The sequence below is a fragment of the Cottoperca gobio genome, chromosome 17, assembly GCF_900634415.1.
Source record: "Cottoperca gobio chromosome 17, fCotGob3.1, whole genome shotgun sequence".
Classification (NCBI taxonomy): Eukaryota; Metazoa; Chordata; class Actinopteri; order Perciformes; family Bovichtidae; genus Cottoperca; species Cottoperca gobio.
In genome coordinates, this window is record NC_041371.1 from 17,411,186 (window position 1) to 17,482,799 (window position 71,614).

General features: G+C 40.6%; 6 protein-coding genes across 8 annotated transcripts in view; 2 read left to right on the forward strand and 4 right to left on the reverse strand.

The window, feature by feature from the left end:
• Nucleotides 1-23,681: 23,681 nt before the first annotated feature.
• fabp6 (fatty acid binding protein 6, ileal (gastrotropin)) lies at nt 23,682-25,161 on the reverse strand. The gene is made up of 4 exons (XM_029453989.1): nt 25,044-25,161; nt 24,751-24,926; nt 24,518-24,607; nt 23,682-23,787 (listed from the first exon to the last, which is right to left on the reverse strand). Exons 1-4 carry the CDS (start codon nt 25,108-25,110, stop codon nt 23,737-23,739), a joined length of 384 nt encoding a protein of 127 aa, XP_029309849.1. The 5' UTR covers nt 25,111-25,161; the 3' UTR covers nt 23,682-23,736.
• A 15,985-nt stretch (nt 25,162-41,146) lies between these two features.
• elovl8a (ELOVL fatty acid elongase 8a) lies at nt 41,147-48,654 on the reverse strand. Its single transcript, XM_029453380.1, has 8 exons — nt 48,649-48,654; nt 46,695-46,761; nt 46,380-46,567; nt 45,891-45,971; nt 45,659-45,715; nt 45,327-45,441; nt 45,054-45,181; nt 41,147-41,317 (listed from the first exon to the last, which is right to left on the reverse strand). Exons 1-8 carry the CDS (start codon nt 48,652-48,654, stop codon nt 41,147-41,149), a joined length of 813 nt encoding a protein of 270 aa, XP_029309240.1.
• A 1,467-nt stretch (nt 48,655-50,121) lies between these two features.
• On the reverse strand, nt 50,122-54,378 carry selenop2 (selenoprotein P2). Its single transcript, XM_029453381.1, has 4 exons — nt 54,092-54,378; nt 52,336-52,548; nt 51,786-51,894; nt 50,122-51,075 (listed from the first exon to the last, which is right to left on the reverse strand). The coding sequence occupies exons 1-4, from the start codon at nt 54,376-54,378 to the stop codon at nt 50,734-50,736; spliced, it is 951 nt and encodes a 316-aa protein (XP_029309241.1). The 3' UTR covers nt 50,122-50,733.
• Nucleotides 54,379-57,080: 2,702 nt separating this feature from the next.
• On the reverse strand, nt 57,081-61,944 carry LOC115022238 (THAP domain-containing protein 1). The gene is given in 5 exon segments (XM_029453198.1): nt 57,081-59,194; nt 59,978-60,153; nt 60,354-60,402; nt 60,404-60,514; nt 61,288-61,944. Coding segments are annotated over 5 exon segments (870 nt in total). The 5' UTR covers nt 61,438-61,944; the 3' UTR covers nt 57,081-58,810.
• toe1 (target of EGR1, exonuclease) lies at nt 61,310-68,315 on the forward strand. Of its 3 annotated transcripts, none has more exons than XM_029453197.1 (9): nt 61,310-61,444; nt 62,207-62,331; nt 62,782-62,822; nt 62,983-63,079; nt 63,381-63,539; nt 64,680-64,793; nt 65,201-65,349; nt 66,043-66,205; nt 66,401-68,315. In XM_029453197.1, the coding sequence occupies exons 2-9, from the start codon at nt 62,218-62,220 to the stop codon at nt 67,259-67,261; spliced, it is 1,698 nt and encodes a 565-aa protein (XP_029309057.1). In that variant the 5' UTR covers nt 61,310-61,444; nt 62,207-62,217; the 3' UTR covers nt 67,262-68,315. The 3 variants fall into 3 exon arrangements, with proteins under 3 accessions (XP_029309057.1, XP_029309056.1, XP_029309055.1); XM_029453196.1 differs by lacking the exon at nt 61,310-61,444 and adding an exon at nt 61,970-62,104; XM_029453195.1 differs by lacking the exon at nt 61,310-61,444 and having other exon boundaries at nt 62,190-62,331.
• Nucleotides 68,316-69,671: 1,356 nt separating this feature from the next.
• tmem53 (transmembrane protein 53) overlaps nt 69,672-71,614 on the forward strand; it is a 2,125-nt gene continuing 182 nt past the window's right edge. The window contains exons 1-3 of the mRNA XM_029453605.1: nt 69,672-69,946; nt 70,120-70,223; nt 70,337-71,614. The exon at nt 70,337-71,614 is cut by the window's right edge and continues 182 nt beyond it. Of these exons, the coding sequence (XP_029309465.1) occupies nt 69,892-69,946; nt 70,120-70,223; nt 70,337-71,032 (855 nt within the window). The 5' untranslated portion in view covers nt 69,672-69,891 and the 3' untranslated portion in view covers nt 71,033-71,614. The remainder of the gene's footprint in view (nt 69,947-70,119; nt 70,224-70,336) is intronic.

Genomic DNA, 71,614 nt, shown 5'->3' on the forward strand with positions numbered 1-71,614 from the left:
AAACCTCCTAACTTGAAAACTGAAGTTCTCTAAATCTTTCCCACTGTCAGCTCACCTCTGCTCGTGTTTGCCGAGGAGGACATCTCATAGATTTTCTCCTCCTCGATTGAGGCGCTTATGTTGTCGCCATCATTGTCAACGCTTACATCCTCACTCTCTACAGAATTGTATTTTCCGATGCTGATGAGGTCGGGAGACATGATCTTCTTTTCAGGTGCCTCACTATCACCACTGATCTTTCTCTTTTGCAAATCCCTCTGGGATCGTCAAGTGGCATCACACAGAATGCAGTTCTGCTGCTGCTCCTGCTGTACCTACGGGCCTTTCTCTTGACCCTCTTGATCCTGACATCCTCCACTGACACCTCACATGATGCAGTGGTGCTGCTGGTGGTAGTGGTGGTGCTGCTGCTGCTAAAGCTCTTGGGCCATAGCAGCAGGGCCGTTCTCTTGACTCTCTTGACTCTCTTGACTCTCTTGACTCTCCTGATCCTGACATCCTCCACTGACACCTCACATGATGCAGTGGTGCTGCTGGTGGTAGTGGTGGTGCTGCTGCTGCTAAAGCTCTTGGGCCATAGCAGCAGGGCCGTTCTCTTGACTCTCTTGACTCTCTTGACTCTCTTGACTCTCCTGATCCTGACATCCTCCACTGTCACCTCACAGTGTTCAGTGGGGTTGGGGAACTTTTCATCATCACCACTCCTCCTCTTCCTCGCACTGACTGGTCAGCGGAGTGGCGTATGTAGCTTCTACCCTTTTTGGTCGGTGATCCTGAGACATTAGTGTCTCTACTTCTTTTCCTTCGTGTCTTGAGATCCGTCAGTTTGTTCACTACAAATGAGAAAAACCCAGTGAAATGTTTTTCTTGATGTCATGCAAGTGCATTTAGTTACTGTTAATGAAGCACTGGCTTGATATGAATGATGATCCGTTATGTTCATGTGCTCAGATTCACTACACATTAGAATTATAACATTAACTTGTTGTTGTTACAGATTATATCAGTACTGACTGCAAAGAGATGAATTCAGGTGAAGCAAGTAAAATAAATAAACGTATTAAAAGACTTATGGCGAGACACTTTAGGCAAAAAACATTTTGGCTATTTTGCTTAAAACACACAACATGAGTATGAGCATGACTTACCTGAATCTTCTTTGGAGGAGTTAAGTATTATCTCTTGTGCAAAGTCAGAAGCCATGACTTTGTTAAACAATTATTGAACGGGATAAATGCTTGCAGTTATGTCTCAGTATGAAAGTGTACTGATTTACTGTGTCTGTGTGTCTAAAGTACCACAAACTGTTCCATTCACAATGTTCTGAAACATATGACAACATGATAAGAACCATTCCCTAGAACCAAATTGGAATCGGAATCACAACATAAATTAGAATGCAGCTATGTGTCAATTAGGCTTTCACATACAAGGACTTTTTCTAATAGTGCATACATAAACAAAGTAAGATCAATATAATATAAATATGAGCAAATATTACAATTATCCATCCATCCATCATCTACCGTTTATCCGGGATCGGGTCGCGGGGGCAGCAGCTCCAGTAAGGAACCCCAATTTTCCCTTCTCCGGGCCACATCCTCCAGCTCCGACTGGGGGATCCTGAGGCGTTCCCAGGCCAGTGAGGAGATATAATCTCTCCACCGAGTCCTGGGTCTTCCCCGGGGTCTCCTCCCAGCTGGACGTGCCTGGAACACCTCCCTAGGGAGTCAGTCCAGGTGGCATCCTTACTAGATGCCCGAACCTCCTCAACTGGCTCCTTTCAACGTAAAGGAGCAGCGGCTCTACTCCGAGTCTCTCACGGATGGCTGAGCTTCTCACCCTATCTCTAAGGGAGACGCCAGTCACCCGTCTGAGAAAACCCATTTTGGCCGCTTGTACCCGTGATCTCGTTCTTTCGGTCATGACCCAGCCTTCATGGCCATCGGTGAGGGTAGGAACAAAGATCGACCGGTAGATTGAGAGCTTTGCCTTCTGGCTCAGCTCTCTTTTCGTCACAACGGTGCGGTAAAGTGACTGTAATACCGCCCCCACTGCTCCGATTCTCCGGCCAATCTCTTGCTCCATCGTCGCCTCACTCGCGAACAAGACCCCGAGGTACTTGAACTCCTTCACTTGGGGTAAGGGCTCATTCCCTACCCGGAGTAGGCAATCCACCGGTTTCCTGCTGAGAGCCATGGCCTCAGATTTAGAGGTGCTGATCCTCATCCCAACCGCTGCACACTCGGCTGCGAACCGATCCAGTGACTGTTGAAGGTCACAGGCCGATGATGCCATAAGGACCACATCATCTGCAAAGAGCAGCGATGAGATCCTCAGGTCACCGAACTGCAACCCCTCTCCTCCACGACTACGCCTCGATATCCTATCCATGAAAATCACGAACGGGATTGGTGAAAAAGCGTAGCCCTGGCGGAGGCCAACATTCACTGGAAACGAGTCCGACTTACTGCCGAGTATCCGGACACAACTCTCGCTTTGGGCGTACAGGGATTGGATGGCCCTCAAAAGTGACCCCCTCACCCCATACTCCCGCAGCACCTCCCACAGTATCACCCAGGGGACCCGGTCATACGCCTTCTCCAGATCCACAAAACACATGTAGACCGGATGGGCGTACTCCCAGGCCCCCTCCAGGATCCTTGCAAGAGTAAAGAGTTGGTCTGTTGTTCCACGACCAGGACGGAATTCGCATTGTTCCTCTTCAATCAGAGGTTTGACTACCGGCCGAACCCTCCTTTCCAGTACCTTGGAGTAGACTTTACCAGGGAGGCTGAGAAGTGTGATACCCCTGTAGTTGGCACACACTCTCTGGTCCCCCTTTTTAAATAGGGGAACCACCACCCCGGTCTGCCAACCCCTAGGCACTAGGCTTCCTCCAGACGTTCCCAGTTCACCCGCACTACCCGTTTGGGTTTACCAGGTCTGTCCAGAGTCTTCCCCCACCCCTTGATCCAACTCACCACCAGATGGTGATCAGTCGACAGCTCCGCCCCTCTCTTTACCCGAGTGTCCAAAACATGCGGCCTCAGATCAGATGATACGATTACAAAATCGATCATTGACCTTTGGCCTAGGGTGCTCTGGTACCACATGCACTTATGAGCATCCTCATGTTCGAACATGGTGTTTGTTACGGCCATTCCATGACTAGCACAGAAGTCCAACAACAAACGACCATTCGAGTTTAGATCAGGGAGGCCCTTCCTCCCAATCACGCCTCTCCAGGTGTCTCCATCATTTCCCAAGTGTGCGTTGAAGTCTCCCAGAAAGACTACGGAGTCCCCTACTGGAACCCCCTGCAGGGCTCCATTCAGGGTCTCCAAGAAGGCCGAATACTCAGAACTGCGGTTTGGGGCATAGGCACAAACAACAGTCAGAGTTTTCCCCCCCATAACCCGAAGGCGTAGGGAGGCGACCCTCTCGTCCACCGGGTTTAACTTCAACGTAGCGGCGCTCAGCCGGGGGCTAGTGAGTATTCCCACCCCGGCCCGATGCCTCCAGAGAAGAATAGAGTCCAACCCCTATCCAAGAGTACGGTTCCAGAGCCAAGACTGTGAGTGGAGGTAAGCCCCACCAGATCCAACTGGTAGCGATCCACCTCCCGCACTAGTTCCGGCTCCTTCCCCCACAGAGAGGTGACGTTCCACGTCCCCAGAGCCAGCCTCTGCTGCCCGGGTCTGGTCCGTCGAGGTCCCTGACCATCACTGCCACCCGTGTGACAGCGCACTTCCCTCTGGGCCTGGCTCCAGATGGGGGCCCCGGGCTTCTTCCAGGCAGGGTTTCTCCTTTCATTTCCCTTTCTTTCATGAAGTCGTTTTTGAACCATTCTTAGTCTGGCCCCTCGCCTGGGACCAATTTGCCTTGGGAGACCCTACCAGGAGCACTAGGCTCCAGACAACACAGCTCTCAGGGACACACAAACCTCTCCACCACGATAAGGTGATGGTTCCCAGAGAGGTATTACAATTCTAAAATAATAAAATGTGTACAAAGACATATACAAAGAAAAATACAAAAATGTTTTCGACAAATTATTGTGAAAAATATGTACAGTATATGTGATTTAATAATGAAGAGCTGTGCAGTTTTAGAAGTTGTAGTATTGAATTGTCAGAGGAATGTGCAATGGTTCACAGTACGGAGAATGAGGAACAGTTTGTACAGAGATACAGTCCCAAAGATGAGCGTCAATGTGACAAATACATTAATGCAACATGTCGTGTCAATGGGAGGAGATAAAGGTCTGTGTCAGGCCTTGTTAAACTGTTTTTGTGGCGTGAGGTTTTGGTCCTGATGGAGAGGGGAGCGATGCAAATGGTTTGTGTCCAGGGTGGGAGGGGTTGGACACAATCTTTCCTGCCCACAGTCTAAAGTTCAGTCCAGAGGGAATGTATTTATTTTCAATTATTTCAATTCATATCTAGTGGAGATCAGGTGATTCATTTCATGCTATGTGGAGTGTATGATCGTTCACCCTTCGTCTCATTCATTGTTTTCCAGCACATTCAATGGTCCTCCCATGATGAGAGACAGTTTTTATTTGTGAAGTGTATCTCTGTGCTTTGGTGAGCTGTTTGTTGTTGGTCCATCAACTCTGTGTGCAGTTTGAGAAGAAGAAAAAGGTTTTGCTGTTACCTGATATATGTACCTCTTTATCACCAATGCACAGTCCAATTCTGCCCAAATTATGGTTCCCTAATAATTTACAATCAAACAAATAAATAATAATAATCTAAAATCTAAATCCTACACTCTGATCATATGGGTTGTTGTAAATCATTATTCTCATTTTAACATGTTCTGTGTAGTGTATGTTTATCTTTTAACACCATAAGTTATGTTTTCATTTTAATTGAAAGTTTTACATTACATTACAATTCATTAAGCTGACACTTTTGTCCAGAGCGACTTACAAAATAGAACTACATAAATGTATCGCAAATCTATTTCCACAAACATTTATTACTTATTCAGATTTTTGCTTTTCAAAATATGTTTCAGGGTTTCTTTTATTAAACATTGGGGGGATTTTTATGCCCCAAAACAAGCAAGTGGAAACACACCTACAGACACCGGTCTAGCACCCGACCTTTTAACTTTCACTACCTTTAATGCCAATGTTGTACACTTGTACACAACAAATGTCACTATCTAATAGGCAGAATTCCCTCAAAAAGGAAGGAACTTGGGGAAAAAATATTATCCCAACAACAAATATTTTCCCAACAACTACCGCTTCTCTCTTTGTGTACATGTGCTATGTGCATATAGTGCAGAGTGCTTGGCTGTGTGTTTACAGCCATGTGATATGCAAAACCAAACTAATAAACAAACAATATCTAATCAGGCCCAGCTGTGAAATTGGGTTTAAATGTGTCCTTTTCTCTTGTCAACAATGGCTGAATGAATGAAATGTGACAGGCAGGGTTGGAATTTCGATTTTCTGTATGTGTATGTGTGTGTGCAGGGGGGTGACAACACTCATAATGCTCTGCACTCTCACTAATGACTGATAACATGAAAAGTGCAAGGTGTCAGCTCCAATCGCTCACTGCAATTATCAGATTGGTTCACTAAACACACAGGCACAGACGTGTGCTGTGCACGTACAAGGACAAGATAGTATTGACTTATGATCACATCATTATATATGTACGTGTGTAACTATGCCCATGTAAAGAAGTGTGTTTTACATATGCACACACTGCTAGTGATAGGAGAAAGCATGTGTGTGGTATTGCGTGTGTGCATTGTGTATTTCTGTCTCTGATAGATATTGATAATGATGTCATATCTATAGGTCATCTTTAGGCATGACAAACCGAACTGTCACAGCTGTGGCGACCTATGAGCAGAGTGTCTGAATTCCGCACAATAAGAATGTTTTAATGCGGTGATTGTAATCTATTGTAAAAGGATTGCACCTTTAAAGACCAGATCTGGTGACCCAGTTGCAAATATTTGTTGTTTGTGTAGCCTCCTCTCGGGTGTAATTTCTCACCTCCCCCTGTCCTCCTCCACTGCACTCTGTAACCTTGGCTCTTCTATGCTGCTGATTATCCCGGCTGTTTCAATAATTGTATCACCAACAAAACAGTACTTGTTCAGGACCTGTGCAGTTATTTAATATTAATTAAATTCAATGTTATATATGTATTGCCATAAGTGTAACAAATTCAATATTGCCAAAGCGTCAAGTATAATGCAATTAAAAAGAAGAAAGGTACAATTCATAAAATCAAGAAAATAGCAAAACAAAGGAAGGTCAAATGACCAAATAATTTAAGTTTTTAAATAATTCTAATAACAAAATGATATATAGGAACTTATATATAACCAGATTATAATAGCAAAACTTAATCATTAAATTATTAACAAATCAAATAATGTATATACACAATACTTATACAGTATCTGCACAGTATCTGCAATACTAATACAGTATCCGCAATACTAATACAGTATCTGCAATACTAATACAGTATCCACAATATTGATACAGTATCCACAATATGAATACAGTATCCACAATACTAATACAGTATCCACAATATGAATACAGTATCCACAATACTAATACAGTATCCACAATACTAATACAGTATCCACAATATGAATACAGTATCCACAATATTAATACAGTATCCACAATATGAATACAGTATCCACAATACTAATACAGTATCCACAATATTAATATGGTATCCACAATATTAATACAGTATCCACAATATGAAAACAGTATCCACAATATTAATACAGTATCCACAATACTAATACAGTATCCACAATATTAATGCAGTATCCACAATATTAATACGGTATCCACAATATTAATACAGTATCCACAATATTAATGCAGTATCCACAATACTAATACAGTATCTGCAAAATTGATACAGTATCCACAATACTAATACAGTATCCACAATATGAATACAGTATCCACAATATGAATACAGTATCCACAATATGAATACAGTATCCATAATACTAATACAGTATCCACAATATTAATACAGTATCCATAATACTAATACAGTATCCACAATACTAATACAGTATCCACAATATGAATACAGTATCCACAATATGAATACAGTATCCATAATACTAATACAGTATCCACAATATTAATACAGTATCCACAATATGAATACAGTATCCACAATACTAATACAGTATCCACAATATTAATACAGTATCCACAATATGAAGACAGTATCCACAATATGAAGACAGTATCCACAATACTAATACAGTATCCACAATATGAATACAGTATCCACAATATTAATACAGTATCCATAATACTAATACAGTATCCACAATAATACAGTATCCACACAGTATTCACAATATTAATACAGTATTCACAATATGAATACAGTATCCACAATACTAATACAGTATCCACAATATTAATACAGTATCCATTATACTAATACCGTATCCACAATAATACAGTATCCACACAGTATTCACAATATTAATACAGTATCATGTATTCAATGTCATGTGCTGACGTTAGAAATCAGAACATAATTCAGAGATTGAACAGGCATTGTTTTCTTTCCTCCCTGCCACCATCTATTTGCTGATAATCTCAACAGTTCAGTTTACTGTGTCTATTAGCACAATTGCAATACCTCAGAGAATGTTTTAATAGAATTTCAAAAAGTGCATTTACAGGTTACGAGCTGTGCTCTATTGATTTTTTTGTCAGCCCACACAAACAACACTTTTATTTAGAGACTAAACACAGGATCTCTGATGTACACACTCCTTGCAAGAACATGATCGTGCTTCCAGTTTTCATCTTATTTTATTATTCTTTCTACATAAAATACTCTTCTTCCTAATCCCTCTACATTATTAAACGTGTGGGTGACAAATGTGTAAATATAGATCCATGTTCATACGGAGAAATATATGTTGTTTAGGTTCATGTGCTTGTGTGTGTGATTGCCCACATGTGGAATATATTATAGAGATGTTTGTTTGTGTGTAAGTGTATTTTCCTGTGCTATTGTTCAAGGTATTAGAATGAAATGAAGTGTGAAATAAGCTTTTCTGTCTCTGGAGTGTAGCTGTGGGAAGTCCCCCCTCAACACATCACACATGTTTACCACCTATCCCTCCATGTATACCCTCCCACCTTGCCCATTAGGCCTCCACTAAAGCTAACATTTGATAGTAACAAGGTGGGCATATTATGATGGATATACTGCTGATGAGTAGAATGTAGGAGTATTATAGATTGCATAAACCCTCTTATTTGTTATGGTAATCTTCTTATAAAACCAAAACAATAGATATTGAGGACTTTACTTACAAATGACAAGATAAACCTCTATACATGTGTGTGAATACTCAAGACCGTGTGTTAATATAAAAAGCCGTGTGAATGTTGGAGACTGGTATAAGTGCTGCAGGGCTGATGAGAGAATGAGATGCAGGCTAGTAGGTGGGCGGGGAAAGCCAGGGACTTGCTGGGCTGACAGTGGGAACAGGTGTGTAGAGCGGTAGGACAGTCAGGTGATGGGACAGTTGGAAAAGTCTGAGTTCATTCAAGATTCAAGATTCAAGATTCAAGATTCAAGATATTTATTGTCATATGCACAGATAACAGACAGTTATACCGTAAAATGAAAAAATTACTTTACTAATCCTCCAACAGCAAAAATGTAAAATTATAAAAATGAAAAGTAAGAGATATACACAATATAAAAATACATAAATAAAGAGGTAAAAGGTATTGCACATAGGTTCACAGTACAGCGTTAGTACTGTGAAATATGAAATATTGCACAAATAAGGCAGACAACAAACAAAGTGCACCATGCATGGTAGGTTCATCTGGTAGGGTTTGACGATTGAACTAATATATTGGCAGTTGGCTGAGGGCATAGACACGGACAGATTTCTTGTATTTTTATATATATAATTTAATGGTCCGCCTTGAAAGAACGAGTGAGAGCCAGTGCTCAGTGGAGAAATACAGCGTTTAGAGCCATCATATTTTCCCATCTAACTCTGTGAAATAAAGTGGATATGAAGCGGTCAACCAAGGTCAGCTGATTGACTGATTGGATTTCCACTCTTATCAGCAATTATATAAACATGACAAATGTAAGCATTTCAAAGAAAAAACTATTCCTGTTATATCTTTCGTGGAAAGAGCACCGCCATGTTGCAGCACTATCGCCTGTTACGTCACAGGGTTGGATGGAATGACGGAGTTCAACAGACACAAGCATTAACGTCGAAACCACGCAAGATACAGATGTGTAGTTGAAATCAAAATTAAGGCCAATTTCCAAGATGGTTGTGGTACTAGCTAGGGCACCGGGAGCAGGGGGGTAGGAAGTGGGCCCCTCCCCTCACTTTACGCCCCTGACTCGATTTGGCGTCATGGCTGGAGTGATCCCATCGCCAGATGGTCTCTAGTTTATTATTTTTTTGCTCATTGATCCCCATCTGTTTAAGCTTTATTTATCAATAGAAAAATAGAAAAAAACAACAAAATCTGTTTTTCAAGACAACTCTGTTGTTGCAGGTCAAATGCGAAAGGCCCTTTCTAGAGTCAGTGTTTGGTTTGTCTGTTCTGGGCTACTGTAGAAACATGGCGAACTCTGCAGATGATGTCGATATGAAGTGCACAATTCTAAGCTAACAAAAACACACCCATTTTTTGTTATAAATATGAACATTATATTCCATTTCTGCCGATAAATCCCCCTTAATCATACAATCTGGTTATTTAAAGAGTAGAGAACACTGTACTTGTTGTAAGTTGTAAGTTATGTCAATAGTATGATAGCTCGGAAATATGTGACAATATTATCCTTACTCTATATTATTGAAATATTTTTCAGAATTCAGAAATAGTTATACAATTGTATATGATCCCATCATTTCTCCAGAGATTGGTAGAGCAAAATCAAAACAAATCTGGAAGACTGTTCCAATAAAAACATTGGGGTGGATGCAAAACGAGGGGCTAGTAAAAGTACAGAACTGTGGCCACTTACACCCAAGATTGAAATGTGTAGCCTGTACGTGGTAATGTGTGCAGTGGATTACATTTTTAATCCCCAGCCGTGTCTCTGAGGGCCGGTCCTCCAACCCAACAGTGGATCTCCATTAGTTGAAACCTCCAGAGGAACGACGTGGCCTCACCTTGCCCCAAGGCCCTGCTCCAGTTTTCATTTATTGGCAGAGGACAGACAAAGACACTTGTCAGCATCCACATTCACCCAAGCATACACACACACACACACACACACACACACACACACACACACACACACACACACACACACACACACACACACACACACACACACACACACACAGCCTCACAAGTGGGTGGAAGGTACTGTATGTGTTTAAAAATCCTGAAACAGAAAAGCCACTCCCTCTCTCTTTTTAATCTTGGTGTATTTTTAAAAATAATAATAATACCCATGATGCCGCAACGAAAATGTTACCTGCCAACGATTTGGACGCTAACAAACACAGTGTGCAGATGGGAGGTGACAGGCCTGCAAATCATTATTTTCCACTATGATGCACAATATCCAAAATCAGTCTACCGCTAATACATTTATCAACATCAGACACAACAAATTTAAAATCCTGGTGACGCACTTTTCTTCCATGTCTTTGTTTCCTCTCCTCAATTGGACCCCCTCCATCCCCCGTCCTCCTCCTCTCCAGCTGTTAAACCAATTAAATGCTCACAGAGGGTAGACTGCCCACTCTCCTGTTGAGAAAAATACATGCAATAAAAGCCTTCTCTGTGCAGAGGCATTGTGCGACAGCAAGGACGCCATCTTTAATTATGGCCTACGCCCCCACCCTTCTCCTCACTGAATAGAAGTGGGCTGTAGGTACAGACAGCCACTGGCGCTGGATCAGGTTTTTGTGTGTTGTGTTTTGAGCGAGCGGCTAAAGGGTGAACTGGTGGATGACGCTGAGGTTGCATTACAGAATGATTTGGAAAGCTGGTTGAAACCTTGGGTATTATTACATTTTAGAGCAAGAGAAAAAGTTAAAAAAGAGAGGAATATGCAACTATAGGTATGACATACATGTATCATTTCGATGTATAGGCACTCTGATTATACCAAAGCAACAGAAATGAATTAGGAGAGGATTTTGAGGAAAGAAAAAGTGATACAGAGTGTGTGGGAGTGGAAGAGAGAGAATGAATGTAAGAGATTCAGAGAGGAGAGACGAGGTTGTTAACTGTCAGTTTTATGGCTTAGTGAAGAAAAAAAGACTGAGCAAGAAAGGGCATCAGTAAAAGCTTAGGACTGGAGAGCGAAAACCTGCAGGAGAAAAAAGATGTGGTGTTGGTGGTGTGATGGGGGGGGGGGGGTTAAAAGAATGATAATATCAGAAAGAGAAAGGGAAATGGGGGCGTAGAGAGGCCCGTGCCCCTCCCAGTGCCCTGTGCCTTGAGGGGGGACCCAGGGCAGGACTGGGGAATGTGAGGCATGAGGGGGGGAACAAAGCCGACTACTGTCCCCCAGAGAGAGGCCTTGTTCTGGACCAGGGGGGTACAAGAAGTCAGCCGCTCAAACGTATGAATGTATGGACGGATGGCTGACCGGCTGTCTGGCTGGATGCTGCTTCCCTGGCTGGTAGGGATGCCTGCCTACGGAGCAGGCATGTAAGGGAACCAGGGCAGGTCTGGGGAATGCGAGGCATGATAGGGGAACAAAGCTGGCTACTGTCTCCTGGAGAGAGGCCCTGTCCTGGGCTACAGGGCATGAGGAGTCAGCCTCTCTGGATGGAAGGACAGATGGATGGCTAGTTTGATGGCTGACAAGAACGCAGACCAATAGTTTGAGTGAATACTATGTGCACATCAGGGTCTCTACTCATATCTTGCAGAATATTACAAAATAAAACCGTTTTCTGTTTTCTCATAAATGTGCAAGTCAAGTGCTTTGACAAAGATGAACTTTTAAAGAAAGAAAAGAAAGAAACACTATTATTTTTGTACTGACATATGTTTACAATAATGTGAGTAAACCTTTAAAAGAAGTATCTATTTATTTGGCCTTCGATGTACACCAGGTGAAATGAATCTTTACAAAAATGCTTTTCCAAAGTGGGTACACTTGAAAACTGTCCTGTGTTTTATGTGTTTATTTGAATCAAAGAGCCTTTCAAATAACATACAGTATTCTCTTGTGATAAAATGTGCACAAATATTGCCCAATGTGAGGAAACCTACATTGTGGCGTAAAGTTTGTAAAGTTACTAAAATTATTGTACACAGTTCTCTAATGTCTGAAACCTGTATGGTTAGAGGGTTTCAGACAATCTGACAAACACTTAATTTAAAGCATACTAACCCCTTTACACTGCTTGTGAAGATGGAAAACATGTTGGCATATTCTATAAACTGTGCTTTAAGATTTTTCCTCAATTGTGTGGACATGGGCTAAGAAAGGGATCTTGAAGAAATTAACTCATGCTGCACTGCTGTGTTGTTTTGCTTTGCAAACTGTGTACAAATGGGGAAGTTAGAAAAATCTCTTTTAAAAGTGGTGATAAACGTTCCCATGTGGTGGAGTTCATTGTGATAGAACAGTCACAATGAAACAATAGAAGCATGGTGAGAAGAAAACAGAAGTTTCTTTGTCACGGACTATAGCTATAGGCTGAAAATGCAGACAATTAATACTAAATGGAGACGTTCACACACAACTTTTTCTTCTCCATCCAGTTGGACCAACCACCTATCACCAATACAGGAGAATTTAAGCAAATTGCCAGTGTTACCATAGTTATCACAGGTAATTCCAGGTTATTAATGTCTAATGTGCCGTCACCCCTTCATTATCCCATCCAGAGTCAGGAGTGTAGCATGCAGAGCTTTCCATAAGCGCCGGCTTCCAGCCAAACAGCTGACGACTCCTTTAAAGGACCAGTATGTAGGATAAAGTGGGAATTGTTGGCAGAAATGTAATATCATTTTGAAAACTATGTTTTCAAAAGGCTTTTTTATCTCAGCCTGTTTATTCAACCATCACTATTTTTAGAAGCCCTATTTGATTTGGTGTGACAGTGATGTTAAAATTATTATTACAAGCAAGTAAATTAGACTCCGTCCTACACCCCCGCTCAGAGTGTTTTCTCTCTTTTTAGTTTTTAATACTTTCTCGTCCCTCACTAATCTCCACTAGATCACTTTCATTTTTGTCTCTCTGTGTCTCTTTATTCAATGCGTTCTGCAAAGCACTGTGATTTCAGCTTGCGTGATTGAAATTGGAGCTTGGTGAAGATAGAGGTACTTCAATGATAGCAAATAGAAAACAGTTTTATTTATCTTTTGAAAAAAAGGAGCATTACTGGGTACATTTAATAAAGTCAATTTAAGTTGACTATACAGATACAGAATAAGCAGCATAGAATGTGTTATGCAATCCAGTGTTGAAACATTTGGTGAAACAGAAACTCTGAACACATGTTCTGGATTCAGTGGCAGGCAACTATTTTGTGAGAGTTACGTAATTTTCAGCCACAATAGCAAGCATGAAGTCGGACCAACCAGTATTATTAACTTGCATGGACAATTCATTTACTCTGTCTTTAATTTGGAGGAGAGTGAAATGTCTCTTTTCTCCACTATCATGCAAATTAATGATATCAGTGGCTTTTGAACTGTATATCAAATAAGCAATTTCATACCTGCAAAAAGTAGGAAAATTGTTTTATACACGAATGTCCAATACCAGCAAATCTTAAATATTATGTGTGCGGTAAGCCTTTACTATTCAACATAAATGGTTTGTACAGTATATCTCAAAAGTGAGTACACCCTTTAGATTTTTGCAAATATTCTGTTATATCCTTTCAGGGGATAACATTATCCTACTGAAACTTTGATATAACTTAAAGTAGTCAGTGTGCTGCTTGAATAACAGTATAGATTTATTGTCCTTTGAAAATTACTCAGTACACAGCTGTTAATGTCTAAACAGCTGGCAACAAAAGTGAGTACACCCCATAGTGAACATGTCCTAATTGTGCCCAATGATGTTGTTTTCCCGCCCTGGTGTCATGTGACTCGTTAGTGTTACAAGGATTCAGGTGTAAATGATAAGCAGGGCTGTTAAATTTGGTGTTTTGGGCACAATTCTCTCTGAATGCTGGACAACATGGCACCTCATGGCAAGGAACTCTCTGAGCGGCTGAAAAAAAGGATTATTGCGCTTCACAAAGATGGCCTTGGCTATAAGAAGATTGCCAACACCATGAAAATGAGTTGCAGCACAGTGGCTAAGATCATACAGCGGTTTTCCAGGACAGGTTCCACTCGGAACAGGCCTCGCCAGGGTCGACCAAAGAAGTTGAGTCCACGTGCTCAGCGTCATATCCAGAGGTTGGTTTCCAAAAATAGACGTGCGAGTGCTTCCAGCATTGCTGCAGAGGTTGCAGAAGTGGGATGTCAGCCTGTCAGTGCCCAGACCATACGCCGCACACTGCATCAAATCGGTTTGTATGGCCGTCGCCCCAGACAGAAGCCCCTTCTGAAACCGATGCATAAGAAAGCCCGCAAACAGTTTGCTGAAGACAATGAATCCAAGAACATGAGTTACTGGAACCATGTCCTGTGGTCTGATGAGACCAAAATAAACCTGTTTGGGTCAGATGGTGTCCGGCGTGTGTGGCGGCACCCTGGTGAGGAGTACCAAGACAAATGTGTTTTGCCTACAGTCAAGCATGGTGGTGGCAGCATCATGGTCTGGGGCTGCATGAGTGCTGCCGGCACTGGGGAGCTGCATTTCATTGAGGGACACATGAATTCCAATATATACTGTGACATCCTGCAGCAGAGCATGATCCCCTCTCTTCGGAAACTGGGCCGTAGGGCAGTTTTCCAACATGATAATGACCCTAAACACACCTCCAAGATGACAACGGCCTTGCTGAAGAAGCTGAAGGTTAAGGTGATGGACTGGCCAAGTATGTCTCCAGACCTAAACCCAATTGAGCACATGTGGGGCATCCTCAAGAGGAAGGTGGAGGAGTGCAAGGTGTCCAACATCCGTGCGCTCCGTGATGTCGTCGTGGAGGAGTGGAAGAAGATTCCAGAAGCAACCTGTGCAGCTCTGGTGAATTCCATGCCCAGGAGGGTTAAAGCAGTGCTAGATAACAATGGTCACACAAAATATTGACACTTTGGGCACAATTTAGACATGTTCACTATGGGGTGTACTCACTTTTGTTGCCAGCTGTTTAGACATTAACAGCTGTGTACTGAGTAATTTTCAAAGGACAATAAATCTATACTGTTATTCAAGCAGCAAACTGACTACTTTAAGTTATATCAAAGTTTCAGTAGGATAATGTTATCCCCTGAAAGGATATAACAGAATATTTGCAAAAATCTAAAGGGTGTACTCACTTTTGAGATATACTGTACATGGTATGGTACATGGTATGTCCTGTGTTGCACAAGTGAAGATTCTCTCTGACCAATCAGTGGTCTGCAGTGTTTTAACAAACAAAAAACACCATTTAAAAAAAGTACCTGGTGCCAGATATACTATCCACAACTTTTGTCAATAGAAAACTAAAAAAGAACGTTTCCAAGGGTGCCATACCATACAGTGGAAATTAGTCATAGTGCAGTTTTATGGGTGACACAATATAGCAACAGTATATTTAAAAAATGAAATATTGATATCACATTAATAATACACATAAAATAATATCATGTAAATAATCCAGCAGCTCGAGACTATTGCCGTTCCATCATACCGTGGACGATAGAAAATGTGTACGAGCAGAGATCTTCCCTGTGACGCCTTCAGGAGAAATGGGATTTTTGAATGCATGTATGTGTTACGGGTCCCAAAGTTGGTACCACAGCAACAATAAATGATTCTGTAAAATACAGATAGAGTGCAGCAGCAATGAAGACACGGAGCATTCAGTTCGTCATCCAGATTGCGGAGGACGGAGGTCGGAGGAGGGGGCGGAGATTCCCCCCCTAAGACAACCCGGAGCGCAACTGCTCAACGGTGTCAACAGTTCCACCTTAGTGCTGCTTACATTCAACATCTCTCCATAATACATATGGAAAAGTAAAATGACGTGCTTGTCACTTACATTAATAGAAATAATATTAGACCTGGAAAATCCCTGAAATTGCCTGTTCGGTTTACTAAATTAAATAAACACAGTTTTGGGGTGGGTCACACACTCCCCCAGCAACAAAAGTGGGTCCTGACACTTGCTTTTAGCAGTTCAACTTAATGTGTTCCTGGTCTTCCTCAATGACACTTTCCCTTTCAGATGCAGGCTCAACAGGAACTGTTTCCCTAAAGTAAGCTCCTGTCTGCTCAGGATGGTTCTGTACCTCACGGATTATCATTTGGTCAGGTGTGACCTGTCCAACTCTTGGTATACGCAGCCAATACCGTGGTCCTTCCTCTTCTTCGTCTGACTCACTTGTGTCATGGTCAGGTGTCTGCTCGATTGTGTTCAATGGTTTTTTTGTCTTTCCATTTCCCTTTTGTGACTTGACAGGTGTGTTTGTTGCAGGTAGCTCTAACGGTAAGTAATTTACTTGGAGCAACACATTTCTGTGGAGCGTGCGAATACGGCCACTGTCTCAGGGCTCACCTTGTAGACTGCGTTCTCACCAAGCTGCTCTCGGACAATGTAGATTGTCTTTTCCCAGTAGGGTTTTAGTTTGTATGGACCTCCTCTTTCAGCAACGTTACGGACAAGGACCCTATCTCTTGGCTGAAGAGTCACACCTCTGTTTCTTCGGTCATAGAAGTGTTTGCCTTTAGCACTCGACTGTTAGCTGTTGGTGCTTGCTATTTTATATGCCTCAATCATATTTTCTGCCCATTTTTCTGCATACCCTCTTGCTGTGCTTGTTTTTTCTTCTGTTACCAACCCAAAGAGCAGGTCAACAGGAAGACGTGGGCTGCGACCATACAACAGATAGTATGAGGAGTAGCTTGTTGACTCATGCTTGGTACAATTGTACGCATGAATGACATGTGACAGGTGATCCTTCCAGGTCTCTCTCTCTCTTTCTCGCATAGTGTTCGAAGCATTTGCAACAGTGTCCGATTGAACCTCTCTGCAGGGTTGCCTTGTGGATGGTAAGGGGATGTCCTGGAATGGCTCACACCGGAGAACTGTCTGAGAGCTCTGAAAAGCTCATTTTCAAACTCCCGGCCCTGATCATGGTGCAGTTTGGCAGGGTATCCGAATCGAGGGACAAAGTCATTAAAAATCTTGTCAGCAGCGGTTTTGCCGGCCTTGTTTCTAGTTGGATATGCTTGGGCAAACCTGGTGAAGTGGTCGATTACCACCAGAATATACTCACCACCCACCACGGCTGGTCTCAAGGTGGAGAAAGTCAATACAGACAAGTTCAAGGGGTGAGCTTGATGTAAGACTCCCCATCGGCGCTCTGTCATGTAGAGCTGGCTTTTTTTGCATTATACAACGACACTTCCTGGTTATGTACTCTTCAATGTCCCTTTTCATAAAAGGCCAATAAAAACGTTCCCTTGCCAGACTTACAAAATTTACAAAACTCGTTCTACACCAACATGTCCCATATTGTTGTGCAGGTGGGTGAGGACTGTCTGTTTAAAGGTGGCCGGTAAGACTAGCTGTTTGCGACCAAACGATTTCCTATACAGGTGGCCATTCTCTACACGTAACCTGCTCCACTCTCTTGCGACATTTCTTGTGGATGTGTCCAATGTCTTGTGTCTGTCCTCAGTCAGTTCTGTGTTGCTCTCCTTTAACTCTAGGATTTTTCCAATGACATGATCTTTCCGCTGTTCGCTTGCCAGTTCATTGTGGTCAATTAATGGGAAAGGTTCTGTGTGAACTTGTTGTTCAGATGCGATGTGTAGGGCTGCAACCCATGCTATTTCCCCCTGCTCGGCTGTTCTGCTACCTTCCCAGGTGGCACACACTGCTTCCTCTGACCATGTCTCTGAACACTGACTCATGTAGGTATTGATGTCAATGGGACAACGAGATAGGATGTCTACAACAACATTCAGTCTGCCCGGCTTGTATCTTATCTCAAAGTGAAAGTCTGCAAGCTGCCCTACCCAGCGATAGCCCACTGCATTAAGCTTAGCAGTGCTCATCATGTAAGTCAGGGGATTGTTATCAGAATAGACAATAAAATGGGATGCATAAAATAAGGGTTAGGGTTAGGGTTAGGGTTAGTAGTTTTGTTCTGCTGGTGTTAGTGTACGGGACCCATAGCCGATCACTCTCATCTTTCCATCCTGGTTTTGGTAGAGGACCGTCCCTAGGCCTTGTTGAGATGCATCGGTGTGGAGTACGAAGGGACAGTCAAAGTCTGGGTATGCCAACACTGGCGGGTTGGTTAAGATATTTATGAGTCTTTCGAGAATCTGCTGGTGCTCACTGTTCCACTCTACTGAAGTGCGTGAATGCAGCTGAGGTCCCTTTGTTTTTCCCCCTGCAGTCTTGGGTTGAGGTGAACTGGACTTTACCTGGTTCAGCGTATAAAGCGAGTCTTCTCCTTCAACGCCTGCACTGCCTCGACATCTTTTGGATCCACTCTTACTCCTTCTGCAGACACTAGCCGATCAACATACCTGACTTCCTTCCGAAATAACTCACACTTTTCTGGCCTCAACTTAACCCCGTGTCGCTGCAGAGCTTGGAGTACATGGCCCAGCACTTTCACATGCTCTATAAAAGACCTGTAGAAGCAGAGGACACCGTCCAGATAAGGGATGTAACACTCATCCCTCAGAGTGTCGAGCATTTCCTCCATGCTTCTTTGGAAGGCTGCTGGCGCGTTTGATAACCCAAAGGGTATTCTGACCCATTCATAGAAACCCCATGGGGTTGTGAAGGCAGTCAGGTGCCTGGAACCTTCAGCAATGAAGCCTTGGTGATAAGCCTTGCCCTGGTCAAGGATGGAAAACCAGCTATAGCCCCCCAGCAAGTCAATCAAGTCCTGGATGTGGGGAAGGGGATGTTTATCCGGCACAGTCTTTTTGTTCAGCAGTCGGTAGTCAATACAAAGGAGCAGTGACCCATCTTTCTTCCTTACACACACACGATAGGTGCAGCATATGGAGAATGGGACTTTACAATCCATCCTTTCACCAACAACTCTTGGATGTACTCTTTTACTACCTTGTACAGCGGCTTTGGGATGGAAACATAAGCCTGTTGTTGTTCTTGATTAAGATGACTGAGGTCAACAGGTGGCCGCCACAGCTCAGTCAAGGGAGTCCTAGGAGTGGTCATATTGTTGACTTCAGCCCTAACTCTTGTAGCCGGTGGTGTCTGTCTTTCCCAACTCAATGACTTTGGCTACATGCTGAATGGAGCCCAAAGTGGTTCTCCTTGGAAGAATGATTACATGTCTTGTATGATTGGAAATGGGTACACTGATAAGTGGCCACTTGCTCTTGCTAATCTCTAAGAGGCCCTCCCCGACACTCAGCTGTTCTCAAGTTGTACTCTCTTCCGAAGGTTCATATAGGACAACAGGGTCGGATGTGTCAAAGCTAGATGGTACTCTGCACCTTACATGCATGGTTTTTCCCGCTGGAATCGTCACATCCTCTCTACCCACTCTGATTGTGGCCATGCTGCGGATTGGTGTCTTATTAACCTGAATGAAATTAACCATAGCCATTGCCTGTTCTTCCACACCAAGTGCTTTTTGGAAGAGGCTAATAACCAATGCAAATTCATCTATAGTCGATTCTCGTCCCTGGCTGGCTGATCAAGAAGGGGACCTGTATTGCAAGGTTTGGATGTCATTTCCTGTGAGGTTGACCATCATGCCCACCTATCCATCATATGGGATTGCTTGTCCGTTTGCAGCAAACAGATGAAGGCTTTCGTCTGGGTCAAGAAGCTCTTCCTGTGGTCGCACTGGTTGATCTGGGATAAATTTCTCTTTCCAGTACCTGTCAATGAGACTTACTTGTGAACCAGAGTCAAATAGCACTGTTACTGCATAACCACTGATGAAACATTTCAGCAGACTCTTTTTCCCAATAAGTGGCGCAGTGCGGGAGGAATTTTCAGGGGTCACAAGTGTCTCTTGGGAGCGGGGGTCACTGGCTCTTTTGCAATGTTGTTTTAGTTTAGAGTGTCGCTGTTTACGTGTGGAGGTTACTGAGTGGGACTGGAACTGTGGAACGGTCTCTGGTTGTCCCTCAACAGAAAACGGTTCCTGTTTCCCGGCTGCCTTGTTCTTTTCAAACAGCCAACTGCTCGATGTCCTGGATCGCTACACCCAAAACAGTGGTTACAGTTCTCTAAGTCCTGGTGTAGACAGTTAGTACAGCTGGGTATTTTACCTTTCCTTGTGAGAGGAAGCTGGCTTGATGTGGGATGAGGTACTTTGTTGGACATAGACATCGGAGGAGGATGTAACTGGGCCTGGCCCATTGTTTGGACAGGTAGAGTCTTTGAGGGTGTTGTATGTATGACTGCCGTTTGCTGTTCCATTAAAGCTGCAACCATGTTCGTTAAAGTCTCTACTTGAAAACTGAGAAGTTGTATTGTGTGCTGTTCTTTCTTGTCAGCGATTTCTTCTACATCATTCACCCGAACACTGTGTGTATGTGTTGTTTACTGTTGGGAGACATAACCTAGTCTGCGCTGATGTTCATTTTCGTCACTGATTATTTTCATTACCTGGCTGACAATTTCCTCATCAGTAACATGGCTGTTTGAGAGGAGCGGCCTCAGCTGCTGTCTAATGTCCGTATGTTTGGATCCTAGCCCCTGGTAAATGGTGTGCAGAAAAACCTCAGGGATGGTTTTAGAGTTATAGCGAATGTCTGTGTTGATTTGTTTTGACTGGAAGATCATTTTCAGTTTGAGTCTAATCATGCGATACAGGAACTGCTGAGGTGATTCTTGCTCTGTACTGACCTTTTCACCAAGGTCAGACCTTATAAAGCCCTTTAGTTCACAGAGTGTTATTGCATCCTTATTGGTGAGCATGTCTTTGAAGGCACCTGGCTTAACAATCCTCAGCACACTTCGAATAACACCTCTGTCTCTGTGAATCCCTCCCTGACTCCCTCATCTATCTGTTTGCAGATGCTGCTATATATAATATTAGAGTTTTGGTCCCCAATCTGTCCACTATGTACCTTAAATTCTCTTCGCTGGAGATAAGGGAGGTCCTTTAAGAAAACCATTTTCTCTGTATCAGCCTTTGATGTAGTGTAGCGTGCTTGAAGGAAAATGATTACAGAAACAACATGGAGATGTTAACAAGCCATCTTTCTCCACTTCTGGTTGCCTAGATGGAGACCAATCAGAAAGAGGCAGAATGGCCAATCAGAAACAGTAGTCTTGGAAATAGCCAATTAGGATTGTTTGTCTGTGAGGACAAAGGAAGTGATATTGCAGAGTGATTGCACCAGCGCCTAGCTACACAAACATGCTCAAATGACACCTCACTTTTTGCCTTCCAACCCTAATTTTCCCGGAGTGTAAGATCTTGATTGCATCGGTGCCGGCAAGAGAGAACGTCTCATTATTGCACCAAAACAATCGCCACCTCAGAGGCAATGGAACTGAGATTTTGTTTTCATTAGGGAGCTATTGAGTCTCCGGCTCTCAAGTCAAGGCCAGCACACATGCACACACACATACACCAAGGCTCAAGTCTGGCAATTTTATTCAAAGGATTTGTACCTTACTCCAGTCCACTTAATGAAGCTGTAAATTTAAAGACATGAGAGCCTTTACAGTGCTCCTCTGAGAGCTGCTCCAATGATCCTGGGACTGAGCTGGTTAATTAACTGATTATTTGCTTGGCTGGAAGCCACGGAGAAATGAGTTGGATGTGGGGAGAGACAAGAAGGACAGGAAAAGAGAGAGAACAGAAGAGAGAAGAAGCAAACAGGAAAAGAGACTATAGATGAGGAACATTGGGCAGGCAGAAGAAAAGCACGGAAGAATGAAGGATAAGGACAGGAATAGAAAGTATGACGTAAAAAGGAATGTAGGGAAGAAAAAGGAAAAGAGAAGATGAGAAAAGAAGAGAACATTATGTCAAGAGTAGAAGGTTAGTAAATGTCTTCAAGGCCAGTAATAACTGTATGCTCGCAAAAAAAAGTAGGCAAAGATCAGAATCAATGTGTCTCATTAATCTGCAGTATTTCTGAAATACAACTTCCAACCACCAGTGGCAGCACTGAGTGCACGACAGAAGAGCAGCACTCAGATTGTGCCATGTTTGATTTTATATGGTTTGTATTGGCTCTAATGGAAGTAAATCATGAGTAAATCACCCACATGACAACACTTTCCCCACCTGTAAAGTGTCTAAGAAGAAGGAGTTTGTATTTTCAACTTTCTTCCAGTAATGAAATTAAACCCACAGTATCTGAAATGTTCGGGGTCTCAGAGATGGACGTTCAACATGGAGGCTTCGGGTATTAGAAAAACCATCAGTTGATCAAAAAGTTTAAACTTATAATGTTATTTACCTTTCTTACTGGGATGTATAAGAATAGTACTCAAAGTGTAGAGATATGGATGCAAATAAGTGAAAGAAATAATACTTAAAAGAAGCAATTGATAATATTGATAACTTTCGGCCACTAGATGGTGTACTCCCCCTTCCCCTTTAATTGCATTTGCGCATTTCTTTTCCACACGAACTGGCAACTACTAAGACTCTTCATCGCTGACGACAAAGAGATACCACCTGATACCAACGTCATCATACTATTGGCTCACAAGCCGTGTTAGCAACGGCACTGGCGGCACAGAACATTCATTTCAGACCCAAATTCTTTTTAATTGTTTTTTATTTTCAAATTCATAATATTGTTTTTTAGGAAAAGCACAACATTTATTCTGTATCCTTTCTAAAAGGTAGGTGGGTGTATTCTTTAAAATTATTATTACGCAGGTGTACGGTGCCTGAACGCATTCTGTGTGCAAAGACGGAGCACTGAAGCTGCTCCCGCTCAGCTATTGTTCATAATGTAACTGTAATTACTGCTGCTGTGAAGTTACACTTATGTATAGGCCATTTGTAGATTTAGTTATAGCTGTTGATTATAAAATACAACAAGAGAGAAAGTGTGCACATGTGGATGAGACAGAGGGAGCGTGTATATGGACAGAAGTGGATACACAAAACAGTAACTTTCTATGATCTGGGTGGAAAATAACATTAACATATTGCTTTTGACAACATCCACAATGTGGATGTGAAAATACTTTGTACAAATTAAACTCCAGGCAACTTGCTAGCTTATGATTATAAAAGATGAAACTTGCAATGCATGACTTCTTGCATTGTAAGATTAAATACATTTAATATAAATCAGAAACACATGACATTTTAAAAGTGCATCTCAAGTATTATGCTGCCAATCCCTGCAAAACTGGATCCACAGACTTCCTTTAAGCTGTGGCATTTATCAAAAGCCTTTCCCTGGCTTACGCATAAACTCTTATATTTCAAAAGAAGCAGCGGCTGAACCTTTTATGTCTAAAAATCACACATTATCTTTTAAAGTATGGCTTTTCAATAGGATACACACAAACACACACAAGTAAGAGTAGACGGAGACAAAGGTTCATGTTTGTATCATATTCTCATTTTATTATTTGCGGTAGCTGAGGTCTCCATTGTAACTGTTTAAGAGGTCAAATGTCAGTCAGCAGTTAGATCTTCTTGCTGGTTCTCTTCAGCACTACAGAGCCGGCTTTGGAGGTCTAGAGAGAGACAGAGAAAGTGGTAAATGACTAAAGAAAGGAGTACATTATTGCAGTGTCTTGTTATACTTCTATAAACATGTTATAGTTCCCAGAACAATTTCACTTGTAATAAATAAATGCATTTTATTTTACGTCTTATTTTTCCTAATATTGTATTTAAAAAAATTATTTTTTGAAAAGCAGAAATTGGAATGGAAACACGTTGAGCTGCAAATAGATTAACATTTGGAAACAAATGACTGACGCTGACTGAAGGATGAAGTGTTCCTTTATGTTTTGAGAAAATGGTCCTAATTCTTTTGTTAAATAAACTATTTAAAAAACCCTGTTGGACCTGCTGGATGCACGACCGTAAACATTTACAGCAGTAGAATGCAACATACACATTAATGCAGCAATATATATATTAGTAAAACACTCACAGGGAACATTTTACTGCACAATGAGTACTTTAAGTACATTTTGCTGATAATACTTACATACTTTTACTTAAGTAAAGGATCTAAATACTTCTTCCACCACTGAATGTGAGACAGAATTGCTTGTTAAGATGCATTAATTTGCACGACTCTGTGTTTGAGACAGTTTTTTTCGTTAGCAAGTGCCTATCCCCGGCTGCAGAAATATAACATTAATGACTCTAATGATCCCTGTGGGGTGTTGAGTATAATAACTGCTGTCATCACGCCAGGTTCTCAGCGCTAAAAGCCGAAGCGAGTGTGTTTACCTCGACGAGCTTGCCTCCGCTGATCTCAGAGGTGTGGTGGTAGTTGGGGAAGGCCACGCTCAGCTTGCCTTCCTCCATGTGCACTGTGGCCTGAAAACACAGAGGTTATAATCAGTCAGAGAATCAGGGTACATTCATCTTCCCCTCCCTTTCTTCTGGGTTTATAATCACCCTAATGCTTGCATATTTCTGCCCCGCACAGCTGGAACTTTAAGACTAAAGAAGCCTCCTACCTTGAATTTCTTTCCTCCGATGGTCTCCATGTCGCACTCCTTGTCGATGATGAACTTGTTGGTGACCTTGGCGTTTGTGGGGTACATCTGGGTCCAGGAGAAGTTATCGCCGTCCTGAGTGACCTCTGTGACCATCTTGTAGTCACGGCCCTTCTCGATGACGTCATCAGGGATACCTAGAGCGGGGGAAAAAAGAGGAGTTTGAGCCCAAGTTAGTCCAGAGAATCAGAGAGGACAGTAGGGAAGTAAAATGCACGTGTTGTTTGGCTGAGAAAAGCTTTTGTCCATTTTACCGAGCAGCTTGCAGAATGCGTCGTATCCCTCCTGGTTCTCAGTTTCCCATTTTCCAGCGAAGGCCATTTTGTTGGTTTTGGTGTGTGGAGGCGTGAGATCAGAGATGCTGAGGCAAGCTGAGGGAAAAGCAAGGTACTGAGATCAACACTGTTCCCTGTTTATATACTGTATACTCCCCGCCACCTCCCTCATCTGCATGTGATGACACTAGAGTGCAATTACAGCTGAATATGATGACTACAATAGAGGGCAATAACCTGCATAAACGATCGTTTATGGAGTTCCCAAGCAGTGAGTAAAATGCTGACGGCCCACCAGTGTGAGCTTGTAGCTCACCGGCAGGTCAATGAACTCTCCTGCAACGGCTCTATGGTTGCACCCTTCGCTTTTACTGCCGCAGACTCGTCTAAAATCAAATAAAAATATAATCCCTTTATTTGAGGTGGTTTATTATCTTGCACTGTGAATGGTCTGTAAAAAGATCATATGTACTTGTTCAAGGTCTTTTATTCACAGGCTGGCATTGAAAAAACTCCAGAATATGATGAAACGTGATGCGAGTCATTTCAGTATTTTATAACTTGTACATTTGTGTAAAGAGTTACGGATAATTATTTAGTTTGTATAAAAAGTCTATCCAGTGCTGGATTATTAACCAGGTAATTGGCCCAGACACCCTGGATACCCAAAAGACCCTAGCTCATTGTGTTTCAATTGTTTTATCCTTTTTACGTGATCAATTGCAAATCTAAAGTACAATATCAGCTGAGCCCTGCATTATAATTGAGTCTTACCCTGTCTGGTGACATAATCTAGTTTCTAAACTTTAATTATTTAAGTTGGTGTTGTGCTAGCATTGTGTTGTGCTAGTGTTGTATATATTCCTAAATACAATTGCATTTACATAATAAGGCTGAAGATATCTTATGATTGTCACCAAATACCAGAAAAGACTTTAGTCAACAATGAATGAGTCTGAATACTGTCTGACTTCCCTCGTCTGTCTGTGGCACTCAGCCCCATGCCCATTTGTTCCTACCGAAGACATTCATCTTTAACTATATACTTGAATTTTTTGTTAAAATACATTTCTCAAAGCAGCGGGGCATTGTAGCTTTAAGCCAACGTTACGTGGATTTGGTATTTAGGGCACCAGGGAATAGACGCAGAATATGAATGAAAATGGGAAATGGAATCAGAATAAACTACAGTACCAATCTTCATCACGGTAAAGGAACATGTCGTCCAGAGTAATAAGATATATCAAGCTTTGGCTACACAGACGATACGTATTGTTGGTTTTTGGCCTTTTTTATGGGATTTATTGACCGCATACTAACTGACACAGAAAACCTTGGAGCCAGGTCTTAATATTCCAGCGTTATGGTTAGATTCAGAGATTTTGTGCAGGACATAATGAAGCCGCCTGTTATAGTGTGCTGTGAGCTCTGCACTAGGGATTGATAGAAGTTATAGTCGATAACTAATCACACACGTACCTGATGATTCTTATTTTCAACCTTTTTTTCCAGTAGTATCTATGAATTGTGAGCACACATGCGAAAAGAAAGGTGATGCAACACGACTAAAACAGCATTCTCATAATACTATATTGGCCTAAATGCAAGACGATATTTCTTATTATATGTACTTCTACTGCATTTATCCAAACTTTATGACATTAAGTGTGTGTTTCTGGATATTTACAAAGGTGTTTGTAGATTAATTGGATTGCGGGGGAAGTTTGTATGTATTCTTTTATTTAATTTGTTTGTAATATTTAGATTTATTATGTTGACTTCTTTAATCTAGAAGTCATATTTTGCATTTGTGTACAGTTAATCCAGTTGTGTAAATATACATGCAATGTGCCATTCTGTGTTAACAATCTGAAAACCTAATAAAAATAAAGTTTGTTTTTAAAATACTTTCAATACTATCAATGTAAAAAGGGTCTCAGTCCTTGTGTCATTAAAAGTAAAGTATTTTCTATATAATTAACTAAAATCAATACCACAAAATATATGGAGTAATATTATTCCCTGTAGATAATTGAAATATTTCTGACGGTAGATGTGTGGCAGAAAGTTGAATAAAAACAGCAAACTTCAAACTAAAACTCACTCTCACTTTGTCAGAATTGAAAGCCCGAGGTGCTTCAGTCGTGTCGTCACCTTAATGGACAGTTTTCAGCCACTATTGTGTTCAAGCGACATTATCCTGTAATTCTGTTAACATTGTTTCTAAACCACGAAAAGTCAACATGGCCTTGGAGGTCTTTATAGATACATAAAACATCATATTGGCCAACATCCTATTAAAGACTCCCACTATCGCTCTCTCTTTGTTTACTGTCTCTTTATCACACACACTCACACAAGCGGTGAGTGTGCTGAAGTGCACAAATGCAGAGAAGACACATTTAACATGTCATCCCGCCACTTTTTACATCTGGGTGAATTGTGTTCTGCAACATGACGTGACATTGGGCTCAGGACGACCTTTAACGCTCTTGTATTTGACCTTCAAGAATATTCTTCATGATGCAAAATACTCTGCTTAATATTATCCACAGGTCTGGTTCTATTTTAAGGTCGTCTTAAGTTTTCCTTTCTTTTGTACCTTGTTGGAAATGAATCAACTTTCATACAGATAAATATAATTGCATCTACAGAAGAGTTTGAGGTGGGCAGTGGTGGAATGTTACTACTATTTTACATTTACATTTACTACAGTAAGTACTGTACAATGATGAGGTACTTGTATTTAACTTTTATAATATGGTATTTATTATTATAGCCATTCTGCATAATGTGCACAATCATTTTTGCTAACACTTTATTGCACTGCACTTTTGCATGATATTTTACACTACTCTTCTTACACTGTGGTATTGCTACTTTTAAGTGAGAAATATATCTTTTTCCACCGCAGGTACGAGTGGGTGTGTCAAAACCTAAAGTATCAACACTACCAATACTAAGTCTTGCTTTGAGAGTTTTGGAAATTGGTCTGTTGGTCTATTTGTTAGTTAGTTTATTGGTCTATATTTTTATACAGTCTATGTTAAAGTAACGAGCAAGTATTTCAGGTTTGAGATAGCATTCATTCAATGAAAACATTTTCAAAAGTAGCCTAATAATTCTGGAAACACTTTATAAATGACACATGGCTCTCTCAGACGTTCGCAGCTTTAATAAGTATTTGTGTCAGTATCGGTGATCCTGGTCCTGGTATTACTTGGTATCAGATGGTGTGCGCAAATAAGGTACACATGACACTACTTTTCCTGAACTTGACTATTAAACCAGCTAACTGCTGACTGCAGCCACACACCTTCATATCTTATTTATTTATGCCATTGTTTGATGTCAAAGAGATGCAGTTTGTCGCTTTAAAGTTTTTAAATATATTGGACAGCTTCACATATACAATACATTACAGACATTGTTGAGATGAGGCTAAGTGTTCTGGTTTAGAGGGAAATTGGTTATCTTTTATCCCCTGTCTTTAGGCATGTATAGCCAACTCTTCTGCTGCACAAAAATCCCACTAACACCCACTTACATCTGGCTTTTGTCTGTGATGGCAAAGGTTACAATTGGCATTCATTCCCAGGACAAATGACTCTGCAGTAGACACAGTTAATTATTTGCTCCAGCTCTGATCAGCAATGACATGCTATTTTCCCCCCCTTTTTCTGGCACGATGCTACGTGAATCGTTCACTGCAATAAAATATGCTCTCTTCAAAGCCACCAAAATCCATTGACAGAAACAGCAATATTACCTCTCTTGTCATCGTAAAACACGCTTCATACAAAATCGACAGCAACAAAATAAAACTCATCAAAACTTTAAGTCTTTAAGTCAAACAATCACCAACTCTGGTTTGACAGTTTGAACGCGAGAATGAGTAAGTAAAGAAATAACCAACGTAGCATTTTCACTGGCCTCCATGCTGCTTTCTACTGTTTACTAACTCTTCTTCTTCTCCAGCACGTTTGTGACGTCAAAGCTTCATTTACTACTAAGCCACATCTTATCACATACACATCAAGCTCATACTGTATCTGTCACATGTCTAGAGCAAGTCACTCTTCCACACAAATAAACCACGAATAAAGCACAAAACCAATTGTGTTGGTAAGAATCCTCTCAGTGATCCAGGCAAATAGAAGGTTAAGTGTGATCACAGCTAGTAAGAGGCTAAATGCTAGCTAATGATGCTAAGGTCGTTAGGGCACTTGTTTATGAGTCTGGTTTCTCCTGCCACCAGAATTACATTGTATGCAGCATGTCCTGGACAAAAAATAGCAATCATTCATTTATTTTTTGTCTCAAGATCAACCAAATCCATTCACAGGAGTGAATAGTGAGCAAAGTACAGGAGTTTATTGCAGCTGTTGTAACATTGTGGTTACACTTTAATAGTCGGCTGTAATTGAAACCTTTGACGAAACATTAACTTGTTTTCTGATCTCCCCTGGTGTTAATCCTACTGGACAATAAGTAACCAGGACCTGGCCAATGCATCCGATCTCATATCGATGAAGTCATGCTTTACTCTTGCCTCTCGTGTCTTTTTATGATAGGCATCTTTCAATGAATGTGAAGAAGGAGAGAAATAAAGACGACTGAGCAGAGCTGATGATGAGTACAGAAAAAAAGACAAGAAAAAAACAAGAATATGAACAAATGAACAAGGAGTTAATGAAGAACAAAAGAGGGGAAGAGGGGGAAGGAAGAAAAGATTCTAAAGAAAGATACATATAGATAGATTCCTTTTATCTACAGCTATAAAGAGGGGATTTGCAATGGAGGAATTAAAGGAGGGGAGGCCTTGATATGCAAATGAAGTTGCTGCTAATCAAAGCAATAAGATTAGCCTTCCAAATTGAGATGAAGAAAGGCTCCATTATCTGGGCCGAGTGTCATGTTTAATAACGCGGAACGGCATGGTAATTCACTAGTGATGCAACTGTAGCCCATGTGGGTGTGCATGTGTGTGTTTATGTGTGTGCAACAGAGATGTGTATGTGTCTGTGTGAATTGATGTAAAAGAAAAAGTGAAAGAGAACAAAATTATATGTAGAGAATTAAACATGTGAAAGACAAATTGTGACCTTGTCTGTGTGTTCTCGCAAAATGTCACCCAGCGTGAGTGTGTGATCGCGCGTGTGTATGTAGGAGAGAGTGCACTAGAGGGAGGGAGAGGGTACAAAAAACTGGTTCCCATGGGAAAGAAGTGTGTGTGTGTGTGTGTGTGTGGTGTGTGTGTGTGTGTGTGTGTGTGTGTGTGTGTGTGTGTGTGTGTGTGTGTGTGTGTGTGTGTGTGTGTGTGTGTGTGTGCTTGGCTTTGATGCTAAAGTTTTGTGCTTTGCAAGAGGGATGAACATATGGGTAATGGATTGAAAAGCGTAGCTTTAGACAGACACTCCTGTTTGCTCACAGGAACGATACAGCTTCACCTGGTTTGATTAAGAACATTACAATTCCTCAAACACGTGATATTGTGTCCTTTTATTTAGTTTTTGCTGCTTTTGTAAAATATTGTAAAAGAAACGGGCAGACTTGCTGTTATATGTACTGTCTCTTAATGTATCTGTGGACACACAGACAAGAGAAATTAGCAACGAATAATTTGCAGGTCAATATATTTTTTTAACTTTTTGTTGTCACGGGTACTTGCACACAGAACATGAATATTACAAAAATGTAACTTAATTATTTTTTGTAACAAGGCTGATTTTTCTGAGCTTTCTCACCGCGAAAAATGTCATCAACCAATCACGTTGTGCTGAACCTGTTGAGTTGTGCATATATTTATGAGGATATAAAACAACGACACAGAGGCTCCAAAGTCCGGACAAAGATGGAAAATCACTCCTTTCCACCTTGTAAAAGGAAGCTCATACCAGATCCACTCCCTCTTTCTTACCTTTCACAAATTAATTATTATTTATTATTTTGTGTTTTCATTTTTGTTTATTCGTCACGTGTGTAAAGGCTTTAATAGAGATAAAAGGAGAGTGTTTTATATTGGATTTACGTTCCTAAGGCATGCAAATATGACTCCAAATGAATGCCAGTGTTTGCTGTTTCTGCTATATCTGTGATATTTGCTAACAGGTTTGCCACATCAATGTTTTACTGTGAAAGTATGTCAATGTTGTGTTTACAAGAGAAGAAAATATATGTTCTGTATATATATATATATATATTATATTTTTGGATTCTAATTTAAGATGCATAAATGTGAAAGCTGCATTTAATGCTATATCTGATATAGCTGGTTGTGCTAATCCAAACTACTTTATATACTGGTGGGTGGTTTTGGAAATATGACTATAAAAAGCACTGGTGAGCAAAGATCTGAGAAGCTATTGTGTATGGTAATTATACCAGTCGATCACAACTAATTTGACCATGGCTGTTGATGGTTGTAAAATGCTGCACATAGCACCTTTAACTTTGAAGAGCCTGACAGGGAGAGCTGCCTCAGTAACTCGGGCAATGAGCCAATATAACCATTAAACACCGAGACAGAAATAGGCCACAGTAGCCGCCAACAGTAAGCATTCTGTTGTTGTTATCTTTACTGATTCTCAATCCATCCTGACAGCCTTACCATCCTTTGGGGAAGGAAACGGCAGTCACTGGTGATTATAAAGCTCCCACCACCCCCACTTCATCCAGGGAGCCAAATTATGCCTGCATTAATATTTCATATTACACAGGACTTGCAGAGAAACCACATGTGTACTCAGCCCTTTGTCTTCATGTCAAATTAAATGTGCTTGGCAATCATCAGAGGGTGAAGAGGGGGTGAGAGGAGGGGTGACTGGCAGGAGGGGAGGAGGAGAAAGGAAGGGGTAGAGGAAGATGAGAGGAAAGGAAAGGATGGCGGGAAGAAGGCAAAGGAGGAAAAAGAGGATAAGAAGTGAAGCCAGGAAAAGAGTGGAGAGTTGAGGGGAAAGAAGAAGAAAGACCAGGTAGGACGAATAAAGAGAGGTAAAAAAAAAAGAGAATATGAGAGTGAGAGGCGAAAGAGTGAGGAGATATGAAAGCTGAGGAAAGTAAAGTGACAAGAGATCAGCAGAGTAGATAAAAGGCAAGTAGAGCAAAGAAACACGTAAAGGTGAAGAAGAGAAGGGAGAAGAAGAAAAGGGGAGTTGAGAAATACCTTGGTGCTTTATTGTAAATAATGTAAAGAGGTGAAGGTGTATGCTGCGCTGGAAAGAGGACAAATAGGTTTGTAACACAAGTGAGAGCAAGATGGTGAAGACAAGCTGTAATACTTTGTTATCTTTTATTGATCAGCTTATCTTCATAATATATTATCATGAGACAATAAAATATTAGTGCCAGATAGAAACACAATTCAAGGTGCTAGAATTCCCACCACAGAAAGAAGAAAGACAACCACATATATCATAGCTTCAGAAAGATGAAACAAACATCCTGTTAGAAAACCCAGAAGTAAAAAGACAGAAGCTAGCTTCGGAGCAGGTGGCCGGGACTTTGGCTTCTATAGCTCCAATGCATGAGCTAAATGTTCCTTAATTCACCCATTACAAATGTTATCAGGCCAATAAATAGCCGTTATCAGTTGTTATCACTACTATTATGCGTCAGATGGAGAAACTGCAACCGGCTCACTGATTAATGATAACGGCTACTGAGACAACTACGAGTTAGAGTAGGGCCATACCACTTCCAATCTATGCTGATGACAACTGATAACATCCGAAGCAGGTAGTCAATTCCAATGTTTCCATTTGTGTTTCTACATGTGTAAATAGACAAGATACAATGTGTTTTTATGACAATGTTTAAGTTCTTGAAGGGCATTTTGGATTTAGCTTGGCTAGCTGTTTTCACTTGCTGCCAGTGTTTGTTTGAAGCTAGGCTAAACGTTGAATGTATTGTCACTGACCGCTAACTCCTGCTTAGACAGAAAATCAGTAAATCTTCCGAAATGTTGTTAATGTAAATTAATATTTTGCCTTATTATATTGTTACAACACTGTAACACTGTCTTGTTTTTCATTTCTAGGGGAAAAAGTCTTGTTTTTCATTTCTAGGGAAAAAAGTTTAAACGGTCTGGCAGTGTATTATAACTAGATTTGACTGAAACACAAACTGTTTCGAAGGATCAAGGGAAATGCAAGAAATATTAGAAGGAAACACATAAACTTAATGCGAGGGAATGCAAAAGTACTTCAGAAAATACATTCCCACCGACATCCTTCGGGGGCTCCATATTCTCCTTCATCATGCCCTTGTCCTTGAAAAGTCTAATGTCCCTTCCCATCTGTCCCAGACAACGTCTGCGTTTTGGACTTTGTCAGTGTGACCTACCAAGTCTCACTGAACACTGAGAACAAGAAGGTCGGCGAATAACACTGTTGCACCAGAGACAAGAGAAAAAGGGGTCATGTAGTTGTTATTAGGACCATAAGGTGACCATAACTAGGTCTCAAAGCTCACAGTGAAAAAGTATATTGCATATTGTATATTTAGTGTCAAAGGCTTGAGTTACCTTTACCTTGAGTTATAGATTGTCAAGTCTACTTTGCTTTGTAGCTGATCATGATGCAGCTAGATACATCATTCATTTTTTCATCAGCAGAATTTTGATTGAATGGATCAATCTGAATAAAGTTAAATAAAAGGTAAACTGCTTTGTTTCATCTAGCTATAGATAGGACCATTGTTGCATTGAGTTAGCGAAAAGTTCAAGGATAAATGTCCTAATATGTGACAGATTATGTGTGACACTCACTTCCTGTAGCTTCAAATATCTTCTTAAAAAGAAATCATGTACTTTTTAGTTGTGAATGTGAATAGATTTGATTGAAGAAGACAGTGACAGTTCAGGCAAAGTGATTGGTTCAGTGATTGGTTGAAGGCTTTAAAGTGTCTTGTAATGTTGGGGTTCTGGTGCCAAAGATAGTAATTTTCATTTTGAAGCTGTTATTTGACCTTCTTTGTATGCTAGGAATACACTGACAAAGAATACTTGTAGTGATGCAAAAGGTTTTATTTTATGGCTACAGACATAAGCTTCATCATAATACATCAGCAACCACAGTGACCCACCCAGTGAGAGATTTTAGATTTTGTTTTTGTGAGTTTTAATGTCCCAGAAAACCGCTCACACCTCTGGCCCAGATGTCCTCTTTTTGGCTCTTGGCTGTAGTGAAGAGGACTGTCCATCATACATTATTTCATCCTTCATGAAAAGGATTTTCTTTTTTTCCCCAGTCTGAAGTGACATTGCGATCCCTGGAGCCATGCTGCTCGCATGGCAAAAAAGTGACAGCAATACCAGAAATCAATTTGGGCTAACAACAGGGCAAATTTACAGATTTGGGTTAATGCAATATGTATCAAATCAAGTAATACCCTGTGGGCCTGAGCCCAGCTGAAACAAATCCCTTTATCTCTGAGATTGTCTGACCCACAGCAAACAATAAAAACCATAAATCAAGCCTGTCAAGACAAATGGCACTTCCCCCATATAACTTTGATAACACAGATACAGGTGGCATGAGGATCATCCCATTGTCACTAAAGGGGGACGATATCACCAACAGATGGGGCTGCTATGGTTGAAGACAAAGAAACACATGGACACGCTCATACGCACTGACACAAGTGATGACAAAGTGACTGACTGATGTTATTTAATGTGATTATTCCAAATGTGATTTATACATGAGGTTCTAAAATGTAGAGGGAGGAGAAAAAGACCTTCTCTTTTCTAAGAGTCTAGAGACCTATGATTTTAGACATGCAGAAAACACGAATGGAAACACGGAATTTGACTTTAAAACGTGGAATATCGTGTCCAAGAGGCCTTCTGAGACAGCTGAGTCATCTAAGAAACTGAAGAATTTGACACTTATAAAACCAAAACACTACTATGACTCAAGAGTACAACTATTCTGTAAGTATTGGTGTTCGCTAAATTGGTTAAACTTCAAGCATGCCTTAAGGACATAGAAACTTGGATGTTTAGCAACTTTTTGATGTTAAACACAGACAAAACTGAAGTTATTATACTTGGCCGAAACGCATTTCCTAATGACATAGAAGCTCTGGATGGCATTCATTTGGCCTCCAGCACCACCGTAAGGAATCTTGGCATTATCTTTGATCAGGATCTGTCTTTTAACTCCCACATAAAACAAATCTCAAGGACTGCCTTCTTTCATCTACGTAACATTGCAAAAATAAGACACATCCTGTCTCAAAATGATGCAGAAAATTGATCCAAAATGCAGCGGCACGTGTGTTGACAAGAACAAGGAAAGGGGATCATATTACTCCTCTATTAGCTGCTCTGCACTGGCTCCCGGTAAAATACCGAATAGAATTCAAAATCCTTCTCCTGATTTACAAAGCAATTAATGGTCAGGCTCCAGCATATCTTAAAGATCTCATAGTACCTTATAAACTAGACTAGAGCATTGCGCTCCCAGACTGCAGGGTTACTTGTAGTTCCTAGAGTCCCTAAGAGTACAATGGGAGCCAGAGCCTTCAGCTATCAAGCTCCTTTCCTGTCACAGTCTTGGTTTCTGTTTCCTGTTTTATTATGAAATGTTCCCTTCCCCTTGTGTCATGTCTGATATTACTTCCTGCCCTTGTGTTTTCTGCCTTTCTCCCCAGGTGTGTCTCGTTCTCTTCATTAGTTTCCTCCTGTGTATTTGCCTTTCTCTCCTAGCTGTGTCTCATTCCCTCATTTAGTGTCTGTGTATATATCCCTGTCTGTCTCAGTGTTCTTTGTGGGATTGTCATTCATGTTACGTGTTTGTTACCGGCCCATGTCTGCACGTATCTGCATGTTCGTGTTCTGCTCAGTCTGATTGTCCCCTGATTGGTTTGTGTTGTTTTGTTACTTTGTATTTCTGTATGTTTATTAGCTTTTGTCAATAAAGCTCTCTTTTGGTTAAAATCATCATCTGCGTCCTGCAATTGGGTCCTCACCTTCACCAAACCGTGACATTTCCAGTGGAACCAGCTTCCAGTTTGTGTTCGGGAGGCAGACACACTCTGCACATTTAAGAGCAGGCTAAAGACTTTCCTTTTTGATAGAGCTTATAGTTAGGGCTGGCTCAGGTTTGCCTTGGATCAGCGCCTAGTTTTGCTGCTATAGGCTTAGACTGCCGGGGGACACCTCCCTGCTCTCCTCCTTCTCTTCCTCTCTCCTCCCCTCCCTCTCTTCTTCTCCCTCTCTTCCTCTCTCCTCCCCTCCCTCTCTTCTTCTCCCTCTCTATCTGTATGCATTTATGTAAATGTATGTTACTAACTCATCATCCGGGGCATCATCCCCGGAGTTTCTGTGTCACTCATGTGGCAGGTTGCCACTGATAAAGTTTACGTCAGGATCAGGAATCGTGGCTGCGCCTGCTGACCTGGTCTTGCTGGACGGGAAGCCTTTTGGACATTTTCCTGGATTCATCCAAACTTTCTCTTTTTCAACACAACATCATTTCTGTCAAATGTTGTATTTGTACTATGTTGTTTATCCTGTACACACGACATCTATTGCACGTCTGTCCGTCCTGGGAGAGGGATCCCTCCTCTGTTGCTCTCCCTGAGGTTTCTTCCATTTTTTCCCACTTTAATTGTTTCTTTTAGGAAGTGTTTCCTTGTGCGATGCGAGGGTCTAAGGACAGAGGGTGTCGTATGCTGTACAGTCTGTAAAGCACATTGAGACAAATGTATAATTTGTGATATTGGGCTATATAAATAAATTTGATTTGATTTTGTTCGTTGAATTTGTGGCTGTATTGAAGCACTATTTGATAAATAAGAGTGCATTGTTGTGTTACATCAAATTCATTCATTACATTTGAAATATTTTCTTAATGAATTGTTGAAATTTTAGTAATCTACCACATGATTAGACACTTAGATGTGCTTGAATTATAAAACACAGAATTCAGTAAAGGAATTTATGAAACCATAAATCAGAATCTGGAAAAAATGTAAACAGATTTCAGGGGGCCCTACTGCACGTTACAGCACTGTAGGAGGTAGGAAAACGTGGATTTGAGGTTGCTATTTTTCTATTCCTAAAGTGCAGTTTACGGTTTACTCAAATGGATTCAACCAACACACATAAAACATGGCTTAACAGCAACAACCTTTCACAAAAGTACAAAATTCGGCCCATTGCAACTCACAAGGTTCACAGATAAATAAATAGTTGTTTGCTAGTCAAGCTTTCACCACGTAAACATGCTAGCTTTATTAGCATAAGCCTATGGCATTTCACCTAGCCTAGTGGCTAGAAGACTCACCCTCTACTTGTAGCTCAACAAATTATGATTTAGAAGTGTTCTTACTCACTGCTGGATGGTTTCAGTCACTGCTTTTTCAGTAAGAAGAGCATGGCTGACTTTCAGCCTGCATGCACGTTTTTCCAGTCTTAACATTTTTAAACAGAAAAGCTAAATTTGCAGTTGTTAGGGCAACAAAACCGTTATGATTCCTGGCCATATTTTACGTTTTCACAGTTTCCCCCACTAACTGCAGCCATGTTGCAGGATGTTGTTTTGCCCTTTTGCCACTCTTTGTCTGACTGAGGGGGGCGTGTTCCGGTGGGTAAGTGAATTCAGCGCATACCCTCTATTGGCCACTACTTGGAGCTTCATGCTTGTTAATTACACGGACACACACACTTGACAAGGAGCTTCTAGCTGGCTGGTTGGCTGATGAACACTAGCTTGTCTGCTGGTTGAGTGTGCTCCCATCACGGTGAGATTGCTGCAGCCTCTTGTTAACCCTCATTGTATGAAACAACCCAGTGGCTCACCATCAAGCACACTTACCAGCCTCTTATTCCCAAACCTCTCTCACTAACAACAATTATGTCTGTGTGTGTGTGCGCGTGTGTGTCCCTGGCCCTCTCGCTAACTAGAAAGTTAGCAGCGGCAGCTTCGAGAGTGCTTCAATATCCTCTCCCTCTAACTTGATTATTAATTACAGTCTGCCTCGAGCTGACCGCAGCCCAAACACTGTCTAACACTGTTACCAAGGAGACGACACAAAGTCATTGACAAACAAGATTCAAGAAACACAGATTTTAACACTTTCACAGCAGTTACTCAGATGTTTTCCATTGTCCATTCATCTGTGTATTACGGAAGCTCTGAGAGGCATCTAAATTCTTGTGAGTTGGATTAAATAGTTTTATCTTCTGTGTTTATGACTTAGGAACTGTTATTATCATCTGTGAAAAAGGTTTTGCCAGGATCTGTGTTTGTTGTTGTAATATTCAGTTTGGCCACAAGAGGCTGAAGTGCACCACAATCCCATGTTCTAAGTAAGACTTAAAGCATTCATGATTTTTTTCAGCTGAGTTAGAACATGGTGCACTTCAGCCTTTAGTTAGAGTTAGAAGATTTATCCTGGAAAAACCTTTTTTTTCACCTGGCAAATGATTTCTTCCCACCTGTTTCACAGATGAAACAAAATATTTAAGGAACTTACAAAGATTATTCTGGCAAAACCTTTTTTTCCACTAGTTCTTAAGTCATAAACACAGGAGAGAACACTATTTAGATCAGACAAAGAAAATAGATCATACATTTGTTTTTCCTCACTTGTATCTCAGGGCTACTCTACGCTACAGGTACTCTATCTATCGTTGCGCTCAAAGTATTTTAATTAACATGCATGTCGATCAAACATTATTCACGTCAAATTTAAGTGAAAATTTCGAATATTTAGGTGACACCTGTTAATAGCTTGGCATCAGCTCAAAAGCACCGTAACTCACTAAACACTCAAGATGAAACCCGTCATCTGGTTGCAAAATCATAAGTTGATCAAAGCGACTGCGTGCCAGAAAGTCAGTCATGCCTGAGCTGTACGGCACTCAGCATTAATCAACCTGGAGCTGTGCCTACAGTGAGGCTGAGGGACATCACTCTTTAATGGGCTTCTGGCAATGTGTGCGAGTGCGTGTGTGTGTGTGTGTGTGTGTGTGTGTGTGTGTGTGTGTGTGTGTGTGTGTGTGTGTGTGTGTGTGTGTGTGTGTGTGTGTGTGTGTGTGTGTTGAAATGGAGAGCGGATTAAGCACTTGCCAGCAGCAAAATTTGGCTTATTATGCTACACAAGTGTGTTCTGCGTTATCTTAGTACTGGCCATACGGTGCTGTATTGCACTCAGTGACACACAGTCTGCAAAATGCTTACTGTGTGATGTCAGCCAAGTGTCAGACATCACACAGCCTTCAGAAGAGCTTCGCATCTGCCAATAGAGAATGTAAAAAATAATCTGTAACAATAAATCCAAACAAATGTTGAAGCTAATTTTTATTTTTTTATTTTAAAACCTGCATTGTACTTCTGCTTGCTTGCAGTATGAATGAATGTCACACATGTGCATCATGTCTTAAAAGTATTGCTCCATAGCACTACCAGTGGCCAAAGACTCCTACCATGGAAGTAAGGAGTTGGGCCATATTCACATCAACCATGACAATGAATACAAAGAAAACCACTATTGTCACCGTAATAATTTTCCAGAGCATTATAAACCATTGTGCAGTTTTTTGGCGTCTGACTTCAGTCACTCAAACCGGGCTTGTATTTGGCTTCCTATTGTAGTGCTGTTTACCACTTAAACGCCCCTTGTGCAGCTTTGAAACATCCTCACATACTTCAACATTATGCAAGTAAGAAACTTGCTCCTAATTTACTCCAATCTACTACCGACATTTGACAGTTCATTTAATGCTCACAATAAGGCATTAGTTGTCCCAACAGGAAAAGCACAGGTGTAATTAATAACATTAATTGTGGCCCCATTGCTTTTAAGTGTCTAAGCCATGCCTATGAGACACCCTGTCATCGTTAATGTAATTAGTTACACCTGTGCTTATTCGGCTCTAACATATAAAAAATGTGCACTGTGGAAAAGGTCTGTGTTCCCTTTTGATTAAATTCTGCAGACACTATTGTCCTGGCAGGTAGCAACTCTACCGTCTACTTTGTCATAGGGTTTTTTTAATTGTACCAAGTAAAACGTCCTTTTACTGAAAGCACTAGCCTGGCTTCTGTTGTCTTTGTAAATTGTTTGATGTTGATTTGAAAAACCTACACATAAGGGGTGATTGTCTGAACATTTTCAAGTTGCCATATTGTGCTGATCTGTATTAAACGACATGTCCGAGTAGCCGTCTCTGGAACTTTGATTTAGTCACTTCAAAGTGCTTTTTCATGTGACGTTCTTTTATTTTGTTCACCCCCTGTTGAGTTTGTAACAGAGCACAGTCAGCAACAATATGCTGCTGGAGATAAAAGTATCAATTTATAGTGAACAGATTGGGAATAAGTGATGATGGCAGGGGAAATATAATGTAAGAGAAGCAGATATGTTTCCAGTCAGTCCTTTCATTTCTGTCCACAAGGGGGAGTGGATGGGATCACTGGACTCAGGCAATTATGCTTCTTCTTCATGACAGATGGAGCTGTGGGGGTTGTCGGGCGGGCTGTGGTTTCTCCGTTGGTAAAAGAGATTAAATGCTAGAAACTGGGGAGGGGAACCCTTATCTGAAAAAAGGAGAGGAATAGTTACAGAGCTAATGGCAACCAAGAGTGGATTGGCTGTGACCACCAGCCAATGGGTGTAAGAGAAGAATAAAGCGACTCGACTGGTGATTAAAAAGTCTCATCTATTAGGAGCATGGGGGAAGGGAGTGATAAAACAAGGGTTAATGTGTTGAGTGTTTTTGTGGTTTTGTACTGGATGAATGAACAGAAGCAATGAATGAATGTGGTAAATTGAAGACCCGCATAGTAAACATCTCTACATGTGTGTGTGCGTGTGTGCGTGTGTGTTTAAGACACAAATACATAATTCATAACACATACAAATATTTGTCAAGCATATTAATGTATTCTGTACGTATAAGAAATCCACCTGTCATAACCATAACAAAATTAACATTAACTCATTAATATAAAAAATAAGAAGAAATGTCTTTTTACATCCCCTGTGCCATTTTCCCTTTCTGTACTGTCTTGCTGTTTCCAACTTATTTCATATCAGCTCTTTTCTCTCCTTCCTCTTTGTCTCTCTCCTCATGTCTTCTTGGTCTTTGTCTTGGCGAGGTAGCTGTTGTAGTAGAAGTTACTGAAGAGAGCAATGAGGCTGAGGGAGTAGGCAAACACAACAATGTTCATGGAGTCAGGGAAGTCACAGTCAGCAAACAGGTTGTAGGTGGTGTGGATGGTTACTATGAAAAACTGGAGCTGTGTGGGAAACAGACAGAGGAGTAGGAGAGAGAGAGTGAAACAATAGCACTTTGAGTGACCAGAATCTGAGCAAAACATTAACAAAATACGAAGTAAAAGACTTCAACCTGGACATTGAGCGACAAACCTAGCAACCTGAAGAAAACAGATCAACCTAGTCCTACACTTCAGCCTGTATAAAGACATAATAACTGCGTTTTTTACCAACACACATTTAGATCAAAGCAAAGTTTAATATTTTCTTAGGAAGAAATTGCCATTGCCTGTGCACACCTTTTGTGGCCATTTTCTTTTATGAATACTGAATATTTATACTTACATTCAAAAACCTTGTACAAATTGATTCAGAAATAGTTATATATTCATGACAGAAAAGAACATTTGATTATGAGTTAGAAAATCCAAAAGACAGTGGTGATGTGAAAGACGGAGGCAGTCGAAGGCATCAGTAGAGTACTTTTTGTTATCATATTTGCTAGCTGGGCTACATGTACTTGTACTGTTCAGAAAACCACAGTAAAAGATTCCTTTATTCTTTCCGTACATTACCGTACAGGAAACATCAGCTCAAATGATATTGTCAGTTTTAAAGAATCATAAAATAATTAAATACATATTTTTCTTCAGAGGTTTACTGAAATCCTGTTTTACCATTTAAAATGAAGTTATTTTACTGTACAGATTTTTAAATAAAATTAGGAGGGAAATCACCTTAAAATACGCCGTATAGCCTAAAATCTTTCCATTCAGAGGTTTGGTGAAATTTTCAATGGAATCCTTTTCAGGATGAGCGTCACCCTGACGATGGCCATATCAAATCTAAAGTTATTTTACTATTTCTTTCCAAACTGCATTGAACATTTGGCAGCCCTGAATTATCATAAAGTATTAATGGTTCCCAGATCCATTGGCCGACAGCTTGCAGTAAATAAGTTAACTTCTATTGCTCCAGTGCTAGCTAGCATATGTCCCTCGTCTTGCAGGTGTTCCTCGAGAGTCTCACAAATACAGGTTTTAGTATGTCAGCACTTGTGTTAAAGTAACACATAACCTTTTATAAGATAAATGTGATTTCAATAGTCTTGAGCACTAACAGATAAAAGAGTAATCATGTTGCTAGTCCATGCTAGCTTTCCATGGCAAACACGTGTTAAGCTAGCATGAGCTGTGACCACCACAGCTAAACAGAGAAGAGTAACCGTCATAATTTATACTGTAGACTAATCTATATCCATATGTGTCATAGAGCCGCTACAATATTCTGGGCCTAGGCAGGAATTATGTGTATGAATGAACATCATGGACATTGTGTATCTCTCCACCCCACTCCACACACACCTCCCCTCTCAAAAATACAAAAGAAATTTCCCTAATCAACTCAACTATCTCAGCTTCAGTTGACCAAATTGTGAAGCCAACTGTTATTGTTGGCTTGGAGGTCACCCTAAGGCCAATACAATTATTGTTACATAATGGTCAGCCACCACACTGACCTATATATGCTGCAGCCATATAGAAGGGGAAAAAAACCTACAGCATGCATTGTCTCTTTATCAACGCTATAAGTAGCAAACAGATGGTCCAGTAGTTAGTTAATCTGTCTAGTTATGCCAACAGCCAATCAGAACAATGATAAACCAAGCAAGGTGGCCTCATGTAAGGCTCGTTAAAATTGAATACTTCCAGCTTTTGGAAGCTTTCTTGCACATATACCCAAACAGAGGTACAGTATATCTCAAAAGTGAGTACACCCTTTAGATTTTTGCAAATATTCTGTTATATCCTTTCAGGGGATAACATTATCCTACTGAAACTTTGATATAACTTAAAGTAGTCAGTGTGCTGCTTGAATAACAGTATAGATTTATTGTCCTTTGAAAATTACTCAGTACACAGCTGTTAATGTCTAAACAGCTGGCAACAAAAGTGAGTACACCCCATAGTGAACATGTCCTAATTGTGCCCAATGATGTTGTTTTCCCGCCCTGGTGTCATGTGACTCGTTAGTGTTACAAGGATTCAGGTGTAAATGATAAGCAGGGCTGTTAAATTTGGTGTTTTGGGCACAATTCTCTCTGAATGCTGGACAACATGGCACCTCATGGCAAGGAACTCTCTGAGCGGCTGAAAAAAAGGATTATTGCGCTTCACAAAGATGGCCTTGGCTATAAGAAGATTGCCAACACCATGAAAATGAGTTGCAGCACAGTGGCTAAGATCATACAGCGGTTTTCCAGGACAGGTTCCACTCGGAACAGGCCTCGCCAGGGTCGACCAAAGAAGTTGAGTCCACGTGCTCAGCGTCATATCCAGAGGTTGGTTTCCAAAAATAGACGTGCGAGTGCTTCCAGCATTGCTGCAGAGGTTGCAGAAGTGGGATGTCAGCCTGTCAGTGCCCAGACCATACGCCGCACACTGCATCAAATCGGTTTGTATGGCGGTCGCCCCAGACAGAAGCCCCTTCTGAAACCGATGCATAAGAAAGCCCGCAAACAGTTTGCTGAAGACAATGAATCCAAGAACATGAGTTACTGGAACCATGTCCTGTGGTCTGATGAGACCAAAATAAACCTGTTTGGGTCAGATGGTGTCCGGCGTGTGTGGCGGCACCCTGGTGAGGAGTACCAAGACAAATGTGTTTTGCCTACAGTCAAGCATGGTGGTGGCAGCATCATGGTCTGGGGCTGCATGAGTGCTGCCGGCACTGGGGAGCTGCATTTCATTGAGGGACACATGAATTCCAATATATACTGTGACATCCTGCAGCAGAGCATGATCCCCTCTCTTCGGAAACTGGGCCGTAGGGCAGTTTTCCAACATGATAATGACTCTAAACACACCTCCAAGATGACAACGGCCTTGCTGAAGAAGCTGAAGGTTAAGGTGATGGACTGGCCAAGTATGTCTCCAGACCTAAACCCAATTGAGCACATGTGGGGCATCCTCAAGAGGAAGGTGGAGGAGTGCAAGGTGTCCAACATCCGTGCGCTCCGTGATGTCGTCGTGGAGGAGTGGAAGAAGATTCCAGAAGCAACCTGTGCAGCTCTGGTGAATTCCATGCCCAGGAGGGTTAAAGCAGTGCTAGATAACAATGGTGGTCACACAAAATATTGACACTTTGGGCACAATTTAGACATGTTCACTATGGGGTGTACTCACTTTTGTTGCCAGCTGTTTAGACATTAACAGCTGTGTACTGAGTAATTTTCAAAGGACAATAAATCTATACTGTTATTCAAGCAGCACACTGACTACTTTAAGTTATATCAAAGTTTCAGTAGGATAATGTTATCCCCTGAAAGGATATAACAGAATATTTGCAAAAATCTAAAGGGTGTACTCACTTTTGAGATATACTGTATATGAAGGGGGAAACTTTCCAACATACTACAATAATTTCACATACAGGATGCTAAAAGTGATAGCTTTTAGTCAAATATGCCTAATTGTTTTTATGCTACAGGTGTAACCACAGACTCTTTGCTTAACAAGCACACCGAAATGATGAGGCTGAATTATACCAAAACATAAAAGAGAACTGATCACTAAAATGATCCAAAGAGGTGATCCGAGATGCATTTGGTCACATTAACATATTAAAGTGGTTCATTTATATGTGATAACATCCTACAATGAAAATAAAAAGGAAAAGAGAAGGAAAGCAGAGGCAAAGTGAATGTAGGAATTAATGTCAGATGTACAGACACACACACAGACAGAGGCAAATACTGACCAGCTGCAGGGAGGTGAGGTAGCGCTTCCACCAGAGGTACTTGGACATGCTCGGTCCAAAAGCTGCCAATGCGTAGTACAGATACATCAGTACATGGACCAGGGAGTTGATCAGACCAATCAGGAAAGCTATGGATGGATACACAGTAAGAGTATAACATATTATGCCCTTGAGCATGTGTACCTAAGAGGGAGTGTTCTCCTGTAAATATACATCATTTACATCATCATGGCATTGTTGTGAGACTGGGTTGGTGTGTTGGTCTGTACTCACACTGGCCACCAGCCACATATTTAACCCCAGCCCACCAGTTGAAGATCATAGTGGCGTGATGGTAGACGTGGAGGAAGGTCAGCTGACTGTTCTTCTTCCTCAGGATGAAAAATATCTGAACCACACAAACACACACAAAGGCAGGCGTCCTGTTAGATCTTGCAGCTACGTGTTTGTGGAAGCACTGCAGGTACAAAGATACATGCGCAGGCGAGCAAGTTCGAAAAGAAGATCTGTCACTTTATATGGGAGTTGCTGTAAAAACGTTGTAAATGAAACCCTTGAAAATCAAAATAACTCCACAAATTATATTTCACTGCTTTTATACTCACAGTGTCACTGAGCTCTATAACTTTGGAGAAGTAGAACCACCAGCACACTCTGGCCATCTGCCCAACAGAGAGAAAAATATGATATTAGTCTTTTATAATGTAGTTTTAGGACACACATTGTTTGGCACTGTTACAGAATATTTTCAAAATGAAGGTTAAGCCCAAATTCCAGAGTGTAGCTTTAATTATCTAGAAATTGTTGCGTATAGTACGATGAACTTAAAAGATTTACCCTCATGGCCAGTGGGCTGTCACTGTAGTCCACTGGCTGGCACAGCAGACTGTATTTGGCCAACCAGGAAGAGGCTGTAAACTGGAAAGACAAAAGCTGCTTTACATCTCTGCTTTCTCTCCATGACCTCACAGCTAAGGAGGATTTGTGTGTCATTAAATCAGCAATACATTTTTTTAGTATATATATATATATATATATATATATATATATTTCATTAGAGCAGCTTTAAAGAAAATGTCTAGTTTTGACTCTTTTTGCAGCTGTTTTTGTTCCATACGTTACAGCTTCTTGAACGTCAATACCAGCTTGGATGATTTCAGTTTCCAGGACCCAGTTATACCTTTCATTCTAAATGTCAACGACTGTTTTGAGGTTGCTGATGTGCAAACATTAAAAAAAAAAAGTACCCATTGCCCTAAATTATCCGATACTGAGCTCTTCCCGTCTACGTACATCCCTTACAAACATTCCCACATACAGCAGTACCTCATAGAACATGTATGCAGACAGGCAGACCATGGCACAGTTGTAAACCATAAGGATGGGTTTAAGGTTGACTGGCTGCCTCTTCTCCATCAGCTTTGGCCCCACCCATATAATGAGCAGGTAGCACAGAAAGATGAAGCTGATTGGCAACGGAGAGTAGACCAACAGCCAATTGTCTGTCCTCTTATCTACAGAGAGAAAGCAAGGGGAAAGCATAGATCAAGCAAAGATTGTGTTAATGTCTGACATAAACATCTAACGAATACATCATTGAAATACATGAGTAATTCTGACGATAAAGTGAAAATAACTTGCCTCCATTTCCCAGAATCCCTTGGTAGAATAATTGTAATTTCTGCCAAATAGTGAGACCCTGAAAACCCTGAGATGGAGACACTTTTATTAGTATATTAATTACAAAACTAAATGAAAACAGTGTTGACTATGACATTGGACACACTTTCAAGGCCAGAAATGGGAAATTTATTCACAACATGCATCTGACAGATTGGAACGTTTTTCATACACAATTACAAAATATTGTATTTGTTTTTATTGACTTTATTTACCTCTGCTTGCTCCTTCTTATATCAACTGGTACTCTTAATGTACATATCAATAGCATTTTAATGTTATTTTACATGTTGTTATTTAGCGTATATAAGTATATAAGTGTTAAGGTTGTATTCTGCAAAGGTACCAACGCTTCTGTCCTGCAAACTTCTTCAGAGCCAGTAAGTAAGCAAATAAGTGCAAAGAAAAGTCATCAAGGAGTAGTGTTACAAATTACAATTAACAATTTGTAATGGTGTGTTAAAAGTCCATGGGTATAAGCAACAAAGAAAGTATTATTTCAAAACAACTGACTTTTTCATATGCTCATAAACATCCTCCTTTGGAAGGTCTCACGTAAAGAATAGCACCCCTCTGCAAATGTAATTAAACCACCCAGAGATGATCTGGATTATAATTCAAGGATTATGTTCACTAATCCAAATGTATCTCTTGATAATGGATAATAACTAATAATCCCCTTGATGAATGACTGCCTAATGTGGACGACAGGGTGATTAATTTCCATGTATTACTATTAACATACGACAGTGCTGCCATCTAGTGTTAACAGATGAAAGGTCTGCGCACAACAGGTCAGTTACTTCCTCTCCTTTATTCTAAAGAACCCCTTGAGATGCATCTCGTCTTCAAGGGGTCCTTAACAACAAAGATACAATACAAGCACAATTAGACAAAACATTTAACAAAAAATAGTAACAAAAAAAAAGTTAGAATTCGACAAAAATAAACAACTAAAAACCTCAAAAAAATCAATATCAAATAATAAGATATAAAAAATCATGAGATTGTACTCCAAGCAGAGCATGAAAATGGATCGTTCATTTAAAGATTATTCATTATTGATTGTTATGTCAGCTTTACATTATAAAGTTATAAAACATAATCAAATGTGTAATTATGGACATGTGTAACTGACCCCATAATAAGAAGACAGGTCATGTTTGTGGGAAGATGATATGGTTTGAATAATTACAGGTAGATTATTCCTTCACAGTATGTTTCAGAGTTTGCATGTGTTTGGTGTATTTTGTCGGGACTTGAGCTCCCCCTGTGGTGTTGGAACATTAATCAGCTTTGAATTTGAATTAAATTATTTCATAGGCAAACGAAAATGTCATTTAATACTGCATAATAAAGTGATCGAGTATTTTTCCACCATTTCCCGCAGTATTAAACACTCCACCGCTGAATGTGAGTGAAAGCACTAATTACTGTGTTGGGAGAGAAGCAGGCTGTGTGGACAGGGATAAGTAGTTTAGCTTCTCCAGGAGCCACATCACTGGGATTTACAGAGGAAAATCCCTTACATGACCAGGCTTCTACAACCTGCTGAGGTTTAGCGTGTAGGTTTAAGAACTACAGCGTTGTTAAATCTAAAGAAGATATTTTCAAGAGAAGAAAACCTATAAATGATTGGGAATTGCAGCAGCATATAAACAATAAGACTACAATGTTCACAGTTATAATGAACAGCCACCTCAGCAATCTGTTTACAACAAGCACCATGTACAGAGCTAATACTGATTATTCAATCGGGGACCCTACATGAAAGTAATGATGGGAAATTATGACTACCAATTACCTTTCAGTTGTATTATTTATGGCTAACTGTTAAGAACCGCAAGAATACTTAAAAATGTCATGTTAAATACTTTTTGTTTAGGACAGGACAGCTTTGAGAAAGTGGCCTTACCTTCATTCTGATGGTGGCTGTTTGTTGTCCTCAGCCCTCCTCAGCCGCACTAAGGTAATCCACCTGTTCTCTCTCTCTCTCTCTCTCTGTGTGTGTGTGTGTGTGTGTGTGTGTGTGTGTGTGTGTGTGTGTGTGTGTGTGCAGCATGACATATGGCCGTGTGTTCCTTTATTCTAGCATAGCAGGTCAAGAACCTGTCAGCTAAGTCCTAGGTGTTGTCAGTGTTCTTCAGAATACACGTGGTTGTAACTCATAGATTGACTCATTTCAAAAGTTTATCATATGAAAAAAATATCATTTTGAATTGTTCGCTGTAGTTATAACATTCGGTGGATTTCTTGGCTAAACAGTAGATCTTATGTTTCACCCTGGGATCAAGGAAAGATCATTTTTAGGAGACCAGGCTGACAGTTTACAAATTCTTAAAGGAACTGTTTGACATTTTGGAAAATATGCTAATTTACTTCCTTGCCAAGAGGACGCCGGATCAGTCTAATGTATCTCTATTGTGAAAAGGTATTACTCACTTCCCCCAGACAATGTTTTCTCCTCTCACTGCCCAGACCTGCCATCCTCCAGCCATCCACAGGATGCCCTCAGACTGTCTTGCTAGTATTGGTCACCTGATGTCCACCTGTTTCCACTTTCCCTCATCAGCCCCTTTTCACACCACTCACATCTCTTTGTCATCATTTCATAGAGGGTCTTTGTGGTCGTTTTGCATGTATTTGTAGTTTTTTGTGTCTCTTTGTAGTCTCTTTGCAGCAGTTTTACATCTATTTTTGATTGTTTTGGTCTCTTCGCAGTCTTTTTGCGTCTCTTTATAGTCATTTATGTTTATTTGTGGTCATTTTGAGTGTCTTCCTGGTTGGTACATGTCTTTTTGAGTCGCATTTTGTAAATAAAGGCTTCCCCCTGACACTTTGGGCCCCTGTGCCTGGTAAATCTGTTCAGTAATCTATTTATACTTATACTGTTACCTGTTTTTGATTTACCTGGATTTTGACCTGCTGCCTGTTTATCGCCTCCTGCCTTCCTCCTCTGGACTTGTTTGCCTGTTGTGGACTGCCTTCCTAATGTTGACGCTTGTTTGCTTCACAAGTCGGTAAGCCTGTATAGAGTATAGTATCTCTGCTGCAATAAATCATATCGGTCCTCCTGTATTGTCTTCATTTGTGTCCGATCCCTTTTACCCCGCACACACCAGCCATTTAAAAAGAGGAAAAAATAACCTCCCATCTTCAGTTACATGAACTGTACAGACAAGTCACACAAAGAGATACTCGCTATAATAGTATATATAACTTTTTAAGACATCTAGAAACAAACACTTCAGAAATCTATTTATTTTTTAATGGAGAACAACAACCTAAGGGATCATTCAGGTAATTAATCGGAAAAAAACTATATTTCAAATCCACAGCAAATATGCAAAATTAATTAAATGGAGAAATGTAAAGTAAGTTAATCCAGTAATACTGCATATACTTCAAGTACAAGGGAAAACTAATGCATTTGCAGGTGTGGTTAATAATATTTTATGATTTAATTTGATTAGTCTACTAATTTATTACACCAAAATGCTTGTACACATTGAAATGTATAAAGGAAAGCGCTTGAAACTCGTGTTATATGTACATAGTGATGTAGTAGTACAGCATATCACTCCATATCCTGCACAAGACAGGATAAACACAAACGGCAACTGAGCCCAGAAGGAAAACTGTTTGGACAGTAATCTGACTGAGGTTTACTCAGCAGCAGTACACAACATCCTCTGACTCTGTCCGGGTGACAATAACCATCAGCAAATCCAGTCTCTCCACACACATCCATCTACAGCCTCCTGCAGGCAGGTTTTACACCGGAGACTTCATTAATGGGAGAAGACAGGCTAGCACTGGCTACGTTATCTACACAGAGGAGGGCGGTGTGGAGATGCTAGCAGAGAAACCACAATCTGATCACTGCTTCAACAGATTCACGGTTTACCTGCATGTTCTGCCAGCAAAGTTAAAACATTTCACCAAAAGAAAAATACTAAGAAAGAAGCAAGTATAAACACTAGGGATGCTGGCATCCTAATTATTCATCCATCCCACCATGATGACTGTGGTTGCCAGGCTGCTGCTGATGATCATGATGATGCTGAGGATGGTGATGATGAGGATGGTGATGATGAGGATGGCTTGTCTGATGCTGAGGTTGGGACTGATTTTGGTGACTGGTATCATGGTGTTGGTGGTGATTAGGATGATGATGATGAGAATGGTCGTGGTGACGAGTCGCCCTAAGAGCTGTGACTCCACCCTCCGGATCATCTGTGTCCAGTTGAATTTTGGGTATTGTAGTTGTCTGGCTGATATTAAACTGCGTAGTCTCGTTCTTCATGAGGCCGTTCTTGCCACCTGACAAAGCAGAATTAGCCTGGGAAAGAAAAAATAAATGTGTTAACATTTTATTTTTGGGAGTTTAAAGCTGCAGTAATTGCATTGTGTGGCCACTCGGAGGCAGCAGAACTACCTAAAAACAGATTTACATATTGATGCTTATTTATACACCCATATACACACATGATGGGATATTATCATTAGTTTGTGTTTCCAAACAATAATCTTTGTCTGTCTGCTGCCTGGTGCTCAGTAATGTACAGTGGGTTTATGTGAGCTTTTTCTACTAAAGACAACTGCCTGCAGTCCACATCCTCGTCCAGAACATCCTATGCAAACAATTTTGGGATGCCATTTTCACCGTTGGAAACATAGTTTGCAATACAAGCAAAGAGAACAAGGAAGGTTTAGGGAGTTCTGTATTTGATTGGCAACTCGATCACACCAAGAGGTGGAGACTTGAAATCCAAGCTGAAGTAGTTTGTAGTTCTTCCCTGCATCCAACAACGTCACTGTCACATCAAATGAAAGCACTGGAGGCAGGAAAAATCACAGATTTTACATTTCTCTTTCAATAAAACACGCGATGAGGAATTTAAGCACATTTACCACCAACACTGATTGGACATCCACAAAGAAAGTGGCAAATTTTCCCTTTAATTCAAATGTGCGTTACTATTTAGAGCCATTGTGTGTGTGCAAGCTTTTGCATGTGTGTGTGTGTGTGTGTGTTTTGTGATTACTCACAGTGCAATTGCAGATGTTTTTATGATAAGTGGCTCTGATTGCAGCCTCTACGTAGACGGAATGCAGGAAACTGTAAGGCAGCACTATGTGGAAGGTGAGCAGACCACACCTGGAGAAAAAGGAGAAAGAGAGAATCAAAATGTTAAATCGCTGCAAGTCCTTCCTTGGTTCGTTTTCACAATGTGATGCATAAACATATGATATAGATGTGTTTGTTTAGTTTTATCTCTGCGGTTCATGGTCCGGCCCTTTAAAAGCACATTATTTTTTTGTAATTCCTACTGTGTGTGATTCACACTATGAGAAAAATCTGAATTGTACTTTTAAAATATTTAAAATGAAAGACCTTTATATTAGAATCCAGAAATTTCTGATTTGAAATATTATCAAAGCAGAGCCAGGCATGAGATCCTCAAATCTGCCAAGCCAAATGTGCTGGGATGAGCACTAATATTATATGTTTGTACTCATCAAAGAGCTAACACTTAGCAGGGTTGTGACATAAATAAAAAGCTCTTACTTTAATCTACATGTCTTGAAGAGGCCTTACCTATCATAGACCAGAAAGTCATCTTTGTCCCCATCCAGAGCCTCCCACACGTCATTTTGAAGGGGAGTCTGTTGGTAGACAGGAACACCAGGGGGCGCTCTTCTCTTCAGCTCCCAGTACATGGCTCTGGACTGAGCCTCGCGCTCATTTACTATCATAAAAGACACGTCTGTCAGGTTGCTGCGGTTCAGCTTGTCACGCAGGCCTCCAATTCTACAGAGGGACAGATAGAGAAAGAGAAAACTGGGAGTCATTTCACTTCACTTGACAGGGAGAGAAGAATAACTACTCATGGCGCTCTCCAAGAAGAGAAAAGTCAACAGAGCTTTCAACCCAGAATGGACTCATTCATGTTCATCCTTCCCACTGGGAGCACAACACCAGCGTCTCATCTGACCGTGGTGCTCATTAAAAGTGATGATGTGAAACGCCACTAGACAAAGCACAACGTTTTTGACCAAATATACCCTCTCAAATCTGAACTGAAGGCACAGAAAATAAGCACTCAGAGCTCAATATGATTTTGATTTGTGACAAAATAAAGCAAACAGGCCACCTGTCAGCATTATCAGCCACAGAGAACAGTTTAACTCAGGATGTGCTAGCCTGGGTTAAACTGTTCAATTGTTAATATGTGTTGAGACTGATTTATTCTAACATTGGTTGAGAGTTAAATCAAGATGTGAAACAGTTAAAGAAAAAGGGAAACTCAAGCTGCTGCTACTTTATTTTATTTCTCTAAGATTAAGCACTTTATTCTAAGATGCACAATCTTTCAAAAGCTATTTTATTTATTTTCTCAATTTTATTTTTAAATGCAGCCCAAGAAGAACATTATACATATCTACAGTAATATATATATATATATCTGTATAGTTCAATGGTAAGTGACAATAAATATTGTCTAAATGTTTTAAAATTGAACTTTCTTTATTAGATTTGACAGTCAGTTGTTGATGACGTGCAGACGTTGATCCAGCTACTAGGCTACTTCAATATATATCACACTAATTCATAACGCAAGTTAGACATTATGATGCTCCGGACCTTTGCTCGCGGAAGTTTTCTCTAACTGGACCTCTTAGAATTTTAGTTGAATACCCCTGATGTACAACATACATTCTGAGTGTACAGCAGCACAATCTGGGTCCCTGCCGAAAATATAGAATAAGGCACATGAACAGATAAGATGGAGAAAACCAAGGCTTTCTACAATCTTTGTTTTTGTCCTTGACAGGTTGATTTGTCATCTACGTCTAAAAGAGTAACTGTCTAGCCATGGAGATAAAAGCTTTACAATGTTGTCGAAATAAAAAGTGCCTTAAAGGTCTAGTCTGTGGGATTTAGGGAGCTCTATTAGCAGAAATGGAATATAGTATTTATTACTTTGTTTTCATCAGTATAATCCCCTGAATCTAAGAATCGTTGTGTTTTTGTTAGCTTAGAATGAGTCCTTCATATCTACATAGGGAGAGGCTCCTCTCCCACAGAGTCCATCATGTTGCACCGCCATGTTTCTACAGTAGCCCAGAATGGACAAACTAGACAGACAAACTCTAGAGAGGGCCTTTCATGTTTTTACCTTAGCTGTTCTTTTCCTACTGTGAAAAAGGACTATTCAAGTTAACTCTGGCCACATTTGTGTAATGTCGCAACATGTTTCAAGATATCTCAATCTTAAAAAATATGTTTAAAATAATTATCTTCCTCATTTAAAATGACAGTTGTTACACTGTCTGTGAGTCTGTTTCCTTACTTGGAGGCCTGAGTGAGACAGAACTGTCAGCTGGCCTTAAGTAGTGCCACCACAACCACATTTCCCAGCTGCCCTTGCATTGGCTCTTGTCCCTTTATCATCCACTGGGGGGCGGGTTTACAGATCCTGGAAGCATCATTGTCCCCTTCCACCATCAGACTGACATGTGACGCCCACAGCAGACGTGGCAGGGCCACGTACAGCCACAGCGTCAAGAGAGAGCTCATTGTCCCTCCCTGGCCGGCTGGACTGAATCTACCTGACGAGACAGACGTGAGATAATCCATGTTACTTTGACCAAAAGACACGACATGCACATCACACAGGGGCTACATGTGGACACACTACAGTTGAATATGGTACAATACATAAACTAATAGATACCACCATGAAACTTCCCCAGTTGATTCCTTACATTAAGACAAATATGTTTTGTATTACAAGTTTTATGAAATGTAATGTTTAGATATGAAAGGAGGCATTATGTAAATCTAACCTTTGGTGAATTTAGGAGAAATCTACAGATGCAAATAGACAAAGTGTAATAAATGTGAATGTTGGGTGTTTTCTTTCCACTAGTCCGAAAGAAGACATATTATGGAGGCAGAAGTGACGAGTGCAGTTTTGGGCTTTTTTGACACTACGGGGGAAACACGACGTGTCTCGCCTTAGACATCAATAAACCATAGTTGGAAACATGCATATAATAAAACAAAAAAACAGAGAGAAAGAAAGGTTATGAAGGCGGTGAAGGTCATCAACCTAAAGCTTCTACACTGTATATAATATTGCAGTTATGAAGACAGTAATGCAGTCTGTAGACTACAGTGCAGGGCAGCACGTGTCTGGGATGAAGGCAGATCATTTTGGCAGGTTTCCCCTGCCCTGCACCAAATGTCCAGTCAGTCTGATCCCCAAATAATTAAAAGAGTAAACCCTCATTGTCTATCTCATCACATGGGGAGATAATCCGCAAAAAGAGTTTATTATGGGGTAAACAGCCAACAGACAGAAGAATGTCGGGGACAGGCGGGCTGGCAGGCAGAACAACAAAGAGAGGCTGGGACAGAGATATTTTACAGCCACAGTGACATTCAAACTGTCTGTACAAACAGATAAATGTCCCCTTTTTGGTGGACAATGTAAAATGACTGAAAGTTAAGTTATTAAATTGCAAGTACGGACGGACGTATGAAAAACAAACCTCACTGCTCCAGTTTTACCAACATGAAGGAATGACATGTGTGTGTCTACCTGCTGAATTCAGATTATATAAAGTGGTTAAAAGTGCATTAACAAATCTCACATTTAATTAACTATTTTGAAAACTAAGAGTTGTTACTACCCCACAAATGCAGAAACTTCAAATCAAATACAATTGGTTGGTTGTCAACAATCAACTAATTTGATCCCAAAAAGTAAAACTGTCCAAACTTACCTCTGTCCACTCTCTGTCCTGAGACCCACGTAAACACGGGGAGTAAAAGTAAACCCCTGTTGTATTTAAAGCCTGTGGGGTTGACTAAGCACTTCCCCCAAATCAAACAGGCAGAGAGAGAGAGCGAGCGAGCGATAGAGAGAGACCCAGTATCTGTGCGCTATCACATACTTAGCGTGTCATCCTAAACACGTCAAATCAAACAGACAAAATATGGTAAAACCATTTCATTTAAAATAGCAGGACAAGACAACACTTATGCCCTGCCAATATCCAACATCTAAGATGATATCTAGTCTTATATCACAATATCGCTATATTATCTCATTTTTGCCCAACCCCAGATGTGACAGTGTGTAGTATGGAATCATGACCTAGATTATATTCATTAAAAAAAGACGCATTGGCTGTTTCCACTTCCTGTACATGTCTGTCATTACTCAAATATTCATAGGCTATCGACCTAGCTCTGGGGTCGGTCAGTCAGTCAGTTGGTCCACCACTTTGGTCCAGACTGAAACATCACAGCAACTTAACTTAATGGATTACCATTACATTTGGTACAGATTGTTCATGGTGCCCAGAGGATGAAGCCGTATGACTTTGGTCCCCTGACTTCTTCTCTAGCACCGCCAGCAGGTCTAAGTTTTCACTTATTAAGTGCAATTTCTAAGTATCTACCAGATGGATTGGCACATTTACATTCATGACATTCAGAGGATGAATTCTTATGACTTTGATGATTCTGACTTTTCCTCTAACGCCATCATCAGGTCCAAATCTTAACCAGCACACTTGTTGGTTCATGAGGAAAAACGTGCAAATCTAATGACTCAGCTGTGTTTACACCATGCTAACGCACTAAGATGCTAAACATTAGACCCGCATTACCTGCTACGTGATATTGATCTCATTACTGAGTGTATTTACTTTACTATGCAGGACTCAGGCTTTTGACTGTGTAGAGGTGAATGCCACCATGTGACAAACAAAACCATGGTTGCACTTTTGTAAGAGGAAAGAGGCCAAAATCAGACGATCAGCAATGACTCTGCAAAGAGTTGTGTTGTCGGTCAAATAAACTGTATCGTACACATGTACTGTAAAGCTGCACCGGTCAGTCTCCACAAACCTTCATTTGTAACTTGCACTAATCATTCTACCTAAATGTTGTCTTTATATATATATTGCAGTTCAGCTGAGGTAACAAGCCAACTGCTAAACCAATATCTAATCTCTCATGCGAGTGATTTGCTCAAAGTCCAAACTGGGCCGTAATCAGATGTCAATCTTTGTTTAATGCAGAGTAAAGAGAAGTAGGACAGATGCTACACACATTACCTGATAGGCCAGTGAGGGTATTTAGTTACCTCAGTGGTGTTCAAGAAGACTGGTGGTTAGTAGAGCCGTGAGCTTTCATATCAGTTGCAATGTAACCAGTAGTGATGGCAACAAAGCTGTTTATTTGTTACCGTTAAATGTCTGATATGCAGATCTACATGCACTGTGTCTTTCTCTGTCCCGTTCACACACGATGAAACATACAGATCATTCTTTACAATCACTTTATTTTCTCACAGTGCCAGTGTTGTTTTGGATATTGAATGTCATGTGACAAGCCTGAGCTTCTTTTTTTTGATACCCTGTGCAGTAACTACAACTGCACTGCAAGTCTTCACAAACACTTCAAGAAATGTACAACCTATTGAATAAAACTACCGCTACTTATTTACTAATGGAGGGTTGACTTTTATTTCCTTTGACTATGCACACCTCTAAGTCTCTATAATGTATTACTGATAAACAGCAAAGGTTAGCTCAGATACACGAGTTAAGGATATCAACACACATTTTGTCGACAGCATTTAAATGATTTGGACACACACACACACACACACACACACACACACACACTTTGGGTGACTTCTAACCAAAAAACATAAAGCTTGCAGTTTATAGTGCACATATTTACATGTATTAGTCCTAATATTGGAATACTCGAGTTACTAAACCAGGATGAGTTTATATCTGCTCTCAGAACATTTGAGTATCCTGAATCATACCAGGCTTTTATTGTGCATGTAAACGTCAGTTAAACAAAGTCAACAGGCTATGTGCCAATTATGTCGACACTTTCCACACAATCACACACTCCATGATAGTCTTCTTCGTAGGGATGGGACGATATAAGATTAAAAAAACACAACTCACAATAAGTTGATCGTGGGGAATTTCCATTATTGAATAATGGTGAGAGACCTTTTAAAAATCTGTCTTGTTTGCTGTAGTGTTAGAGAAGTGTAGTAATAGAGCCGGATTTAAAAACAACAAGAATTACCATGTAAGAAAGAACAGACTCACACAATGCTGTTAATGTTTATGCCAGTAGACTTGTGATTTATGACCTTATTTAAGATTGTTTGTTTTTCTTTTTTTTTTTATAAAAGATGCAAGTCCCATCTGTGATGCAATAAAACTATTTGTTTCTTAACTAAATGTAAGGTCAAGTGATTCCAGTATGTTTTAGTGTAGTGTAAGAATTTTAAGCATATTTCCACGATTTTTGGGATAATATCTTGATTCCCAATTATGTTGGCCAAGATAACCGTAACATGAAAGTTTCGTACCGTCTGGGCTGCAACTAGGGATTATTCTCAATATTGATTAATGTGCAGATTCAGCTATTTGTCTATAAAATGTCAGAAAATAGTGAAATAAAAGTCCACCCCAGTTTCTCAAAGTCCAAGGTGATGTCTTTAAAGGTCTGAAACCCAAAGATATTCACTTGATTAATATGATGCAAAGCGGCTGAAAACTATGCTTAACGGTTATCAAAATAGATACCGTTTATTTTTCTTTCATTCTCTTAATTGATTAGTCGACTAGTTGTTGCAGCTGTAACATCGTCCCATGCCTACTTCTTAGTCACAGACTACATCGTACATCTCCCCACACGCTGCAGCACGTACTGTAGCTCAGCATCTTCATGGTGAGAAACACCGTAAGCATAACCCTCGGCTAACTGCAAGCCCCAGCATCTCGCACGAGTTGAGCAAAGAATGTCTTAGTGGAGCAGATCCCTGCCCGGTGACCATTCAAACGTGTCGGCTCACAATCTGTCGAGCGAAGCATACATTTATATTGACGCTTAAGTCTTTCATAGATGAGATAAGAAGCACAATGTGCCCATCTTCTGTTACTTGGGGTCACATCCGCAAACACGGCAGATGCTGCACATTCTTCTCTCGGTTAGAGTCAGCGAGTCGTGCAAACTGCGACGATTAGGACAAAACACCTATGAGTTCCTCCTCGTCATTGTCCCCGACACCTTCTGTGGGACTGTTGCAGGAGGCCATGAGCCCCATGCCCAGCTCTGCCAGCTCCTCGCAGCTCATGTCAGTCGTCACCATGATCTTAGTTTCCAGGCGGTTACATAGAGTCCTGTAGGAGGGCAAAGGGTATCCCAGCTCTCTCAGGTACTCGTAGCCTTTTGTGCCAACAGCACAGCGGATCATCCGGGCCTTCAGGATGGTCTCCGGAGACCAGACGGCGCGCCGGGAGCGTTTGGTGAGCGACAGTGCACGGATCTGGTCCTCGTACAGAAAATTCTGGAGACCCTTCTCGATCCGGTCGAGCCGATACAGGCGCTTCTTCATCTCCTCCGCCTGACAGAGAGGAAAACAGTTAATCAGGGTTATTAATTAGAGATGGGCGGTGATACTGAATATCCTCCAAACACATCGCGGCTCATATTCAATGTTAAACAAATATCTAAAACACATGAGCCCAACACTGGACGCTGGGCCAAAACTACACCAACAACATACATTAAGGTTTTGTGTCAGCAAAAATATTTTATGTTGGCTTTTTTATAATGCATTCATTAATTATTTACATAACATTTACATATTGCTGCTATCATCCACACTGAATGCAGCACTTCAAAAGTGTTACAGCTTTAATAAAAACACACATTCTTGTTGAACTTTTATTGCACACATGACTAAAATGATTAAAAACAGAGTTGATATAGCGCTTCGGTTCGTCTTGCAGGGCTGCAATACACGTTTTCCAAGCCACCAGGTGTCACTGTGTTTGCTGCGTTTGAAGCCCCAAAGCTTTGAATCTTGTTTGGCACAAATAGAAAGAAAACCCCGAAGCTTCAGAAGGCTTCATTCTCCCAACAGTAACATTCACACTTATGATTCCCCAACTAATTTCCTTTTTTCAATTTGTCTATCTTAAAAATGGCAGCTAGTAAGCTAAGGAGAAATTAGAACAGTAACCCTAGAATAAAACAATTGTAGAAGTTTTCTCACAACATCTGACCCTAATTTGAACTCTAATGATTTATTTATATAATAATAATAATAATAATAATAATAATAATAATAATAATAATAATAGTAATAATAATCTGTTATAAGACGACCCAGCAGCCATCCTACCTCCTTCTGTAGCCTTGCAGTGTGCTGCATCTCCTGCTCCAGCTGTTTCTTGAGGAGGTGACACTGTGTGCAGGGCTGCTGGTCCTCTGCAATCCTGTCTGCATCCTCCTCCTCGAGGCCGGGCAGCGGTGTGCGTCTGGCATAGCCATGGTCCCCAAAATTCAGCTCCTTCTCCACTACAGACACAAAGCAACGCCTAGTTAGTATTGGACTTCCTGGAATCTGGTGCATTTTACATGTACCTGAACATGCGTTGACGAGAATACATGCAACACTGCATCATTTGTACAAAAATGCCTTGGCATATGTTTTTGCATAAGTCTAACCATTGATAGAACATATTTGAAACTTGAATTCCTTTTTGTAGGAAATGTACCTGGTTCAGGTTTCATTGGCAGCCAGATGTATGGAGTAGTGACTGCTGGGTAAGGAGGGATCTCCAATACTGAACAGAGTGGGGATGGCATTGGGCTTCAGCTTCTTTCCCCCGGCTGGAGACCTCGCTATCTCCTCAAACTGGCTCTGCTCAAAATGGTCCTAGGGGGAACAAGACATGAATACACTTTAACTAATGATGGTGTACCAAAACACAAGAAACAAGTGAGTGAAAAGTTCAAATGTGGCAGAAGTGAATTGTAATGTAGTGGTGACAATCAAGTGAACCCAGATTATAATTTACTATTATAAATAAAGTTTCATCCAATTTGACTTTGGGTCTTTTTTTAAACTGATCATCGTTATAACAGCGCTTTAATAAAGTAGTGCTAGGTCACAAACACTTTATACCTCACGCAAACATCCATGTTTAAAAAGGTCTAAAGAGCATGCCCCAGGATTTACACACATTTCAGTGGCTTATGCCAACTTTGTTTTTTTAATGAAGGGGTTGTGGAGAAAGTCTCTGTACAGCTGGCATGGTCACATCATGGTGAATAATCAAACCAGTATAAAGACCTTTAGGCAACAGGTTTCCTTCCTCTGTGGTCATAAAGCAGTAAAAATGATGGAGTCACTCATAAACAAAGACATAAATAATGTTGTACAATCTTGCTTTACATAGACGACATACAAAAAATAGGCTCCTTCAGCATTATCAGATGACTAACATGTGTGTAACTGGAATATGCTATGGAGTGCTTTACAAACAGCAAGTGTCCTGAATTGTCTGACATCAGTGTTATAAAAGACCCAAATGTTCACGTCAGTTTAACGACAAATTAGGCTGATTACAACAAAGCAGACCGATTCCAGTGAGCTGAGTGTTGATTAACAATGAGCAGGAGCTCGGACTCTAGTTGCCCTTTATGTACCTGACAGAGTCTGGAGTGAGGAGTTGGTTCAAAGTCACGTCGACAGTTCACCACCCATTTCTTCTTACGGAGAGGGTCTTTGGGGAACCTGAACAGCTGTTTGCCTATGCTGGTTGAATTGGAGCAGTTTGGAGCAGAGCAGCCACCCATCGCAGAGGTTAAAACAAACAGCAAAGCTAAATTTAGCAAACGTAAAAGATAGCTTGGCTGGGGATTTTAATAATTACTTTTAGCTAACTACTTACGTGGTGTAAAAACGAGAAAAAGTTACATTAGCTTTAAATGTTAACTCGTGGAAACCGGAGTGCTGTCCTGCTGACTTTAACATCGTATTTTATGGATAGAGTTTAAAATACTTAATCGAAGATAAAAATGTTTCTGACTTTGTTTGAGCCAAAATGGCGCTCTTCGCCTCGACAGTTAAGTATAGTGTCGTATTGTTTATGTGCGTCTATCGTAAACGCCTGCTTGAAATGTTTATTGAAAAGCAAAAATTCAAGGAAAGAAGTCAAATTAAAACAAAGTAAACCATTTCCGATGAAAATATGTATATTCATTAATTGTGAACGATTTTTGTGCATACATTTAGCGGCAAATACCTTTTATTTGCTCTCAGGTAACAGTGCAACTACTACGGCTTTTTCTCACAGGACTCCGCGAAGCACGTTGAAATGTTTACGGTGGAAGCTGTCGACCCCAATAAGTACAAATAAATTAACAACTGCTGAAATAAATACCAAATGTATGAAGACAATAGAGATTTAACCAACAAGCAACGCCTCCGCATAGAGCAGCTGATAATGAAAACATTAGAAAGGTACTAGTCAGTTAAGCTAGTTAATATTGTAGGTAGCCGTCGTTAACTGTAGGAAACGTTTCAGGCACGAATAAGACCTGTTTTGCTTTTTACACAATTTAGTTGCGATAAACATGGTGTCCTCACTGGTTGTTCCAGTTATTGATGTCCAGAATGATACCTTCAAAGAGCTTTGGCCTGCTATGGTAGTGGCCATTAAAACGTCTTCCTTCGTTGCACTAGACACGGTAAGTGTGTGTGTGTGTGTGTGTGTGTGTGTCCAACCAGCGTGCACCTGAGTTTGATTGACTTTTCTGCAACCTTACGTAGAATTATAGTTTTTAAAAGTCATAGTTTGTCCCTCCTAAAAAGAGCAACAATTAAATTCTCTACACTACAGCGAAGCAAAACTCATGATGGATTAGATTAGAAAAATGAGTAATTTATTATTATGTTGTTGTGGAATATATGTATTATTTATTATGTATTTATATGCAATACATACGGCTTCCCCCTGCCTCCCCTACACACATATACACACACAGATTGAACCTCTACTTTCAGTCTCTGAACATATGTCATCACATGCATCATTGTAACTGCTTTGTCTTTCTTACCCTATGTCCCTCTTTGTTTTGTCACGTGGTTTCACCAATTTAAATATAAAAGTAGTAAGTGTTTCCTGTGTGTTGTTTTAGGAGCTGAGTGGCCTTGGAAACAGGAAATCATTGCTGGCAGAGTGAGTACAAATATTAGCCGTCCTCTCTGCACTTCTTCCACAAACACTCACCCTGAAAGAGTATCAAGAGAAGGATGTAAAATATGCGATTCTGTCTCCTACTGCTTACAAGTGTTTGCGTTTCTGTAAGTTTGCCCTGACCCCCACTGTCATCTCTCAGATCTATAGAGGACAGATATAAAGCCATATGCCATGCAGCTCGCTCTCGCTCCATCCTCTCCTTGGGATTCGCCTGTTACAAGAAACTAGACGACAAGGTACAATAACGTGATGCCTTCTCCAATTGCATAAAACTTGTTGACACTGCTGTCCATATACTTTTGTCCATATACTGTAAATAAAATGATTATTATATACTTCTGATGAACATGGTATATACTGGTAGAGTAATGCCAGTTGAATGGTTCCCACAAATTAGGGATTTGTGAGTATTTAATGTGTGTCCTCCACACCAGCACCACATGTCCTCTATCGTGTGAATGTCAGATAAAAGAATTTACCGCTGCAGACTTCTTTGTTAGGTCTGTGAAGTTTATCTTTGTTTCATCTCTTCCCCAGGCTGCAGACACGTACCTGGTGCAGGTGTATAACCTCACCCTGCTGTGTTCAGAGGAGTACATCATAGAGCCCCAGTCAGTCCAGTTCCTGGTTCAGCATGGGTTTGACTTTAACAAGCAGTACGCCCATGGGATCCCTTACTGTAAGGGCAATAATAAGGTGATGATACTTACATGCTGTTCTGTGTTGTGCTGTGTGTCCTGAGCCCACTCTGTTCTGTGCTGTACTTGTCTGCACTCTTCTGTTATTGTGGGGCCAACAAAAAGATTTATACACCTTTTGAGTCCTGCACCTGATCAGGTTCCCGTGCAACTGGTTAGAAATACATTTTATATATATATATATATATATATATATATATATATATATATATATATTCATTCATTCACTGGCACGAGTAAAAATGAACTAAATGCAGGCGGGTAGCAAGTGAGAACAAAAGTATATATTTTTTTATATCCTGGAGAAATCAGAAACGAAAAGGATTGTGCAGTATTTTGCCGTCTAAACCAGCTAATATTATCAAGCATAATCAGATTTATTTTATTTTATTGTGAAAGCCTGCCTGGCACTCATTGCGGAGAATCAGATTGCTGACATCCCGGACACCGGCATCGAGCGCAGCCAGTGAAAGAGACTTTCCCTCAGCTGGGTTTGTGGTTGAAGAACAGAGAACCCCGCTTCAGGGTCAAAATAAAGCTGTTTAAAGTCAGTGAGTGTGTAGCAGCCTGCATGTTTAATCACAGGTCAGGTGGCGGGTCAGGGGTTTGACTTGGGGATAATTGCAGGCAACAGGTCGGTTCTGGTACTGAGGAGTGCGGGTGCGTGTTTGCAAAACTGGACCCGTGCAGGTATACTCTCCAAGAGCTGTAAATAGAATTAGATTTTAAAATCCGTGGAGTTTCCTTGTGAATTGATTTATGGTATGCTTATTACGCAGTGGACTGCACTACATTAACATCCTTGCAATAGATTATTTCTAAATTGGTGATTATCCATAACTTTCTCTTTATTTTGATTCTTCTTTTTTTGTTCATTGATATGGGATCGTTATTCTTATTGACATTTCTCGGCTTCATGTAAGATGCACGCATCATGACAGGACTAAAGCAATCTAATGGTGCACAGCACTCATCGTATAGGACGAGACACAAGTAGACAACTGAACACCATAGGAACTTATATATATTTATATACATACTAATGTAACACGCAACAGGACACGGCAAAGGATAATTGATCCTCAGATGTCATTATTTAATTTCTAGCTATCGTTTCTCCCTCTACTTTCTTTGTTAGGCAGAATTAGACGACCGTGGTGTCCACATCCGAGCCTTATTCACTGAACTGCTGCGTGCCAGGAAACCCCTGGTGCTCCACAACGGCCTCATCGACATGGCCTTCCTTTACCAGGTAACGCCAAGTGATTCTGTCATTCCCTTTTCCTTTCTTTTTGATGTTAACTTCACGTATCTTCTTTACAAAAAGAAAATACCAAATATATTTATTTCTTCAATTTAAGTTGACATCTGTGACTTTGTAAAGTTGTTGCTCTCAACATGCAGCACAACCGTTTGCACTTTTTACATCGTCTTAACTGGTCACAGTTGGTATTACAGCTGCCAAGTCGATGACTCTATTAGTTGATCGCCAGAAATGTAAGCAGCTATTTTGGTAATCGATGTATTGTTATTGTAATTTAGTATTTTTTAATCAAGCAAAAAGGGCAAAGGTTATCTGGTTCATTCTTCTCCAGGATTTGCTGCTTAGTTTAATTTTATATATGTTTTAATGCAACAGGTTTTTTCTTTGTCTCCCAGAGTTTTTATGCACATCTGCCCGAACGCTTGACCAGCTTCACAGCCGACCTGTCGGAGATGTTTCCTGCCGGCATCTATGACACCAAGTATGTCACGGAATTTGAGCTCCGGCTCACTGCCTCCTATCTGGAATATGCCTATAAGAAGTGGTGAGTATTTATTTTACAGTATATAATATAGTGCAGTTCAGACGGATTTGTTGTATAACATCTTTTTATTAAAAAGCTCAGCCGTGTCTGGACTGTCGACATTAACAAAAGGTCATTGGAGTAGATCAGAGAATATTGATGTTTTATTCCTGTTATTAAATTATTTTAACTTTTTCAGTTGCTGGTTTATATAAATGACTACAAAGTGTTAAATGATTATTAAAACACAGAAGTCCCTTGCGCAGCGTAATACCGGACTAGCCACCAAAAAAAGTCCTCTGACTGCTTTAATCTAGGAATAAAGATATTATGTAAAACACATGGAAAGAAGTTGGGGTTTATTACTAAAGCCATTAGGCTTGTGTATAGAATGATAAATGCGTTTTTGCATTAATTTGCCTTCATGGTTTTTACAGCTGACTGGTCCTTTGTACATTTCAACGTTTTTCTTACATGATCATGTTTTTTATTTTTGGATTGTTTTAATGTATGTGTCACAATTCATCTAGAGGGACAAATGATGTTTTTTGAATCTACGTCGTCAACCATAATGTCATATGAAGTAAAAAGCAGAGCAGAGTGGCGTTTCCTCTGCTTCTATGGCAGGACACCCCAGATTGCATTATTGTGCTTCTATCATAGTCTGTTTTAATCAGCCTCTCCGCTCCCTCAATTATCTCCTCTTCCTTCCAGTAAGCTGGATACCAGTCGCAGTGCGACCTCTGGAGGGAATCAGCCTCACGTTCAGTTAGAGTTCTGTCAGTATGCCGGTAACATGTCCAGATATGTGGACTACAGAGTGTGTCCAGCTGTGGGCTCTGCTGAGGGACAGACTGACATCTGCCAGCGCTTCTCTGTGAGTTTCAACTTTTTTTTTCACCCAGAGGAATCTTCAAATTGTACTAAAATTCTCAAGCTGAATGGAAATTAAACAAATAAAGTTCTTGAAATAGGGTTTCAGTGCCTGAACTAAAGGTACAGTGCCTTTTACTTCCTGTGTCTTCCTCTATTAACGGCTGTTTCTTTCTGTGTGTACGTGTTTGTCTGACAGGCCTTTGGCTGGTGTTCAAATGGCACCCAGTGTCCATTGTCCCATGACACTGACCTGATCGTCCTACAGGACGAGAAAGGCCTGGGAGACAAGAAAAATAAGAGGAAGAGACGTAAAGAGAAGAAGAGAGGTAGAGGTGAGACAGCAGAGGACTCTTCCATCTTTGACGGCGCCCCTGAACACAAAATGCCCAACATGGAGGTGGATTCCAAAGAAACCCCAGATGACCAGTTAGGGACTGAGCCATGCCCGGAGAGAGGGCCTCTGATGGACGGGGACAGAAACGCCCTACAGAACGAAGAAGAGGGCATGAAGGCAGACAGCGAGGGGAACGGAGTGTGTGAAGACAACGCAGACTTCAGAAACCCTGTAACAACGTCCACAACCGATGACACAAAAACCAAGACAAACGATGGTGAAGAGTGCAGAACAGGAGACGGAGAAAAGTTAAGTGACCACTCACCTAAGACTGACGATCAGAAGAAGAAGGCTGACTCAGGAACGCACCGGGCCGGGTTTGACGCCTTTATGACGGGATACATTTTTGCTCACTCATGTACCCTCAAGAAGGACGGAGCGGGAGCTGTGGAGCAGAAGAAGAAGGCGCAGGAGAATAAGGAGGTGGAACAGCAGAAGGTGGTGGAGCAGAAAAAGGAGGTGGAACAGCAAAAGGAGGTGGAGCAGAAGATGGAGGTGGAGCAGCAGCAGAAGAAGGAGGAGCAGCCGTTGCTTCCTACTTGTCTCAATAAGGTCTACCTCAGCGGCAAGGCGGCTCCTCTCAATGTGGTTAAAAGCACCTTCTCCAAATCGTCCAAGGCCCATGTGCAGAAGATGGCGATGGTATGGGGACAGAGAGTGTAGTGTGCACACCAGCACACAGCATTATAGTGTGAACATCAGGGCTGCAATTATTAAGTATTGTCATTACCGATTAATCCGCCGATTATTTTCTAGATTAATCTTGTGGGTTATAAAATGTAAGGAAACATGTCCCTCCCAGTCTCTCAACGTCCAAGGACTTTAAATCTCTTTTTTTTTGTCAGTCAAAAACCCAAAGATGTTCGCTTTAACATGATTAACAAAAATAGAGAAAAGTAGGAAATCTCCATGTTTGAGAGGCTGAAAAAAAGTTGGCTGTTTGTTTTTGGACTAATGGATTATTAGACTTATCGCTGCAGCTCTAGTATACATGTGCAGGTTCACAATTAGATGTTCTAGCCATGCCAGCAGCAGGGCTCTCTGTTCTCTCTGGCTCTATGGGGAGCAGTGTTGGTCCACGACTTTGGTCGAGAGTATCCCCTGACTCTTCCTCAATCACCATGAGGTTGACATTTTAGTTTTTTAGTGAAATATTTTGACAATCATCGGATAGATTGTCTTGAAATTGTGATCATGATCCCTTACTTTTCCTTTATTGCCATTATGAGGTCAAATTAATGTAATTGAACTATTACATGCTGAAAGCCATTAGTATGACTTTGATTGTTGATTTCTGTTGACTCCTTTAATAATAAGGGATTCAGAAGTAATGGTCAGTTTGTGTTTGTGGAAGAAGCGTTCAGTCTGTCAGATTAGACGATCGGAGATAACTTTTCACTTCTTTTCACTTCTTTTCATCCATTTGGGTCTGTTTCACATGCTCCCATATTGTTTTTATTTCTTTAGCAGTCTTTTTGTAATGTTTTCACCTACTAATAATACTGCAAATTGAGAAATATTATAATGGTATACATTATTGTAATGAATTGCAGATGCTCCTGTTTTTGATTTAGTCAGCTGGTTTTTCTGAAGGTTTCTCTGGAAACAGCCGGGGAGATTGTGGGATTGATTGCATTAATCCCACATTTCAGATGTTGTGTCATTACCTGTTTCTGAAGTAACCTGTGGAAAATAAACTAATGCTCTTTAACAATGATTATTTTTTTCTTTATTACTTCCTTGATCTTCTGGGTTTATCTGGAGGGACAATCGGAACAAAATGTCCAGAACCTTCTTTATATAACCAGTGAATGAACAGTGTGAATGAACAGAGCACATTGCTGTGTGTGCTGCGCAGGTTACAGGTACAGGTAGTGGAGCAGCAACAAGTACCATAATCACAAATTGAATTCCCACTCATACAATATCAGTAACCGTGGCAACAGCAGGGATACTCAACTTGCTTTGCCCGGGGGCCACTTTTGCAAAATGACGAGGGGCCAGTTAATAAACATCATTTGTCAGATCAAATAAAACATTAAATGGCCTATAGTTTATCTTTTCTTAAAATGTCTTTACTTTCAAATGAACAGTTTTATTAGATCCATGGATCCTCCCCGGGCAATTTCTTTTGTAATAAAAACAAAAAGCTTAATTTGTCAATTTTTATTATTTTTTTTATATATATGTTCTGGTGTCTTATTTACATTAAAAGTAAAAAATAGTGAATCACTTTGTTTTCATTGTGAATTAAAAAAGGTCGGCAGGTAGGTCAAATGTTGACCACCCGTTAGTATCTCCATACAGAGCACAAACCAGGTGATGTTAGTAACAACTCAGCCTTTCCTCTGGCGCTACCCTCAGGACAAACCTAGTATTTTAGAATAACCAACATTTTCTTTCTGGCTTTATCGTTTGTGTCTGTGATGGAGGATGAATTACATTGTTGTTACAAATAATAAAACATACTTGCTTTTTGACAAAGTTGTTGGTTAGTTAGAAGCAGTTAATCTTTTACACATTGAATTTAACTGTACAGCTATAAAAAACAAAATCTTACAAAAGTGATACCTTGAATTGAATAATTCTGGAGATGTCTCATTACACTCAGTATTACCAGCTTTATGCAGACTGAACTTAATAAAAAGAAAAAGTAAAACTGTATCATGCAGAAGTACACCTCCACACAGACACACGTTATCACACCCAAATGCTATCTTACATTTTCATGTGAACTTGAGTAGACTTTAATCTTAGTCAATCCAAGTCTACATTTTAATTATGTATATTCACTTTACATGCAACAGTACAGCATACACAAGACTGGAATTTGCATGTTGTTAATTGGGATATAATTTACTAACACAACCTGATCTTAGACTTGAATAAGTCACAATTTCCACTACAGGTAAACAACATACTAATGCTGTCTTTATCAAAAAATAATTGCATATATAATTTTATGGAAAAGAAACAAACGTGTTTACGCCAACCGATTAACCAATAAAAAATGAAAGACAAGATTTATTTTGTCAAACTATTTCCACATTTCTACAGAGGGGGGCGGTATTGCAACATTAGCTGGATGCTGTCCACCGTTCAGCAACACAAAGAAGAAGCAATGGGGCGGTGTGGTAACAGTCCACCAACCTGTCTGCACAGTGTGTCATAGTTTACAGGCTGGCTTTGCTCATTTAAGCGCCCTGTAGCTTGTCTATTATCCTTTTTTATAACAGCCAAATGAACCGACCGTCAACGTTACAGAACAACAGTTGATACTCTCGCATACAGAAATGGCAGACGATGAAATAGACTACAATATTGTGTTTCCAGATGCGGGAACATCGGGTGAGCATCATTGCATTGTACTGTATGTTCATACCTCAGTTAGCTTAGCGTGCATGCTAACACTTGTCTTACAAAACAGGCGTGTATTTCAGTCGGCTGTTAGCTTAGCTTGCTAACTCCGTTGAGCTGTGTGACTGCTTTTCGTGCTGTTTTATCGTCTGCCCTGTTTTCAGAGAGACACTGGCAGGGGACAAAGGAGCCAGTTGTGATTCTGTTGGGCTGGGCTGGCTGCAAAGACAAACACCTCTCCAAGTACAGCTCCATCTACAACGAACAGGTGAACACTAAGACATTCTGCTTACTGTTTTGTCCATTTAGCAACATTGTGGCATTATAGAAGCAGTATAAACTCGTATGTATTCTTTTTTTCTTTGTTTTTCTCACTTTTAGGGATGTGTCACCATCCGCTACACAGCTCCCCTGAAGACAGTCTTCATCTCAGAGTCGTTTGGCTACAAGGAGCTGAGCAGTACGGCCCTTAAGTTGCTGGAGATCCTCTATGACTATGAGGTGGAAAACAGTCCTATTTTCTTTCACATATTCAGTAACGGTGGCTTCATGCTGTACCGTTACATTATAGATTTGTTGCACAATGATAAACAGTTCAGTTCCTTGTGTGTTATTGGGGCCTTAGTGGACAGTGCTCCAGGTAGTGGGAATGTTCGTGGGGCCCTGCGTGCACTGACGGCCACCCTGGGGCCCAAAATAATTCCAGTTTTAAGGTACGCCCTCTTAGCCCTTTTCGCAGTGACTGTTTTCCTGTTGCGAGTCGTGCTGTACCCCTTGACCAAGTACATCCACAAGAACCACTACGACGCAGTGCAGGAGAGGCCGCCCGCCTGGCCTCATTTATACCTGTACTCCAGAGCCGACCAGGTGATCAGGCACAGGGACATAGAGCTCTTTGTGGAGACCCTGAATCGGAAAGGCGTCCCAGTGGACACTTACGATTTTGTTTCCAGTCCCCACGTCGGACATTTCCGGGATTTTCCTGAGCAGTATGCTCTTAAGTGCCGCGATTTCTTGGTTGCTTGCATGAAGGACTTGAAGGAGATGAAGAAGAGACAGAGGGTTCAGAATCAATAGATATTGTTAAGCACTTAACAACTTAAGTTTTTCTCAGTGGTCTGAAAAATCGGTTCGAAATGAGGCCGGACGTTTTTCCAACACAGCTGGAATTTGATCTAACATAGTGCAGGATTTTGACAATGTTCTTTTCGTCCCATTGCACGTAATGGGAAGTTTCCACAGATGTTGTCAAGGTGTACTAACCCATGTCTGGAAACCCAGCCGTATGAAACGCTAATAATAAGGACAAAAGGCCTAACTCTGCCTACTCAAAGTGTTTGCAACAGTCATTAACCACGTGTACAAATAACAATATAAACAATTGCTTTACACTGGAAAATAAATCCTTTAGGGTCATTTAAATGGTATTTATTATTGCTGTGAAATGTGATGAATTGTACATTAGTAGTAGTGAGTCTAAGAGCTAGGCTGCGTATTGGATAATGATCATTTGTATTTTCTATTTATAATAATTACAATGTATTTGTGGTTTTAATTTCAAAATGTGAACACAAGAGCGCTTACAATGAAGACAACTGTCAAAAATGAATGGAATTTGTTCATTCATTAATTTTTTATTAATATAAAAAGTGTCAATTG

Coding starts and splice junctions, on each gene's coding strand:
- fabp6 (XM_029453989.1), bottom strand. CDS start 25,110: ATGGCCTTCGCTGGAAAATGGGAAACTGAGAACCAGGAGGGATACGAC. Junction 24,608..24,750: donor TCGGAGGAAAGAAATTCAAG/GTAGGAGGCTTC, acceptor CTGTGTTTTCAG/GCCACAGTGCACATGGAGGA. Junction 23,788..24,517: donor GCGGAGGCAAGCTCGTCGAG/GTAAACACACTC, acceptor GTCTCTCTCTAG/ACCTCCAAAGCCGGCTCTGT.
- elovl8a (XM_029453380.1), bottom strand. Junction 45,442..45,658: donor TTATAGAGCTCAGTGACACT/GTGAGTATAAAA, acceptor TGTGTGGTTCAG/ATATTTTTCATCCTGAGGAA. Junction 45,182..45,326: donor ATATGTGGCTGGTGGCCAGT/GTGAGTACAGAC, acceptor ATCCATCCATAG/CTTTCCTGATTGGTCTGATC.
- toe1 (XM_029453197.1), top strand. CDS start 62,218: ATGGTGTCCTCACTGGTTGTTCCAGTTATTGATGTCCAGAATGATACC. Junction 62,332..62,781: donor CCTTCGTTGCACTAGACACG/GTAAGTGTGTGT, acceptor GTGTTGTTTTAG/GAGCTGAGTGGCCTTGGAAA. Junction 62,823..62,982: donor AGGAAATCATTGCTGGCAGA/GTGAGTACAAAT, acceptor GTCATCTCTCAG/ATCTATAGAGGACAGATATA.